Raw genomic sequence first — 70536 nt, 5'->3', positions numbered from 1 at the left:
TCTTAGGATTTTGTTTTGCAAGCTATAGCTAAATTAGAATTCAAATCCGTAATTTTTTGAATAATCTAATTTGTGAAGCAACTACGTTTGATATTTTCTGTTGTTGAATTTATTAAATTGTAGGATCAATTATTGACTAGGCTAAATACAACCGCTGGTGTTTGTGTTGTCTAGGTTCATCAGTTTGACTAGTTTGAATGCTACCGTGGATTTAAATCTAGATTGCTGTTATCTGGGTTAATTTATTGGTAAGGGTTAATCTAGAATGCTGTTTTCTACTTAACTAAAATTAAGGTGAAACAGAAATTTGATTTTCAATGACGAATATTTAATAGGATTAATTATTTTTAGGGAATCGATGATTGAATGAATGAATATCAAGGGTGTAGTCAACCGATACCAAGTCTCGTCTCTTATTGATTTCTCCAATTTAATTTTCATGCTTGCATGATAGTGATACTTTGAATATTTAATTGCTTAAATTTTTAGTAGTTAACCTCAAATCTCAAAACCCCATTTTGTTTACTTAGGACACATTAAATTTACCTTTTCTCGTGAGAACGATCCCTACTCACACTACTACATTTTTAGTGATTATCTGATTGAGTTGGGTAATTTGGGCGTGACACAATTAAGCGCTACCAATCATGCATGTGTTATGTGATGCATTATTTTTAATCATGTTGTTATTATGAGATAGAGCGTGCTGAGCCTCTAGGCTCACTAGACTTAAATGATGCAGATGAGCAAGCAGATTATGACGTAGAGAATATAGCCCCAACTGACGATGAGGATGTATGAGTTTCCGACGATTGGCTAGCCCGTGACCTACGCTCAAGTTTATGTTTTCAGTGGTATTAATATTATTACGTTTTTCACACATATTTCATGATTTATTCACGAGTTTATGAATTTTTATGTGAGGGTTTTATGAGAGATTGGTGATATTATTTAATGCATGGATTTATGGATGTTTAAAGATATTTTAATTTCATGCAAAGCAATGAGATTTTTATGTAGAATGTTTTTATGGATATTTATTCATGTTTAAAAATATTTAAGAAATTATTTATTTAATATATGTATATGTGTACACGTTTTAATTATATATATATATATATATATATATATATTATATTATATTAAGTATTTAGTTATTTATTTATTTATAGATGCATGATTTCTAAATATATTTATGTATTATTTTAGTAATACACGTTTTTAATATATGTAAAATATATTTAAGAATTTAATTAGTGATTATTTTTATTTGCATGCAAAAATGTAGTATTATATGTAGAATATTTTATTGTAAATTATCTTAAGCTTATGTGCATATATGTATGGGCATATATGTATTACTTTTATTTTAAATTAATATATGTATTTATATATAAATTTATATAATAGAAATTATTTTTTTTTAAAAAAAAATTCAGTAGTAGTAGGAACGGGTCATTTCAATTTGCTAAACTTTTATATGTACTAGCAAATGATGGCGCGTGCACGTGTTCTGTAGAAAAATAAGAAAATGAAGTATGTATTTTTTTTAAATTTTTTTTAATTAATTTTCGAAATTTAAATGATAGGAGAAGAAATTAAATATAAAGAAAAAAAATGCAGGGCTTACTAAAAGCTATAAATTAACTTTGATATTTCAAAGCACCACAAATCACAATTTCTCTCAAAATATCTATGTCTATATACATATATAAATGTCCTCGGCCACTTCCGAGCCATTAGTAATACGACGATCCCACCTAGCTTGTTGGACAACTCTGAATTCAATCACACCAGAAAAATGTGACTATACACCATCATCAATATATCTAATATACACACACACAAAAGACATATATATACATTATCTCTAGATTAATAAATACCCCCTCACATGCAACTAGCTAGCTACGTACGTTCAAACAATATATGTAAGACTTAAAACGAGACAAAGGGTGGGACATCATATCCTTTTCAAGGCACAAAATACCGTGAAAATTTCAAATAAGAGTAGTAATATAATTAAAAAAATTTAGTAGGTTTGTTGTGAGATGAATTCATGAACCTATATATCTAGGGGCGGGAAAAAATACCGAATTTTGGTATATCGGGGTTACCGACCGTACCGAAAAAATATCGAATTTACCTAAATTTTGGTATACAGAAGATTTCGGTATGGTACGGTAACGATACCGAATTTTTCGGTACTGTAACAATATGAAATTTGAAAATTTCGGTATATATATAACGGTATACCATAAAATTTCGGTATAATCGGTATGCTAGTTATAGATACCGAAATTTTCGGTATATCGAAAATTGGTATACCGAAATTTTCGATACGGTATTGGTATAAAATTTTCTTATACCGTAATTTTCGGTATGATATACGGTATGTGTTTTTCGATACGGTACGGTATGTCATCTCTATCTATATCCGTGAGATGAATCAATCCGACTAATATCTATAATGAAAAATAAGAATTTTGACATAAGAAAGAATATTTTTTCATGAGTTGGGTTGAATAAGAAATCCGTCTATGTCATTTTAAAATGGTATATTATCTAACATAAGAGAATTGAAGTGAATAAAGTGTTCAAATTAACTTATGTCGTATTATATGTAGTGTGACACTGTAATGATGTTGACTTACACTTTCTCCATGAAGGCAATACACTTCTTCTATTCCCTTCTCTACTCTTCGATTCTTTTTCCTAGACTAGTAAAAACACACCGTATAGTACTTTCAATTGCTGTAGATTCAAAGGACGTGGATTCCTCCAAACCAATATATTTATCATACCCTATCCACTTTTCCTTTTGTGTGATTCACAAATTCACTAGAGATTTTGTGCTTAATATTAATCTTCATGACCCAGATTATATTAATTATCACAACACATCAAATTCAGACAGCACATTATCCATTATCACGCACCAAATATGGCAGCTCAGGCAACAATGTTGCTCAGCACCGGAAACCGTGTTTCCGGCCACGAATTCAGGTCGGAACCGTCGTCGGCTCAAACGCTGAAACCGACGCCGTTTTCTCGGTTCTTGTTCCCGTCAATCCTGACCATTGATCGTCCCGCCGCGTCTTCGTCGACTCGTCGCGTCATCGAGTCTAAGGCTAAGGCTTCTCCAGTTGTGAAGAAGGTTACGAATTAATTATTTCTTGATCTTTATTATTATTATTATTATTTTTTAGCGTTTGTTTATTTATTTGAAAATAAATAAATAAATTTTATAGGCACCCGTTGTGAAGAAGAAATCTACGGTGGAAGATGGGATCTTTGGTACGTCAGGTGGAATTGGTTTCACGAAACAAAATGAGCTCTTTGTTGGTCGAGTTGCTATGATTGGTTTTGCGGTAACGGCTTATTATTCTTGTTATTTTTAAATATTTTATTTATTTATTTACTTTGTTTTTATTACAAGACGTGGACAAAGTTTTAGTTGCATATAAAATTCAAAGAATCTTGGGAGTTTTTTTTTTTTTTTTTTAATTGTAGTGTTCGATTAGAAAAATATTGGGATTCGTGGCTCAAATTTGGGAGTGACTTATAAATCATATCTATCGTGCTTAATTGTGTTCATTCTACCAAGCACTTCACATTGTTACAAATAATTGATTTTCCTTTATTTTTGCTGATTTTTCAGTATTGATTGTTACAAATAATTGATTTTCTTCACATTGAAAGGGCTCAAACAATATGAACCAATAATAAATCAACACGAATTTCAAAATTGGTAGACATGGCCAAGAAAAACAATTACATGATTTTCCTGATCAAGTTGTTGCAAAATGGGCAAACTGAGGGGTGATTTTTCGGTATATCGTATCAAAAATATTGGTATGAAAAAAATTCATACCGATATCGATATCGAAATTCTTAAATTTTGGTTCGAAAAAAATCCATATTGATAGTTGATACCGTATAGATATTGAAAAAAATTCGGTACCGAAAAAATGTCTCATATCGAAAAAATTTCGATATGATATATCGAAAACTCGGTATTTTGATCCGGTATATCAGCCTCTGAATAAGGTGAAGTCGCTACGACACTAGAATGCTATGTGAGAGACCATGTTTCAAGTTCGAGACTCAATTATAAGAGTCATCTCCTCCAACTAAAAAAACGTAGAATAACTTGAAATTATATACTTATGCAGGCTTCACTATTGGGAGAAGCCATAACCGGAAAAGGAATTTTGTCACAATTGAATCTGGAAACTGGCATTCCAATTTATGAAGCAGAGCCTCTTCTTCTATTCTTCATCCTTTTCAACTTGCTTGGAGCCATTGGAGCCCTTGGAGATCGGGGCAAATTTGTCGACGATGCCACCGGACTCGAGAAGGCAGTCGTCCCCCCGGGAAAAGGTTTCCGGTCAGCATTGGGCCTAGGACAAGGTAAAGTAAACCACATCTTATAATATATATATATATATAATTCACAAAAGGCAAGTTTTCCATTACTGGTGATCTTATAATATATTAATGGGACATGTTTACGTGTGATAAATCATATTATATAGGTCCTTTATTTGGATTCACAAAAGCAAACGAGCTGTTTGTGGGGAGATTGGCTCAATTGGGGATTGCTTTCTCTATAATTGGAGAAATAATAACTGGGAAAGGAGCATTGGCGCAGTTGAATATAGAGACAGGGGTGCCCATTAACGAGATCGAGCCACTGCTGCTGTTCAACATAGTGTTCTTCTTCATCGCCGCCATCAACCCCGGCTCCGGAAAATTCGTCACCGATGAAGAAGACTAAAATCGACGGCCAGAATGAAAAATTGTGAAAAAAAATAACACCGATCATTTGTTTTTAGCTTTGTTTGCTTTCAGTTTTGTACATAACCAAATATATTGGTTTTCTATTTATTAATCTTATGCTGCATACACAAAATAGTAGGGAGAATAATCATATTTTTTGTTACGTAACTTGCACAATTTTCATTCTTGTCGGTCAATTAACAATTTTAGTTTATTATTTTACATTTTTTTTTTCCAGTTTTAATCATTTTAATGGTAGTGCTAACGAGATAATAGTCAAATCATCAATGTTGCCGTCACCTCAATATTTTCTGGTAGCAGTAGTGCAGTACATCATCATTTTTCTGCAAATACGATTTAAGTACTTAAGTACTCCGACGAAAAATCACTAAATTCGGGAAAAAAAAAAAGTAAATTAGTACATGAAGACCATTATTAAATCGATAACAAGGCAAAAATAAAATATAAAAGTTACAGTATCAAAATGTAATTATCAATTATCAATTAACAGCTTTTTATTTTTATTTTTTAAAAAAAGTTATTCTAGACTAGTTAACTTCTTGCCCTTGTTGAACCTATAAGCAACGAACAATGTCCAAAATAATTAGCGACGCATGGATCATATTATTCGAGATTGTCAACTATAACGTCTCGTCCAATTTTTTATTATATTTTATTTTATTTCTTTGGGTTTTTTGTTGTTGATCTGTAGGCCTTACTAATTTATTTCACATTTCTTGGATTTATGTGTGTCCCCTACTCATCATTTATTTCTCTGGCCAATAAAGTTTCCATACCTTTCGAAAATATTATAGAAAAGGAAAATTAACAAATTTTTAATTGATAATACATTAAAATGTCGTTGTGTACAGCTGAGACTGATGATATTTAATGTTTTATATTATAATGTATCAGGTTTTGGCAAAATATATTACATATTTACTGGAAAAAGTAATCCACTTTCAAATTTTTTATAACAAATAAATCACTTTTATTCTTAAAATATTTCTCCGATTATAATTAGGCAAAAACTCCTATTAGACGGTCTCAAGGGTCATTTTTATGAGACGGGTCACTTGTATGAGTTATCAATTAAAAAGTATTACAATTTATGTCAAAAATATTACTTATTATTATAAATATGGGTAGGGTTTACCCGTCTCACGAATGAGACCGTCTCACAGGAGTGTTACTTTTACAATTATTGAATTTCAATAGACTTACAAAAAACATGTGAGTTAAAATAAATATTTATATAGTTAGAACAAATAAGTGTTTTCGGTTACCGAATATTTTGATTCGATGTCAAGTACGTGGCGTTATACTAATTATTTAATTTACTTGATATAACTTTATTGTTTGTCCCTCACCTTCCGATATTATTCAATTGGTTTAAAAAAAGGGGAAAATGCTCGATATTATTTAAAATGCTATTTTTTTTATAAAAAAATAATTTCGTTTGAGGACTTTCGATATCCATAATTACAGAGCAGTTGGGGGTATTCTCATATTATATTGCTATCATGTCCATACTCCAAATGATTTTTTAATTTGAATTAGTTGTGCTTAACAAGTTATGTATTTATTTTATACATCTTTGATCGCACGCCTTGTTTTATATAGTTTTGATCTCACGCACTCTAGGATGCGGGGATTCAAGTGAACTCGTGCCTAAAACAACTCCGATTGTCTTAAAATTTTTATGGTAGAGTAGTCTCGAATATGCGAATCCAATAATATATCATATGATACAAATTTCAATCTCGTTGGTCGAAAATGTGAAGATGACCGAAAATTGCATATTTCACCTAATTTTTGGTCATCTTCAAATCTCCGACCACCGAGATTGAAATTATATCATATGATACATCGTTACATTCGCATTTTCGAGACGACCTTACCGTGAAAATTTTAAGACAATCGAAGTTGTTTTGGACACGGATACACGTGGATCCCCGCATCCTAGGATGCGTGAGATCAAAACTGTTGTTTATATATATATATATATATATATATATATACTAGTAAAAGTGACGTGCGTTGCACGTGAGAATGCTTTCTATTATCGATAAAAGTTGTTAAATAAATGAGTTGAGATGAAAAGAGATAAATATGCAGTTAGTTAATAACTTTTATGATATTTAGTAAATATTAAATTAAATGTAATATGATATTTACAACATGTATTATAAAATGAATGCGAAGAATCTTTGTGGGATAATTCCAAATCTGGTCTCTCATTTTAAACCTCATTCCTGATTTGGTCTTCCATTCTTACATCGACCTAATTTAGTCCCTCGATTTTCGTCGTTTTTCCACAATTGGTCTATCCGTTTAATTAAATGTCAAAACTAATGGAATGACCTGCTAAGCCCATTATAGCATTACTTTTGACTTCTTCAACCGGTCTTCATCAATTTATATTTTTCCTAAATGCTATAAAAAAAAATATTTTATAAAAATTCAACACATACCATATTAATATTATTTTTTTAAAATTTAAACACATAATAAAAAATCTCGTTTATGTAATATAAACGAGATTTTTTATTATGTGTTTAAATTTTAAAAAATAATATTAATATGGTATGTGTTGAATTTTTATAAAATATTTTTATTTAGGTAAACAATATTTTTATAAATATAACTGATAAAAAAATCATTTAGTCAAAAGTAATGCTAGAATGGGCTTAGCAGGTCATCCACGTTGGTTTTGACGTTTAAATGGACGGATGGACCAATTGCGGAAACACGGAGAAAATCGAGGGACTAAATTGGGTCGATGTAAGAACGGAGGACCAAATCAAAAATGAGATCTAAAATGAGGGACCAAATTGGGAATTATCCAAATCTTTGTTGAAAGATTTTATATGTTACAAGTCTAATTGAATTTATAGACGTTGTTGCAAATAATAGTTGTAACAAATACTATAATTTTGTATAAATTAGACATTAAGGAAAATATATAATTTTTATTTAAAAAGAGGAAAATATATAATTTGATGTCGTAATATATTTAATAAATAAAATTTAAGAAAAAATATATCAAATAATATATAGTTTTGAAAAATTATTTTTCAACTACTGGTTTTGAGAAAATAATAATAATACAAATAATGCATTCTAAATTTTAAATTAAATTACAACGTCATTTCTTATTTACATAATAATTTTTTCCTTCTTTCACGATTTTTCGTTTACAGTCCATTTATTAAAAAAAAATTAATTTTCTCATCATATTCGATAATAATTTTTGTGATATTTTCTCTATCAATTATTTTTATTTTTATATATTTATTCTTTGATTCTTTTGTTGGATTATGCTGAAAAAATTCTTTGCAAGATTATAAATAATTTCATTGTTTCCATCATCCATTCTTGTGTTATTATCTTCTATTACTTGTAAGTCAATATCGTTATTGGACGTTTTTCTAGTGCAAATTGCTCAAAAATCTCCAATTCAAACATGTTTTGTTCAGCACTCCCTAGCCACTTTTTTGTACCATAATTTTTGTTAATTTGTACCACATATTGTATGGTTTTGTACCACAAATTGTATTGTTTTGTACCACATTTTATGACTAGGGACCCCAAAGTAAAATATGTTTGCATTTGGGGATTTTTGAGCAAATTGCCCTTTTTTCTATTTTTAATTTAATGTTAAGTTTTTTGAAATCCACTATTGCAATAAATTTTTTTGCTAAATTTTTACTCGAATTTTGAATGTTTTTGATTAAAAATATTAACATTTCATCTTGTATTTCAACTGTCTTATTTATTTTGAGAATAAATGTATATTCTTTTTAATTTAGTGCCTTTAAAATTTTGCATTATTTTGAAGTGATGTTGTCCTATAAATAAAGAAGATTTTATTAATAATTTGTAATAATATCGAAGATCGAGAGTTTGCTGCTTTACCAAAAGTTATAACTGACGGTAATAATGCAACTCAAATCTTTTAAACCGCACAACAATCAAACGTCATGGTTTGATTGTTTTACACAGCAAGGACAATTATTGCACTCAACAATCTTCATTGCACTTCTTGTAATCAATGAAAATCGAACACATGACATTATCTTTGATATCAATTGTACGACCGATCGCTTGTCACTTTACCAAAAGTTTACAGTTTCAATTTACAGTCATCATTATAACAGTTTAAAATAATACATTATCAATAATTCATGTTAGCCTATAGACATAATGTTTAAATTTTAATATAATTTTATTTTGGAACAATATTGATATTGATTCTTATGCAATTATTAACTCGAATTTCAATTATTTGCTTGATTAATATTGAGCAAGTATGACATTTTTGGTACCATGCATCTGTTTTATTTTATTTCTTATGTATGTTGCTCTGAATCGATATATATAATTTATTATATATTTGCTAATAAATGAGATATGTTAATCAAATTAAATAAAATATTCATTTTGTAATGTTTTAATTTATGTGTTAATTACTTGTTTTACAAATATTAATTTATGTAATAAAAATAATAACATATATAATGCATTCTAAACCTTAATTTAAATTATTAATAAATATTTTCTTCTATATAATGAATTTTTTTAAATCTATTTCACGATTTTTTTCCATTTATCATGCATTATTTTTTCTCTATGTAAAAATCAATATTATTATCATCTTTATTAACAACAATTTATATGGTGGGTCTGGCCAAACGCGAAGACCCACTTGAACTTGTTTGTGAACCCGTTTGAACGAGTCTAAACTCGTTTCTTCGGGACGGGTTTAATACAAGACTAAGTTTAGACCCGGTCCATTATCATCACTTTATTGAAGTGTTGTCGTTCTGGTAATATATATACTATTTGAAAGAAAAAAATTATTATATGCTTAGTTATGAAATCAATATAATCTTTAGCATTGCAACTAATAAGTATTTCAAATACTTAAAAAAATATTTTGGTATTTCACGGGACTTTATAAATAATATTTTATAAAATATTAGAAATTTTATAGTTTTAATTGCAAGATCGTCTCATAATTTTTTTAAAATGGTTTTAGCTTTTATGTGAAGGAAAATTAGTTATATATATATATATATATATATATATATATATATATATATATAACTTTTCGAAATCTAATATTTGTATATATTTAAATATGAACTCATGATATAACTCTTTATCTCAATAGGTCCTTACACGAATTAAAATATATAAGATTTTTTTTAAAAAATATATGTTTATTTAGTATACAAACAAATACAAATAAAAAATTGGTGTTTCAATATTTTAAGAAACTGAATAGTATTTAATTAAGATTTTTTGTGAATTTTTTTTAAAAAATATTTGTGGAAAAAATATATTCACTTTATCTACAAGAAAATAAAAAACAAAGTGTTTTGATATTTCAATTTTCTTGAAAACTGAATTTTTGTATAATATGCACATACCTTTTCAATTTTGATCGTATCATAATAGTTGATTTTACATATAATATAAATATTGATCACTTTATCTACAAAAAAATAAAAAAACAAAGTATTTAAGTATTTTAATCTTTTTGAAAACTGAATCCTTATATAATATGCACACACTTTGTCAATGTTGACCTTATCATAATAATCAATATAATCTTTAACATTGCAACTAATAAGTATTTCAAGTACTTAAAAAATATTTTGGTATTTTACGTGACTTTATAAATAATAATTTATAAAATATTAGTAATATGATATTTTTAATTGCAAGACCATCTCATAATTTTTTTAAATGTTTTTAGCTTTTATGTGAAGAAAAATTAATTAAAATTTTAATTTCAACTTTTATATATATAATATGTGTGTGTTGATGTATTTTTTTTATTTATTATTTTATATTAAAACTTGACTATATTTGAATTGATTTATTTCAACATCTGTATATTATTTAATATATATATATATATATATATATATATATATATATTAATAACTTTTCAAAATCTAATATTTGTATATATTTAAATATGAACTTATGATATTATTGTTTACTTCAATAGGTTCTTACACGAATTAAAATATATAAGATTTTTTTAAAAAATATGTTTATTCAGTATACAAACAAATAAAAATCAAGAATTTGGTGTTTCAATATTTTAAGAAACTGAATAGTATTTAATTAAGATTTTTGCAAATTTTTTAAAAAATTTTGTGAAAAAAATATATTCACTTTATCTACAAAAAAATAAAAAATAAAGTTTTTTAACATTTCAATTTTTTTGAAAACTGAATTTTTATATAATATTTTTTCAATTTTGATCTTATCATGATAATCGATTTTACTTATAAATATTAATCACTTTATCTACAAGAAAATAAAAAAACAAAGTATTTAAGTATTTCAATATTTTTTGAAACCGAACCCTTATCTAATTTGCACACACTTTGTCAATTTTGACCTTATCATAATAATCTATTTTACATATAATATAATATTGATTTACGTTTATGTCCTATAACTAAAGTGTTGTTTTTACTTTTATAACCCTATATATTTTTATATGATTTTACTTATAGTGTAAATAAAGGACAAAGTTGTTATTTCAAAATGGTAAAACTTTGACCTTTTATTCACTATTTTATATAGGTATAGGTATATATATGGTTTTTGCTATGTTGGTCACCCATCACGCCCACTCAATGTGCCACCATGAGTTGACACTCAACTATTGGATGCACAATTCATCACATTCAATAGTTGAGTACTGTCACCTCATGGTGGACACATTAAATGAATACGGTGGGTGGGTAGGATAACACAATTGATATATACACACACATATATGTATATATAGATAGTAATATGGATAAAAATTCATGAGACGGGCTGACCGCTCCATATCTATAGTAAAAGATAATATTTTTGGATATAAAAAGTGATATTTTATGAGTAGGGTCAGGTCGAGGATCGTCTTATAAAAATTATCCGTGAGACGGGCTCATATAAGTTTTATATGTAATTTTATTAGAGTAAAATTTTCACCCCAATTTTATATTTGATTTTATTTTTCTATGTTATAAATATGAAGGTATTGTATGGAAAAAATGTGATATATTCGGCCTTCTGCAAATGTAGTTGCATATTCGCTGGCATCTTTAATTTGCTATTTCCTCTTCCTTTCTGTTTGTTTGGGTGCGAGGTAGTTTTCCTTTTTAGTTGATAAAATCTTGTAATTAAAGACCTTTCTTGATATTAATAAAATTACAAGCTTTATCATCAAAAAAATGTATTAATTCTTATAAAATATCTTACATAAACGTGTAATATGTTTTCAAATCTGGCAAACATCCAACCACGGTTGAAGGTGGATTAATCAAATTACATCCCAATTTCATCATTTATTATCGTCATAATTTAAATAAGCCAAGGACCACGCGAACGCCCACACACATTTATATTATATATATACCTTAAAAAACATTTATATTATATATATAGATATATATAATATATATATAAATATAATTAATTAATTAATTAATTAATTGATAGATAGATTCGCTCAAAGTCAAATTAAAGGTGCCGACAAAACGTTTCAACGGATGAAAATAAGAGGATGATGATTTTTGTGACAAATTTAATTGAAAAATAAAATATTAAAACCAGTAGGTTCACTCCTCCCCTGTGCTACCAATATCATGTATACGACAATATTTTTATAATTCAAGGTTTTTCTTCTCATTCCATAATACAATAAATCAAATTTATTTGTGCTTTAATATAATATGCGTGTGAGATTTGTCTTATTGTAGGATACAAATTAATGTTTTTTTTAATTAAAATTCTATTCTTACATAAGTCATCAATTCAAAGCTTGTCTCATAATTAGAGAACCGAAAGCCCAATAATATTAATATTATTTTCTTTAAAATATATAGCTTCTTTTTAGGCTTGTGAGCTATTATATTTGATCGGTTGGCTTTGATTAATCACACATGAATTTCATGACATTGGAAATTAATTTAGGTCCATTGAATTTGCACGTCCACTATATGTATGACTATGACCGTGACTCTAATTTAATAATCTAGTAATCATGTATTAAAAGTATTCTAATCTAATTATAGAAAAATAATAATGATATTTATGAAAAAATTAAATTATAAATTTATATATATGTTGGAGTGCAATAATTGTTGGATAGAACGATCGAACCATGACGCTTGAGCCGCAATATTGTTTAAAAGATTTGAGTTGCATCATTATCATTAGCTATAATTTTTGATAAAACGGCAAACGCTCGATCATACAATTGATATCATAGTCAAATTCATGAGTTCGATTCACATTGATTGTCAGGAGTGTAATTATTGGGAGAGAGATTGTTGGAGTGCAATAATTGTTTATGCTGCGTAGAACGATCGAATCATGGCGCGTGGACCGTTGTACAGTTTAAAATATTTGATTTGCACTACTACCACTAGCTATAAATTTTGGTAAAACGATAAGCGTCAGGTCCAACAATATATATAAATCGATTTTGTTCAACCTACATCGCAGGCTTTGGATAATATTTTTATGTGAGATCAAACATGAACCCCACATGTTTAGATCAATGATAAACATTACATATGTAACGAGGACAATCGCCGCATTGCAGGATCTATTACGAGTCCATCTTTCTTGATCTCGCTAGTAATTAATACAGTTACTCCTATTGCGTTGATTGAACCGATTTAAAAATGGATCCAGATCATCTGCTGTGGAGAGAGAAACAACACAGGATAATGTGCATTGATTAATAGTCTTTTGTAATTCATATCACCACACGAAATATTGAAATCATGTCTTTTTTAATGCACAATATTCTTTATTGTTTCTCTCTTCAGAGCAGAGGATCTTTTTCCTTTAAAAATAGACACAATTCAATTTGAAATTAAAATTATTGTTTTGATGTTTTGAGGGCAAGAATGAAAACTTTTTGGGTCTCGAATCCGAAAACTCGTGGTTTTTTAGATTCTCAATTAAATTTTTTATTTTTCTTCGAGAGAGATGTATAATATAAGATATAAAGAGTCAGGCACAACAAGTGATTATTTATTTATTGTAGCAAAGCCCAAAATATAAATAATAAAGAGTCAAATATATATATGGAGAAAGAACCTTATCAAGTAAAAGGGGGGAAGAATCATAATGCACTATTGTACTTCAACCACACAGTACTACTCCACTACAACTACAAATTCTTACACGTGAAAAATTCCTTTTTTTCAAATAGAGCCTTGCCTTGTCTTGTCCCATCCCCAACCTCCTCTCCGGCCTGCTACCTCAATTCTATCTAAACTTTTGATGATCACTTAGCATGCATTAATTGACATCAGTTGAATTCTACACAACAAAATTAAGCATATATATGATCCAACCATCGATCGATATTCCACATCCTTCTTCATCCATATAAATCTTACTTGTCACCACTCAATCGTCAGCTATAAATCTTGATAATAAATTAAATGAGGATTCTTGAGTACAGAAACTCGCTTTTTCGTTCCATACTTACTTTTCTCATGATTCTTCCGACGATCATCATCACAGTGGCGAAACCCTCCACGAATTCCCCGGACCAAGATCCAGCATCCCTCGAGTACTCCACGCTCGAAGCTCTCATGATAAGCAAACCCAGAAAGAATCTATCTATTAATGAGGAGTACTACTGCGGTACTGTCTGGACTGCAGCATGTTCTGAAGAAATATTGAGGATTGCGAAAAGACCCGAAAACGTGGAATGGTTGAAATCCGTTCGCCGGCGGATCCACGAGAACCCGGAACTGGCTTTCGAAGAACATGAAACGAGTCGACTCGTACGTCGGGAACTGGATGAACTGGAGATAAGTTACCGTTTCCCGTTGGCGGTAACTGGAATCAGGGCCATGATTGGGACCGGCAAACCACCTTTTGTAGCTCTCCGGGCTGATATGGATGCCTTGCCAATTCAGGTCTCACTTTTTACATGTATATATAACATGATTAGCTAGCTAGGGCAGCAAGGTTAGGGGGATTTTGGGATTGCGTTTGACTCAACTTTTACAATAATTGTAGTTAAAAAAAATTAACTGTGATGATGAAGCTGATTTTGGTGTTGGTTATGTCGGATTGAACGCTTGTCGTCTTTTATATTTGATCTTGGTGATATATAATAATATATATGTGACGGCCTAATTAATATTCTTCCTAAATGTTAATAATAATGTCTGCACACATGCAGGAAGCCGTGGAATGGGAGCACAAAAGCCAAAATGAAGGTAAGATGCACGCATGCGGACACGATGCTCATGCAGCGATGCTCCTTGGCGCTGCTAAGATTTTAAAAGAGCGCCAAACACACTTAAAGGTTAGTTTACTAAGGTAATATTCGGAAAAACTTTTAGAAAGCACTTTTCAGTTTTTTTTTAATAAAATTTTGAAATTTTGTTTAAAAAAAAGCCGAGAAGTACTGTATAGAAGCTCTGTCAAATACTACCTAATTCATCACTACATTCTACGCTAAGCAATCAACAACTTAATTGATTCTTGCATGATTGGCCTGCATATGTTAAAAAACTCAATTAAGAATATATATATATATATATATATATATAATTTTGATATTCTAGGTGACTCTTAATTTGTTGGTATCTCATGGGAGCCGCAAGATGTTTTTGTGAATATCATGGAATCATTTAATTGATGCATTCCAGAAGATGTTCGGTGCTCATGACTTGCTATAAAACAGACGCGCAGAACATCATATATGATATGTATATATATTGTGCGGATATAATTTATTTTTGAAGAATCTTGGACTACTTTATGCATGCTAATGCTATTTGAGAATTCAGTAGCTAGGTATAGAAGAGAGGGTATATATTGACGACTTTGTTTATTTTGACTTTGGACATCACTAAAATTAAAGATGCAACAAAATGCTAATAATTGTTCTTAATTAATATATACAATATAAAAATAGTAATTAAGCAGTGAAAAAATAACTCAAAAAATTAAAAGAAACATTAAGGTTGGACTCGTCTAGTACTCATAACTATTAGGTTTTGTAAATTTGTGTGAACGATATTATCTAGTTTTGATGGCCTAAATTCAACTTCTTATATCAGTTTACCAGTTATATATTATATATATATATAATTAATTAATCAGGGCAAAAGATAAAATCATTGAATGAAAATGTTCAATTGTTGGTCCCGTAAAAGTTAATATATAGGACCAACCTATTAAAAAACGTGCCTTCCCCCACTTAGAGTCCGGCTACACGTTTACACTTCCTTGCCTGCAATGCTGTGTTCTCCTCTCCCAAAGTGAAAAGGATATGTCTATCGTTAAGGTAGTGTAGTTTGCAAGTTATTGTCTTAGCTTGGATTTTGACGTAGTGAATAAGAAAAATAACGGGTAGGGATTCATATGTCATAAAAAAACACGGATATGCCATAAAATTTAAAATTTTGTCAAGTAATTAATAAGTTGCTTTTGGAACAATTGTCATGAAGAATAATTAATGAGCAGCAGCCATATCCTATATATATCACACTGTTATTGCGGAATTTTTATTCGTTCTTTGATTCATCAAGCGACCCACCAAATTGTAACACTTCCGACATCTAGCACTAGACAATTAATAATTAGCTAATGTTTATGAATACGTACTGTAAGTTTTGACAGTATGGACCGCAGAAATACCATAAATAAATTTCACAGTAAGTGTTGTCTTGCAGTATTGTCAAGACTTCAAGAAAACATACGCAGCGGAATAAGTAAACTTTATAATAAATAACATAGAAATTTATGTACAAGTGTGCGATGTCTCAGGGCAAAATAACCATTACAAAAAAAATCAGTACTAGTGATTGTATATGAAAACCTACATTTCTCAACAAGTTGAGAAAATAAATAACTTCCTAAAAACTAGTAAGAACAAGAATATAAAAACCAATAGGAAGTTTTCAACAATGAGCCGAAGACAAAAACCAAGGAATCACTTTCAGAACAACGCTTCACTCGCGTGTTCTTCAGTGTTTCCAAAAACTCTCGGCAACACTATGTAACGGCAAGAAATACTTCTGAAATTCTCCGATCAATCTTCAATCTTTAGCTTCTGAATTTATCTTCAATCTTCAGCTTCTGAATTTCTGTAGTACTTCGTGTATATTGTATATGATCTACTCTCCTAGCCGTCTTTCATTTGTGTTGAATTATCTTCTTAAGTAGATCTTCAACCTTTTTGGAAATCCTACACAATATTGAATAAGGATTTGATAAGATATATTATCAACAAAACCGTTAAGATATATATCATCAATTTACACTATTCATTTGATAAGATAACATATTTGACAAGAAAGCATATTTGATAAGATAACATATATCATCAAATCTTAAAACATATCTAAGCAAAAAAAACTCTAAAATAGAATTTAATTTAAATTTAGAGAAGAATTTAAAGTACGTGATATACACGTTCTTTCACGTACATATGATTTTTACTCGTTTTTAAGATAAGATAACAATAGATTATTTAGCCTCGTCTCCATAGTTAATTCATACATTAAACTACATAACTTCTTATATCTATTAGTTTTTTTTAATCATCCATATTACGTACACATTCAAATCTTATTTTTTGTTTTGTTTTTGTTTTTTGTTTTTTCACATCCGAATCTTTTTATCATTTCATTCCACAAATAAAATGACGTTTTAAGCTTGATTTGCGTAGAGCTCGAGAAGTAGTCCCAAATAATTAGAAAGTGATAAAAATAACTTATTAATTAGATTAAAAATATATTCACGTTACTATATATATGTTTGGACCATAATTGGGATCATAATAATAATAATAATAATAATAATAATAATAATAATAATAATAATAATAATAATAATAATAATAATGAATGTTATAATCTAGAATAAAAAAATCGATCATATTGATATTTGCAACGAATATGATGCATGTGCCCGGCCGTTATTACAAGTCATATATTGCTATATTAAGATTCGGTTAACATCCCAATTAACAGAACTTTCCAAGAGGAGAGAGGTGGTTATGCATTTGATTTGGAGAGCTAATATTTTATTCGAGTTGTGAATATATATGAATCAATAGTTTAAAATGAATTAATTCATTCAATGAGAAAATCCACTATATCAATATAATATTGTAAAAGTAACAAAAATAACGGGTGAAAGATTTCAATCATGCATGATTAATTGATTATATATAGATTAATCTTAATATTTAGGCAAATGCAGGTAGTTAGTGACAAAGGTTGCCGACACCGACATAATGATTTTTCCGTCACATGTTGTCTTTATTTACTCGTAGAATTCCTTAATAATCCACTGCTCACTTGAGCTGTGAGTTATATAAATATGAATTATAAATATACACTTTAGCAGAAAAAAATAAATATTAATTATAATGTGGTGGGATTTCTATTAATATTGCGGTACAACAGGTTTCAATCATGAATTAAATTGGGGAAAACAGAGACATCCACGAGTAGGAAATTCCCCTTGCAAGAGACATTGACCTTGTCGTCCAAGTTGCAACAACGTACATTAATTAACACCAATCACAATAATTACAGAATTATGGAACATATACAACATAAATTATAATGATATATATTAGAAAATTTGAAATTTAATTTCATCTGTCATATCGATTTTGAATGAAAGAAATTGATGTGAATCTCGTGAAGAGAACAACTACGACATGGAATCGTGTTTTGGGTCACAAGAATCACGAATACACATGATTTAGCACAAAGAAAGTTAAAAAATTAGAGCAACCTTTAAAAAAAAAATAACTAATGTGAAATCACAAGAAATACAAATTAAAAATAACAATTAACATAACACTTTTTACCTTGACCCGTTGCTTAAACAAACCAAGAACCTTGATATACATACTAATTAATTAAAGAACACACCTCGACTCAATGCCTACAAATGAGACACGGACTGATGGTATCCAATGCTTGATGCCACAAGAAATAACATCAATAAAGTTCAGTTTTTTTTTTATTTTTATTTAAAAAAGGACCAAAAATCGTGAGCCACCAAAATGGCAAGAAAACACTTGGGTTTGAGAGGAAAATTTTTCAATAATGATGAGAAAATGTATAATGCATGCTTATAAATGACCTATGGAGGTACAAAATAGGCCTACAAACTTAAGTATATGTGCAAATAACCAAAACGATCTCAATAACATGTGCATAATTACAATCAGCCCACAAATCAAAATAAAATCGTAGATTGTACAAATACATTAGGTTCCGTTTGGACATGTACTTTAAAAACGTTTTTAGTATTTTATAAGTGAAAAAAACTTGAAGTATGCGTTTGAATAAAATTTTTGTAAAATATTTTTGAAAAATAGTTTTTAAAAAGTGTTATCCAAGATAGTTTTTTAAGAACACTTGAGAGTTGTTTTTAGATTTTTTTTAGAATGAAACTATGGAAGGGAAAATGAACAACATTACTTTTTGAAATGTTAAAATGTTTTTATAGAATAGTTGTCCAAACACATATTTATTCTTAAAACAACTTTTAAAACATTTTATAAAAAAATTTTAAAAAACACTTTATAAAAATGTTTCATAAGTGTATGTCCAAACAGAACCTAAATAACTTAAAATGACTCGATCTTCATTTTGAACTTGTCTAAAATTGAGTTGCATAAAAACTGTTTCAACTCGACTCACATAAAAAATGGCATGCATGCTCTAATTTCTAAAGACTGTTTGTGAATCTAAAAATTATGCATTGATCTATTGTGACGAACTAATAATATACTTCAAAAATAGTTAGAAAAGCATTGGAAAAATATAATTTTCTTTCGTCTTAAAATATATATATATATATATATGTTTAAGGCTGGTTGTTTGATGTAGTATATACAAAATTATTCGAAAGGCTAATTGAGAGTACTTGAACAAGCTATGATCAAAAGATAAAGACAATGGTGGTGGTGTTGAGCCCCATGAAACTGACGGTAGAGCCAAAACACAAACATGTAATATTAATTAACAAATTGATGGCTAGGGGTGGGGGGCCAAAAAAAATTAAATATTTTCCAAAATATATTGTTAATAATTAAGACAGTTAAAATTATATATGTATAGTGCTTGATATTTATGGAAATCAATTTTTTTTTTCTCTAATTTGTCCAATTTTAGGTTGTAGACCTCTAGCTATGGTTTTAAATTTTGGTTTCGATACATTAACTTTTAATTTTTAGTTATTTGGGGTCCAATTCTCGGCGTGACATTTAGTCATGCATGTCAACAATCTTTTTATGAAATATCAGTATTTTTATTTGTCATGTCAGCACTCCGAAAAAATATGATTGAAAGACAAAAAAAAAATCAAAATTAATACATCAAAATCAAACTTTAAAAACTCGAAAAACCAAAATAGAAAAAATCAGTGGACTAGAAGTTATTTTCCTAACATTTAGGTAGTGTTTGAAAACTCCAAAATAAGTGATTATGGTTTCTTTTTTAACAAATTTATAAAGAAATAATTTATATATATATATATATATATAAATACTTATTTTTAGAGGATGCAAATATTCTCTAGTATAGTAATATCAATATTCACTATATATATTTGAAACTCATTAATAACGAAGTCACTGCTAAATGTTTAAACTTTAAACAATCTCCTTTCCAACGTACAATAATAATAAATTAGACTAAACTAGCTAAAAACACGTCTTCTATTTTATTCCGTAACGTCGTTTTGACCATTTTTGTCGCTGCTCTATATATTGTGGTGGAAACTAGAAAATTCAAAACAATTCTAATTAATCGAGCCACGAGATTACTAGTTTATCATCTTCCCAGTCTTTGATAGGAGACACAAAACTGAAAGTGTTCAAGTTGCACTTTTTTTTTTCCATGCACAATTAACAACATTTTAAATAAGTATTCACCAATATTATTCAGATATTGCACATGAAGCATCATACGACATTCCCGCAAGAGATTTTATACGTATAACTAAGACAGTGTTTGCAAACTCTACAAATAAGTGATTATGAATTTTCTGTTAACAAATTTATGTATATAAAAAAAACTATAAGCTAGATGTTGCAAACATTGCCTAATAATTAGGCCTTGCATAGTCTTAAGTCTTAACATTAAGCTTGAGACTAGCTAGCTAATATTTATTAATGCCTCAACAGGGTACTGTGATTCTGATCTTTCAGCCAGCCGAGGAAGCAGGAAACGGAGCGAAACGAATGATCGAGCAAGGTGCTCTCGAAGATGTTGAGGCAATATTTGCGATGCATGTATCTCATCTGCTCCCTGTCGGTGTCATTGGATCAAGACCCGGTCCTTTACTTGCTGGTTGTGGCTTCTTCAAAGCCATGATCACTGTTGAACATGGCGTCTCTCGGAATCTGCGTTACTCGATCGACACTATCTGGGCTGCCTCCGCAGCAATTATCAGTTTACAGACCATTGTATCACGAGAAGCCGATCCATTGGACTCTCAGGTTTGTACGTACATGCATGTGAGACTATGGTAGTGTTTGGGAGAGCTTCTAGGAAGCACTTCTCAACTTTTCGTTAACAAAATTTTACAAAATTTCAAAAATTTGTTAATGAAAAGCTGAGAAGTGCTTCCTAGAAGCTCTCCCAAACACCGCCTATATATGCCACTTTTATGCTACATGCATGCATCGTTGAACTTTGGTATTAAATTAAAGCATACATTATTATTGAATACTCAGAAATAAGCAAATTCTAATATGATATAAATAGACCTCTTTAATGAAGCATAAAATGGGATTGCATCTGCAGAAGGTCGTATTTCGAATGATCTAATTAAGTCTCCAATCTGATGTACAATTGTGACAGAAACTATGTAGTATTAAAAAAAAATTAGGGCTCTTTAAATTAGTTTGATTTTGAAAAAAAACTTGCATGTGTGTCGTGATATTTTATAATATTAAGAGATATATTTGGACAGGTCAAAACGGACTCGTGTAAAGAAAAATGATAAAAAATGTAAGCTACATAAAAAAAAATGTAAATTCATTGTTAAAAATAGAAAAGTGCAAATCATAGAACCAAAAATATAATTTTTCCATAATAGTTTCACGGATAATTTACAATAATCCATGCAAGTTCAAACTCGAGAGATTACCTCAATGAGTACTTGATCAAAACTAGAGCCACATAACATGAGAAAAAACAAAAAACAAAAAAACATAACCTAACATGCTTTATGTACGTTTTGTATGATAAAATCCTCAGGTTGTCTCGGTCACTTACTTCAAGAGTGGATCCGATCATCTCGACGCCATGCCGGATAGCGTTGAATTCGGTGGCACGTTGCGAGCTTTTTCCAACACAAGCTTCAACCACATCCTCCAAAGAATAGAGCAGGTTGGTTGATAGAACAAAGTGCTAGCTAGCTTGTTAATTTTTCCAATAATAATTGATAAAGAAAAAACATTAAACATATATAAGCAGGTAATCATAACCCAAGCTCGAGCATTCAGATGCTCGGCAACAGTCGACTTCTTCAGGAACGCAGACACAATTTACCCTCCTATGATTAATGATGATGAAACTTACAGACACTTGAAGAAAGTAGCCATGGAGTTGGTGGGGAACGAGAATTACCAAGTGGTGGAGCCGGTGATGGGATCCGAGGACTTCTCATTCTATGCCGAACTTGTCCCGGCCACCTTCTACTTCATCGGTATCAAGAACAAGATGCTAGGCTCCGTCCACTCGCCCCACTCGCCGCATTTCATGATCGATGAAGATGCCCTTCCAGTTGGTGCAGCTACTCATGCTGCCATTGCTGAGAGATATCTGCACGACCGCGACACGGTATCGACGGCGCCAACGGTACTCGATGGATCATGCAAGTGACGAAGTTGATGCATGAAAGGAGGAGACGAAGTTAGGGTTTTCTTCATTAAGTAATTTTACAATAGTTGTATGTAAAGTCTCGCTTGTTGTCAACATATAATTAATTAGGTGGACTTTGATTCCTCTGTTGTATGTATTAGAAGAATTTAGATGGGCTTCTGTACAGTATAATATAAGTTTCATTGAAAAATGGATGGGCTCTCGTCCATTAGTGATGAAATCAATATGATCTTGATTTGTTAGCGATTTATTATATTATTTTCTTCATTTAGTCCCGAGAAAAAATTGCTATATGTACAAGCTCTCATTGATACTATATATATGTACTAGTAATCAACACAGGGGATGTGTTAGTTATGCAATTCCGTTTTTTGGAGAAACGGTTTTCCAAACTCATATAATAGTTAGTTATGCAATTCCGTTTTTTGGAGAAACGGTTTTCCAAACTCATATAATATGGCTTTTCGGCTATATCAATGGGATAATTTCTTCTTCCTTGGGTCGTTAGAGTTCAGTTAAAGTACGTGGGACAGATATTTAAATATACATTTATATTTCTGTCACGTTTTAAATTAGTTAGAATACATGACTCAAGTTTAATTAATAACTAGCGTTTTTGCACGCATATACACAAACTTTTTTATGTTAATTAATTTTAATGTTATTTTAAAACTCACATTATGAATTAGATATTCAAAAATTTAAGATTGATAACTATCAAATGTAAATCTTTAAAAAAATTATCTAATCTAAAAATTTAAAGATACAAACAAAGATAGTAAATGATATTTTGATAAATAAGATTATTACTAATGGCTAAAAAAAGAGTAGACTAAATAAAATGACTAATTTGTTTAACAATTTTGGTTTTGTTGGGAATTGATTTAGGATATAATCGTAATTTCATCTCAAACTTCAACAATTAATTGAAAGTTAGTTAATTAGAGAGTTTCTACTATAATAATATAGTTGTTATAAATATATTATTATTGTAGATGATTATCTTTTTTAATTAAATTTAAAAGATTTGTGATCAAGATAAACATGTCGAGATAATATTTGTAAATATTTGTATATTGTATTATTTCCCTATAAATAGGGAACTCATATTTATTCTCTTTTCTCTCATGAATTATCTCTACTCATCTCTCTATTTCTATTATGATTTTTAACACGTTATCAGAACGATGCTATAACCAATTGAGAATGAAAATAATTTTTGTTTTATTGATTCTATTGGAATAGCACAACATGTTGTCAATACTCAATTTTATGAGAGATATTCATTGGTGCTCTAGAAGTAGCACAGTGAAAATAATTGATATATTTGTGCCCATGAAATATCATGAATATGTTGATGGCTCAAAAGTAGCACAACATGATTTTATATCGAGAATTTGAATAAATTCATGATCATGATATAATATGTTGAGAATTTTGAGAAATTCATGATTACGATTTGATATATCGAAAGATATATTAATGATTATGATGTAATATATTGAGAATTTGAATAGATTCATGATAAATATATGATATATGATTTTTTATATCGAAAAATAGAAAAAATCATAATGAATATCTGATATGATATCCAAGATCTATAAATATTATTAAAAGATATAGATCTATGTCAAAATATATCAATATTTATAACGAAATATTGATAAAAAATTTAAGATTTGTTGATATTCATGAAGAATATTTATATAAGATCCAAGATTTGGTAATATTCTTGAAGAATATAATTTAATGTCCTTTTGGTTGTTGAAGATCTTATGAATTGAGAAATTTAGAACAATTTCTCAAAGAATATCAATATATGATCTAACATTGTCAATATCTTTAAAAAAAGTTATTAAAGATGTATATCAAAAGATATTGACTTGATATCGATTAAAAACATATATTTGTTCTTAATTCTCTAGAAGAAACATGATATATTTATTTGTCACAATTTTTATGAATAACGACTTGATGTTCAATGATGAACTGCATAGGCTATTGATTGAAAATTATGAATGCACGGTAATAAGATCGCAACACTATCAATCGAAAAAGACAAATAAATGTTAAACCTATTAATAAATTGGATCATCATCTATATTGGGCAACGACGATGTTGGGTTTATGATAACCTATGCATGATGATGTCAATTGGGTTGATTTATGACTAACTTCAAGTCATTTTGAAAAACTCTAGCATGTGTTTTGATTCACATAATAAATTATTTTGATGATATAAAATAAGATCTACAAATTTTGTGAACCTATTCTATTGGTCAATATATTGCATGAGATATTGATTATAAAATTTGGTGATAATTTTTCTGATTTGAGAATTTTTATATTTTAAGGATATATTGGGTTGTTAAATTTTTATTCCATAAAATTTGATGTATTTTAAACTCCTCAATTTTAATTGTGGATATAAATTTTGAATTTTTTTCAAAATCATTTGACTTAGCTATCACTTTTTAAATGAATGATAAAATATTTTTATCACATGTTATTATCTTACATATAGGAACATAAATTTAATATGAGATGATATTTGTGATAGATTGAATGTCATTGTTGAGTGTAAAATATCAACTTGGTGCATACAAAAATTTTAAAAATTACGTTCGATTTCTCAATTTCAATTCTTTTAATATATATAATATCTTATTTATGATATTTTGTTCAAGAAAAGACAATTATGAAAGTTGTCTAATTAATGTGCCTCATTCTTTTAAGTGAATATGACAGTATCAATGAACACAGTTGATACATTGTTGTTGATTATTTCTTGAAAGAATAATATGATATCTCATATGAAAAGAGATATGAATCATGAATGACATAAAATATTGAGATATAAGTCATAATCAAATATTGTACTAAATGTACATTGTTATCTCATATCACTATTTAAATGATGTCGTACTTGCAGTACGTAAAGGGAATTAATTGCTATATATCAAGCAAGGTATAAAAGTTTGTGGAGACCGTTGATGTCTATCCAAATCATATATTTCATCGTATGTTGATTGGATATCTGAAAGATCTAGAAGATCGTTTGAGTGACGATGAAAAATATGATGTGCTTGATATTATAAAATAGTGATAAACATTGACGTATATAGAATTTTGAATCTAGTAGATATTGATTTGGTTTAAATAGTATATTACAAATCAATATTTCTAGAAGAGCTAAAGAGCTCCAGAATTATCATTGATACAAATACTTTCAGAGTTTGGCATAATGGATTGAATTGAGCATTCAAATTATATAAATAGTTAAAAAACTATTGATAGTGCACAAAGATGTTAATGAATAAATCAAAAGTTATTGGATCGATAAATTTGGGTGTTTTTAATCAAACATCCACAAGATTTTATGAATTTTTATTTATGGCTTAGCGAAATTGATAGCATTATCATAAAAGCTCAAATTAATAGAAGTCCCCATATTATTTGAAATGAATAAATAACGTGGGTCCACGAAACGTAACATGATGTTCGCAAAAATACGTTTTGAGAAAAAATTCCAGAATATATAATCAAGACAAACTTGATCAAAAGAGAATATGCATATCAATTTTATGATTATAAATACGTTAAGTTTAGTTGATTTATTTTACCTCAAATCAACTATTATTTCAAGACAAGCTTGATCAAAAGATGATATTTCACAAATTATTTGGGATTTATATAACTATTAATGTGTTTTTTTGCTATTACGCAAAATAATAACCGTTAATAAAAAATGATTGACAAATGATAAATGGAAATATGAGCAAATTTAACAAAGTTTCTCAAAATATTTAAAGCGGATTATGAGAAAATATTTGCATTTATTATGTATGTACTGATTTGACGGTGATACATATAGAAACATCCTCGAAGGAATTGACGCTCAAAATATTGTTTTGCCAACTTGAATAAGAAATCAGCATCTGAATCAATTTTTAGAGTAAGTGCACAAGATTGGAATAAGACGAGTTAATAATTTCAAGTGATGCTTGCAAAAATGGGAGCAATCAAAGTTGTACTCTTTTTCCTTTGTCTATGATTTTTTCCATGTGGTTTTTCCATAACAAGGTTTTAATGAGGTAATTAACAAATATTAAGAGATGTCGTACTCTTTTTCCTTCATTAGGATTTTGTCCCACAAAGTTTTTTTTGATAAGGTTTTAACGAGGCGCATCGATCATCAAAAAGATATCCAAAGAAAGTATATGTTGATGTACTTTTTTTTCTTCGTTCAGATTTTTTCCACATAGTTTTACTGTCAAGGTTTTAACGAGGTAACACTTGAGTCCCGGTGAAGTTCCCAATCAATCAATATCTTGCCAAATAGAGATTTTGAAAAAACAGTTGCTTGTGCAAATAATCATCTAACAGGGAGTGTTATAAATATATTATTGTATATGATTATCTTATTTAATTAGATTTGAAAGATTTGTTTTCAAGATAAACATGTCAAGATAATATTTGTAAAGATTTGTATATTGTATTATTTCCTTATAAATAAGGGTGATTGAGTTCGATAAACATTACACCTGAGTATTGATTCATATTTATTCTTTTTTTTCTCATTAATTCTTTCTACTCATCTCTTTATTTCTATCATGATTGATAACAATAGTAAGATATATAGGTATATATACATAAAGAAAACACATATATCTTTAAGTAATCTCTTTAATTTGTGTTAAAGTTTAACTCATTTTTCGAAAAATTTATATGTCCACATGAAACCAAATGAGATCACAAAATCTTGGTAAATCAAGGATGTTATAATTGATATAAGTTGGAGCCAGCCAACAAAAATATCTAATATTGGAGAAAATCTTGATGATAATCTCAAGACTTTGGTAATGCAAGCAGCTCTGAATTTGATAGCCCACTGTCCGATTATAATAATTGTTACTATTTTTCCACGTCTGATTTTAATTTGTCGAGGATTGGTCAACAAGGAGATCCTTATATTTTGTGCAAATGGTCCCACATTAACCTTGTCTTAAGTCAAACTTTAATCTAAATCCACGCAAAGTCTTTTTGGTCAGTCAACAAATATTATGGAGAAAAAGGAGGATAGAACACGCTTTGCTTTATGTTCAAAGATTATAAACAAAATATTACTACTTAATTAATCAGTATTTAAAATTAACGAAAGTCTTTTAGATCTAATCTTTAATTGGATTTCCTGATAAAAATCGTACTCCCTTGGAGAAAAGCGATATATCTCATCCAAAATAATCAATTTTCTTGTTCATTTCTTTCTTTTTAATAATTTCCACTAAAAATTTTGATCTCTGTTGATTTTAACATATTTAATAATAGAATTATTATGCGTGTAAACTTCTATTTGACCATTTACTTTACACGACGTGTGTGTGCCTCAAGTTGTTAATATATTTGATTTGTAAATGTGAGTCCATCGCTTTTAATAAAGAACCAAATAAACAATATCCTTCGTAACACAAATTTTATACTTTAATTATAAGTTGTAATTCAGATATAAAGCATAAAGTAATTATTGAATATTATTCTTTTAACAAATCTCACATATTAAAAATGATTAAATATTATCAATTCATGCATTTAAACTAGGACACCAGAATTCGTGAAATTGTCACGCAAGTGAGTCAGACGAGGATCGAGGGAAGAAAATTATGACCCGCCTGAGTGGAGCAAGCACGTATTTGATCGATCAACAGTCATTAGTTCGATTAATTTTTCACTAATATTTTATTAGATAAGTCTGTCACATAAATTTTATGTAGTATAATGTACGACATAGACACCGAATAATATCGACTACATGTTTCATTGTCATAACTTCTATATTTTTTTCCAGTTTTATTATTTTGATATAAAAATAAAATATAAGATTTATGGCGATTTGGTTTGGCACTCCAGTTGTCGGCCTCATGATGCAAGAGGATAGCTAAACATGGAAGGCAGGGGTCCATTTGCAAATTGTGAAAGTTGGAAACAGAAACTTTCGAGTCTTTTTTGGCGTAAGAAAACTTTGTGAAATTTACAGTTGGCCCCTCGATTCACGACATATTCCATTAATTGAAGATTTCGACCTATATTGGCAGGGACCACGAAAGATTTGTATATTTTAAAAAGACCCCACGAAAGATTTAATATATTTAGAAGTGGGTCCCTAACCAATCACCTTTATTCATTTCTTGTCTGCATCAATCTACGATTACATAAGATCGCTCGATAGATTCTCAACTCCCGTATCCAAATGTCAATTCAATTTTCACGCTTTGTCTTAAAGGGGGGGCCCACACAAAAAAATAAATAAAAAGAAAAAAAAGAAAAAAGAAGAATTATTTGTGCATCAAAAGAGCATGAAATTCGTGGTGTAAAATATATTTAGATTTCACAAAAACATTACGCAAAATTTCAGATGCGTTGTTTAATGATCCTGACGGAGATGTTTGTTGCTGGTTAACTTTTTATTTATTTATTTTAATTTATCGGTAAATAAAGATACATGATCAATGTTGCTAGTTAACTTTGATTGGCACATGGATGAGTACTTTTAGATAAACATGCTTACTTTAATTTAATTGATATGTATAGTTTTTCGAATCTTATCTTATTAATCGGCCGGGGTATTGAGAATTGAGATGCTATACTTCAAAAAAGAATTTCAAATGTATGGATTTTGATTAAAATTTTATTGTTAACAATGAAACAATATATAAATGAAATCTTAAATTCATATACCTACTTATTTACACATTAGTTATATAAATTAAAATGAAATTCAAATGACACCATTATTGGTGAACTTGGAATTCATCACAATTAACATGAATTAAAACTATTTAAACATGAAAGAAGTGAATTTGAATTAGTTTATGAGGTTACTTATCTAAACAACAAAAATATATTTGACTATATTTGAAATCATTTCATCCAAACACAACTTCAGATTAATGTCCTTAGAGTTCTTTTAGAGATTGTATATTTATCAATATATCTAAGGTCCATTGATCTTCGAGTTAAGTACCCCACATCTATTATCTATATATATATATATATATATATATATATATATATATATATTGGATAATGCTATGTGTACATAGAGTTGTACATAGAGAGTTACACGTCCTATAAATTAGGAAAGTATATCAAATTTTTTTTAAAATATCCTTATTTTCAATAGTTTGTCTTGCTCAAAAAAACTTTTAACGAAAATATTATTATTTTTTATTTTATTATTTATTGTGCAGTTTTAGAGGGTGTCAAAATTGAACCCGACCCGAGCTGACCAAAAAATTATCGGATTAAGGTTTTGAGGTTTTGGGATTTGGGTTGACCTGAAATATTTGATTTTTTTTATTTTTAACAAAATAATTAAATACACATAATAATAATAATAATAATCAATATATTTTAATTTAAATACATAATAACAAAATCTCACTTATATAGTTTTATATAATTTAAATTGTACGAAATTTAAAATATACTTACTACACAAAATAAAATTTATTTTTAAAAATCAATATTTTAAAAAATAATTATTACATGTGGAAAATCTATGATAAAATATACAATAAATTTTTTTCAAACATATAATATATAAAAATATAGTAAATATTTCTTAATTAATCTATAAGTACAAAAACTTTTTAAAAATTTCTCAAACCAAACCCGAATAAATCAATAGCGACCGACCCGAACTCGACTAACTCAATCAACCCAAACCTACATGATTTGAGTTTTGATTTTGTTTTTTTTAACAAAATATTAACTATTACACATAATAATAATAATAAATATATTTTAATTTAAATACATAATATAAAATCTCGTTTATATATGATTTAAATTTGAAAGTTAAATTTTAAAAATTGTAAAATATATTTACTAAAAAAATAAACAATTATTATTTTTGTTGAACTCAGTAAAAAGTTATATATATTTTCATAATTACTTTTTAAAATTTTATAAAATAATTATTTTTGTTGAACTCGGTAAATTAATTCTAAAAGTAAATAATAGAATAAAAATAATAATATTTTAGAGACAGGTTTTTAGAGTAAGACAAAAAATTGTAGGTTGAAGAGAAAAAAAAAATTAAGATATTTTCCTAACTTAATTGACGTGTAACTCTCTATGTACAATTCTATGTACACATAACATTGTCCATATATATATATATATGGGTGGCAGAATCCGAGAGAGAAATGCCCAAATGTATATATGTGTGTATAATCACCCTTGATTGAATTATATATATTATGATGCCCTACCTAGCTCAAAGCAAGAATATATATATTGTCATGAATAAGTTCCATTGGATTCCAGTTCCAAATGTATAAACAGAGAGACAAAACTAATTAATGCTTTTACTAAGTTTGATAGCTGCCCATGTTCCAATATTCAATTCATGAAATCTCCATGATTTTTCTCCTCAAGCTCTTTAATTGATGATGTCTCTTCCGGAAGAATCGTATTGAATGCATCTATGACATAGCCATATCAATTAGCTCTTTTTTTTTTTCATTTTTTTTAAAAAAGAAATTAGCTCAATATTTTCGTGTATTCTAATTTCATAGCATTTTTTTAATGTAAAATTTACAACCACATGAACTATGAAAACGGTAATTAGTATTGAGAATATTGTTCGTGGTTATGTGTTGGCGAGCGATATATATTAATATATATATATCTTATGAAAAATCATTAAATTAATTTCAAGGTGATTTCAACAACTGAAAAAAATTCCAATTTGTAAAAGTAGAAATTAAATATTTGAACACACGGTTATAATGAATATTCAAATGTTGTAGTCAAAATATCAAAACCTCCATTTTTTTTCTTGACTTGGTCGTTTTCCAAGTCAACGCCAATTAGAAGATTGCAAATCTTGATTAATGGATCGCATATATTTCTTCTCCTAAATGACAAAATGGCAGCTAACACATTCAAGAAACATTGTAATTTCGCAAGTCAATCGCTTCTAACAAGTCATCATATTGGATTTATCAAATCAAAACTAGGGATTATCTAGAAAACTATTAGTACAAAGATCTCCTTGGATTTTTCTTGACATGGTCTCAGACTCTCAATTATATCTAGGGCTGGCTACGGTATGGTATACCGTATCAAAATACGATATCGTATATCGTATCGTACCATACCGGTATGAAAAATTTCATACCGGTACCATACCGAAAATTCGGTAATGACCACTATGAGTCAAACTCAATAGAATTTTGATCAATCCCTTTTTCTGCCGTTAAGGCGGGGAACTGAACCAAGAATTCTCTTTCTCACTACTCATATTTATAATAAAAATTAACAATTTTTTGATATGAAAAATAATTCATTTTCATAGATCAGGTCAAATAAGATATTTATCTTATAAAATTAACTTGTAAACCATCTCAAATGAGTTTTTGTATTTCGAAATACAGATTGTTTTTGAATGAAAATAAACTTGAAGAAAAAAAGTGTGAAAAAAATGTTTGGCTACGTACCATTTAAAAAGGCTATATTTTAGAATTTTTTTTGAAAAATATATAATTTATGGATTTTCGTTGTATTTCGAATATTGTTACACACATTACCATGTGAAATCAGAAGATTGCTGAAAATCCTTTATAACTTTATAGATTATTCTTTTTGCATAGGAGAGTTTTTAGCAATATCGGAATTTCATCAGGGTGGTCTATGCAATTAACCCACCCCAATTAATATTTAACTCTAGACACCAACTAAAATATTCTTGCTTAATATATAGTATAGATAATAATAATAATTCTTTCTTAAATTCAGTTTAATTCATAAGTCAGATACTTGTGTATTCAAAACTGATACTCCGCAAGCTAATTAAACGGACTTTATAATTATGGAGTCAATGGGACCACAATTATAGGTGAATCCTAATAAATATAATTTATTATGAAAATAAAAGCTACATGTATAATAATGATTCTTTCATATTTGGAGGTAGCCACCAATGGTCCATGAGTAGTTGTTCCAAAGAGAAAATCTTATTGGAGAGATCTCCAAGATCATTGTTTATGTGTGGGGCGTCTCGTCTAATAATATAAATACAACACACAACATAATGTTCTACACACATATTTTGCTTCTCAACCACTCAAGCTAGAAAATTAAACTACTTTTATCATCTACACACACCATATATAATTCCCTTCATAACAAAACACATAAATATACAATTTTTTTTTTTTTAATTTTATCATATTTTTCCAAGATTTATAAGATGGCAGATTTAAATCTAGAGCGCGAAATTTACAGGACTAATACCGGAGATCGACAAGGGCAACACGATTTTCACGTATTGGCAGTCGATGACAGTCGTCTTGACAGAAAGCTCCTTGAGAGGCTCCTAGCTGTTTCTTCATACCAAGGTATAATTATATTTGATTAATCATTTAATTTCCATTTCATTTGTGATTTCATTAGCTAAAAAACTGCAGATTAATTATGTCTTTTTAATTAATGGGATTTTATTAAATTCTGTTCAGTTTTTGTTTTATACCGTCTGGTAATCAATTTCCCAGCATGCATGTGTATGCATATACTTTCAAGAATCTGTGAAATTTTGAAATAATATTTGTGTTACATGCGTTAAGAATATATGAAACTCGAAAATTGCAGTTACATTTGTGGATTCTGGAGATAAGGCTTTGGAATACCTGGGATTGATTGATAATATTAATGAAGAGAATCAGTACCAAACATCATCGGCTTCACCGAAGTCATCTCTGCACGACAAGGTGCCTGCGCCATATATGTTTTTTTTTATTACATCGATTCATGCAGGATTTTTCGTGTGCGACCACTAAAACTGGTAACCCGATACCGAGTTTTAGTAGTAAAAATCTTTCACCTGTATATATATATATATATATATATATATGTGGTTATATTTTTACTCATGAAACTTATTTGCAGGTATCAAAAATTAACTTGATCATGACAGATTACAGCATGCCGGGGATCAGCGGTTATGATTTGCTGAAAAGAGTCAAGGTTAGCTAGCTAGCTCACCCCAACGACACCGGCTTTTCGAGATTTCTCCGCTCGAAAATCCAGTGTTTAGCTAGACTTTTCTTTGTTCTTATATATTTTTCTTGTTTTCAATGCTGAAAAAGGGGAGATAAATCTTGTTCAGGATTCATCTTGGAGAGACATCCCAGTTGTAGTTATGTCATCTGAAAATTTACCATCAAGAATCAACATGTAATTCTTTATAACTTTTTAGTAATTTTGTTTTTTTTTTTAAAAAAAAGTTTGAAAAATATTCAAGATTTGATTGGAAATTAATGCATGGCAGGTGCTTGGAAGGAGGGGCAGAAGAATTCCTGTTGAAACCTGTAAAATTATCCGATTTAAGGAAACTTCACTCGCATCTTCTCAATTCTCATGGCAGAAAACAAGACAAAGACAGCATCAAGTACAAGGAGAACACCACACTATTGGAGACAAGGCCTCCCCCTGTCCATGAATTAATGAGTGTTTTATGATAAATCAGTTATATATATTGGGTGAATTAATTAAATTCTCATAATTATTTCCACAATGTGCAAAAGATTATCCTCCGGTAGACTTTCAAGCATCAAGAAAATGGCTCGTCGAAATGACTCGGTGCAGGCAAACAAAGACAATAATATTATTCCATCAATAAATAAATGAATCTCTGTACAAAATGTAGCCTGTCATGGCATTCAAAGGGTGTACGGCAAATGATGGAACTCTTCCTCATAATCTCTTTGTATTTTAAACGAGCGAGCCTCTCTTTACTAGCGGGTCCTCCACAAATTGTGATAGTTACATGCACCCTCAAATCTAGCTAATTAACTACAAAAATTATGATATCTTCACCGCTTCCACGACTGGACGATAGGATTATTGATCCGAGTATTCAAGGTTGGGATGCTTTAACCTGACATGTTCGTGTGATTTCAAAGCATCTGAAGTGAAGTTCTCCAATGCTTTGAAAATGGGAACAAGGCCTCCTTGTAAACTACTAGATGCTGCTTCATGAACTGATTTCTTTGCGTCTTTGTGCTTTATTCTTTCTTCGGCCAATCTTCGTCTCATTGAATCCAAGTCCATTTTCTGATCATCAGATTTATCTGAAGGAACTAGAGGCAACCCAGTTTTCTCTGACATTGTCGTGCGTTGTGATCTGAGATGTTTCTCGATATCTTTCGAAAGATATTCAGCTTTAAGCCTTTGTCGCCCCTCCTGATCTTGTTTTTCCTCGAGTTGTCTTAGGTTTGTTGCAAGGGTATTCATGGCATTTGTCACCCTTGTCTCGGAGATGGATTCCATTGCTTGGAACCAATCATTGCAGACTACGAAAATGGGAGGAGCTCCAAGCTGGCCAGGGGAATAGGGAACCGGTCCATCGGGAGTTTCTTCCGGTTCGTATTGAACACACTGAAGAAGCCACCCATTCAGGGATTCAATGTAAGATTTTTGAAAGGAAATCCAGTCGATAAAACGTTCACACCATAAACGAAGCTCCTTTTCAAGCTCTGTGGTAGCACTTGAGCTGGAATCGTTTTTGAGACCAGTGTTAGCTTTAAGCTTTCTCATTTTACTATCCATGAGAGATTGAAACTGCTTCTGATGGCACTTGAGCATTGCCTTCCACATTCTGATCAGCCTACAGGTCGTCATACCATCGATTCAATAGAACAGTATTGATCAATTCACGATTATATAAACAATGTTAAAAAAATACAAAAGAGAACTATATTTTTTTTGTAATCGATGAATCTATGCGTTGTAGATTAAGGGATCACCACAAGCTCAAAGAGTTCAGAGTATAGTCAGCCGATGCAATGTGAAACAAAAGTAACAACATTTGTGCAATTAATAATATAAAATTTAAGGAGAAGGCCATCCATACCCGTGAACTAAAGCGGCAACCTGGGGTTGCAGTTCTTCATCACGCAACTTGTGTATGCTGTTTGAAATCGCATCAATGGCTTTAACACTAACGTCAAGCCTAGTCAATAATTTACTGATAGACGCTTGAGCAGCCACAAGCTTTCTAGACTCAGCACCTACTTCGTCTAAAATTTTTAGTCTCTTGCATTGCTTCTCGTATAACACTCGGAGTCTTTCTTCATCCTAAAGAAAGTAACCACTCAGCAGAATGTAGGGACAAAAAAATAATTAACAAGAGCACAAAATGAAAGCAGTGAGTCCAATTTATATTAATGAGCTACTTTGTCAACCCTGCAAAGCCAACAAAAGCCCATCCAAAGATATTTTCATCTTGATAACATAAAGAAGAGACTATAGTTATTAGCAGTGTTCTAAATGGCGGTCGAGGCGGCCGCCTAGGCACCTGTTCTAAATGGCGGTCGAGGTGGCCGCCTAGGCGGTACCTAGGCGGGCGGCCCTCGACCGCCACGCCTCGTTATGAGGCGGTCGTTTCAGGCGGCCCAAGCTGTGAGGCGGGCGAGGCGGGTGCTCGGGCGGTTGAAGCGGTTGAGGCGGCCAAGGCTTTTTAAATTGAGTCAAGGTCCATAGTCAACTAATTTTAAATTCTAGTCAAAAGTCAATACATTTTAAAATCCTAGTCAAAGTTTATCTATTTTAAAACCCTAGATCTTGACTCATTTCAAAAACACTAGCCACTTTTTTTTTCATTTTTGCTCTCCCACCCTCCACCACACACCTCAGCCGCCTGCCGCCGCCCGCCACCCATAAAAATGCTTTAAAAAAATTCAACCGGCGGTCACGGACCGCACCGCCACCGCCTCCCGCCATTTACAACACTGGTTATTAGGAAAGCAATGCAGTCATAAGGTTGTATGGGTGTCATAAATCATGGTCACTAAGCACATGGCGAGCCACGAGAGACACACCTTATTAAATTAACGAATCCTGAGAAAAATATAATGGATTATTTACCTTACAAACTATAGAACTACAGCTGAAGTCATTGGTTTGTTTGGAAAATCAATAATATATCATATTGCATTTCACCTTTGATTTATTATTTCTGCCTTCAAGGCATGGTTAATAAACGTCTTGGGCCTTTAAAGTGCATCAAAGTTGGGGGTTCTAAGATTAGGGGCATGTTTCATCGAAATACATTGGTTCATACCAAAGTTACAATACCGAGCCTTGAGTATGTGCATGCAATTTGGGCTTTTAAAAATCGTGGAAAAAACTAGTATGCACAGGTTCTCGTAGAAGAATGGGATAATAGTATGGTATATGATAAAACTATTTTACCTTTACTTCCTTGTATAACTTTCTCTCCCAAGCATACAGCTTGTCCAGTGTGGACGAAAGGTCACAAGCATTCACATTTTCATCCTCGCCAACATCTTCAAAGTAAGATTTTGCCAACTTAATTGTTCTAGAAGCTAATTTTACAGATTGTGCTGACGGTGACAAAGTAGAATGTGTAGAATGGCATAATACCCGGGAGAGAATTACTGAAACACAAAACCAAGAAAAGTTAGCAACATGTAAAATTCAAAGTGAACAAGTCTTTCAAGAGCATCACCAGTCATTTTCTCAATTTTATAAGTCAAACAGATCAATAAGATGGACATGCATATCAAGAAGTAACAATGGAGTTTCGGTTCTAATTAAAGACATAGTTAATGGTAATGAGGCGATAACCATAGAAACAAGTAAATAGTAGGACAGTAAACAGGTAATAACCATAGAAACAAATTGATAACAAGTTCAGAACCATAACGTTGTAATAACTATCCTCCTCAATTTTCCAGCTGTCACCATATTTCGATGGAAAACAGTCATATCCCTTGAGGAAAAAATCTCATGAGGGCTAAAACCATGAAGCCGAAGAATAATGGCAGAGAAATATGCAGCAGAAAGTCACACCTTTAAAAAGGCCTGGATGATGAGGCAGCTTCCCAACCTCAAGCATATTGGCTACCTCTTTTCCATAACTAGAAGCAATCTCAAAATCATCTCTGATTTCGGCCACAACTTCGTGCAAATCACGAGTGCCATGAGGTGACAATATAGTTACGCTACTCAATTTGGAAGAATCAGCATCTTGGTTTGACATCTCTTCCACCTCAAAGGACACCCTTTTCTTCCTCACAGAACCCTCGTCCACACTCTTCGACACGATATTTTCGGAGCTGATCGGCCCATCTACGAAACTGGTGGAATCACTTGGGGATAGGTTTACCCATGAAGAAGTCCCTTTCTTGTTTGGTGTTGGCATAGATGATTTGAAAATTTCTTCGATATACGGCGGTGGCGACGGCATCGAGGCCTTAGCACCTTCCTCAATATTTGATGGCACTGATGATTTCTCACCACCCCATGAAGCCACTGATCTTGAACTACTAACCTCAGTTTTTCCAGATGGCATTGATATCGAAATACCCTCACTTTTACTTAATGGCACCGATCTTGAACTAGTCTCCCTTTCACCCAATGACGCTGATCTCGAACTAGACTCACTTTTACCCAGTGGCACTGTTCTTGAACTGCCCTGACTTTTACCCAATGGCATTGATCTTGAACTGCCGTCACTTTTGCCTGATGGAGCGGAGCTTGAATCTCGATTTTTGAGGGCTGGCAGTGCTACAGAACTAGCAAAGCTCGCACCTTTATTCTTCTTTCCTGCTTTGGTTTTCATTCTATTTCCCTTGGTAAACTCTTTAGGCACCTCATTCTCGGTGTCTTCCTCCAAATCAGGAATCCCCTCCCTCTCCCTCAGGTCGCTCGAATCCGGGCTGTTAATATTTGACTCGTACCCGAAGCCCCCACTCAAATAATAGCTCGGGTACCCATTATCAGACACATCAAAGGGGTTAAAAAAATCCCAACCCGATGCTTTAGGTGACGGCGGAGGCGGCGCCTCCTCTTTTTGCGGACGCACGTTCAAACCATCATTATTCCCCTTCCTTGTCGTGGAACCCCAAGTGAAATAACCATAATTACCAGCATTATCTGCTGGAGAATTCCAGTAAGAGTCTGTGTAACCATAACTCGGTTCTGGTGGAGGCTCCCGAACTACCGTTTTCATCTCAGGAGTTGCCTTGTTCATGTAGTGCACATTCGATTTACTCGATAAATACCACGGCTGCAGTGGCGGCGGCCGCACTCCCGGTTGATTCCACTGACCCATAAACGGCTCCCCAAACGAATGCGGCGGGTATGAATGAGTATAAGGGTACACGTAGGGATCATTGGCGAATCCATCCCCAAATGTCTGATTATACCCATCAAATCCACCGCGCGGATAATGAGATGAGTAATCATCCTTCCCCCTGTGCTCTTGTGCGTGATGGGTATGATGCTGATGGGTTTCGTCATCAGAATCAAGCGCACAATGATTATGATGCTGATGCTGAAAAGACCGGGAATCCCAATCTTCTTTTATATCAGAAGAAGCGGAAGAATCTGATAGATATAGATGAGACTCATCCTCATCCTCGCTATCAGTTAACCGCAATTTCTCCACATTGTTGTTGTTCTTCTTCTTTGAAGTCGGTGGCAAAATCAAAGACGGCGATGAAACAGAGGAGGAAATAGAAGCAGTAACGAGATCTTCATCCACAAACTTACGGAGGGCTTCCCCCACGTCTTTGAGTGAACGGAAGTAAGAAACATGAGCAGCGGCGAGTGCATAGCGGTGGTTGGAGGCGGCGCGTATAAGTTCCCGCCGCTTCCGGCAGCGAACTACAAGCGGCAAATCCTGCGCCTTAGACCCACTACACCCCATGTCAAAACCGAATCATAACAAGCATAGAACATAAATTTCTTTCAACGAGAGGGGAAAAAAGAAGTTCCTATGGAAATCACCCAGCTACATGGGAATGTACCAGCAACGGAGCCTAAAGTACAGCAGTTAATTACAGCAAGATGGTTTGCTTAACGATTCACATTGGGGATTGGTAAATATGGAAAGAGAAACCAATGGATTCGAGGGGTTATGTAAAATTTGGAAAGAGAGCAAAATCTGACCGCAGAAGGAAGGCGAAATCTTGGTCGTCCAAGAGCAAAAAAAGATTGATTTTCTTTCTTTCTTTCTTTCTTTCTTTCCTTCTCCCTCGGCTCACTGTGCTTCAGAAAAAAATGGAGCTGTGTCAGTAAAAAAAAGTGTGAAAAAAGAAGAAATGTCCATGGAGATGTGTGTCATTGTGGGGATCTGTGAAAGCTACGGGAGTGAACTGGGAAGATGATACCAGGGAAAGGGGTCGCATCAATTATAATTCTTTGTTTTATTATATATACTATATTAATTATAATTATAATAATATAGATGCACACAAATACAAAATTAGTTGTATTAATGCATTTTATTATTTATCTAAGAATTTCATTTTAAAATTAGTTGATAAATTTTTATCTAAATTTGTTTAGATTTTTTTTTGAAAAAATAGGTTGTGAGTTATAACTACGTACATGCATTAATATTTTTTTATAGCAACAAATCCACTCTAAAGAGTAAAGAGGTGCATGTACCGAATTTGTGTGTGTAGGTGTGGTGTGTCAAAGATATTATTTTTTAATTATTATGTAGTGACTGTCAAAAAAAAAATATTTAAGGGGGAGCAATATGTCAGTTTACACGTTTGTGTTAAATATTTTTAAAATTGTTTTTATAGATATTGTGAGTCATTTATATTTACATTCACTATATTTCATATATTTGATATTCATTTCTCTCGTCAAGTGCAAAAATGATAAGATACAGGAGAAATAAATGTCAAAAACAAAAAATATAAGAAAAGTGAAAGAGCAGTGAATGCAAATTAATTCTCTTGATACCAAGATGAATTCATTTTATATATTTTCTCAAGATAACATAGAGTAAGCATAAATTTAATATTTTATTTGTTTAATATAATCGTTATTTTAAATTTATTTTTTACTATTTTAAAAATATTTTATCATTATTATTATAAATAATGCAAAATGTAACACTTCAGCATTAATTTATCAAATAATTCGTGACTAGGATTGCAATGTATGAACTTTTTATGTCTAGGAATCTAGATAAAGGTTTTGAGGAATTATTATTATTAGTCTTTTAATAACGATGGAATCTTCAATCGCTATGTTTTTTTATATGCAACTGATAAATTTTTAAGGTAAAGTAGTATAGTAGCATATAAACCACATATGTAAAAAAAATGCGATAAGCTAGTCCGAGAAATTATTAAAAAGAGAATTGAATATTTGAACTAATGACAATTGGACAAAAGCTTAAGTCTGGACTACATCAACTCGAATACTCTGAGAAGCATTTTCAAATCCATTTTATGTCATATAAAATATTTAATAAATCTTGTTAAATTTTATTTGAACTTTTTTTAAAAAAAACTTTGTATTTGAAGTTATTTGTACAGAAATTTTGGAATACTTAAGCGAATTTAAAAAGGGCTAGTCTATTTATGAACTTAGGGGTGATCAACTTTTTGTTGTGTGCTAGCCCGTGAAATGGGGTTGTTTGGGAGAAGGGAACATGATTTCATAATTAGATATTTTTTTGGGACAACATGTCACTTCAAGCCAACCTTTAGACATAGATAACATTGTGCATATAAATGATGACGGGCTACTTCAATCGATTAGGGGCTAACATTGGTGGGCCGTTCTGTCTCAAGTACGAGGGCCCACTTCATCTTCTCATACAAATTGAAATATGTCAGTATTACTTTTTTCTTCCCACTTTCACCACAAACTGTTTAGGACCTTTCTTTTGTAACTTTACAAAACCAAAAGGGGGCTAAGGGTCAGTGGATTCTTCACAATTCTGCCTCAGAGAACTTATATATCTTAACTTTGTGCATCCATTATTTCTAAATCAAATCAATCTAAATAGAAATTGGAAACTAAAAAAAAAATGATCATAGACAATGTATCTATCTTGATAGAATCTCATAAGCAATCAAGAATTCATTCACTTTCTCCAACCTTGTACAATCCAGAAATCTACCTTCTCCTATGGTGAATCCCACTTCTGTGCATGGATCCCTTGTGAGCGAATCTCGAACTCCTAGTAACCCGAATATGATGGTGAAGAGGGCTCGTATTGTGTCCGCCGTTTTTGAAACTCTTTGTTCTACGCAGGTGAATGGAATGATCTCCCGCAACCCTTACATGCGAACGATGATTTTTAGGCCTCAAAGATCGCCGCAAATGCTCATCTTTGTAATTCCTCCTAGCACTAATCCTCGACCTCCTACGTTCAAGATTCCTAGAATGTTGCAACACAGAGGTTTCACCTAATTCATACCCTTCTTCACTAGTACTAGGACTGGCTTCTACGGATTCCTCAATGTCTCTCCTCCTCCTTCTCCGTCTCCTCTTTACAGTACGAAGCTTGAAACATAAGTACGAACAACAGAACTCCAAGCACGAAAAACAAGTTGAGAAGCAAGCCCATATGATTCTACAGATAGAGCGGCAAATGCATTGGCAGATTCCCAAGTTGCACAAGAGATAGAAGAACAAGAGAACTGCATCACGTTTTGTCAAAGAGAGAGAGAGAGCTTTAAATGTGTTCACAAGATTAGGGACTATGAAATGAGTAACATAATATTTCCCACTAAATTCACTCACCAAAATAAACTAACGTTGCCACCATGACCAACTTGAGCAAATGTGAGACACAGAAGTTTTCGATGTAACAGACAAAATCCCATGTTGAACCACATAATGAACTGCAAAAGAACATGTATGAGAAGTTAAGGGAAAAAAAAAATCATGACGAACAAACAAAAGACTCATGATGTGTTAAAGCTCAATGCGAAGAAAACACTCAAAATCACATTCGATACAATTTATCAACTTATTCAACAGTTTTTCTCTAAAAAATTCAGTAAATTCCTTTGAATGCCTTGGAACTGCTAGAGATCCTAAAAACTGATGAAACGTAAATGGCACATTTGCGAATTTCGGAAAACAATCAAGGAAATCATTGAAGAAAGATCTATAATAGTAACGGAAGTTACTCGCAGTTTTTGCCAGCGAGGAAATCGAGTGGGTGACCCAAAATCTTGTTTAAAAGTTGAGCAAATCCGGAGGAAAAAGATCCAACCACATTCCCCATTGATTAGTAGCCACGAACTGCTTCCTAAAAAATATTTTCTGAAACAATTAAAAAAAAATTAATGGCTTTTTTGCTTAAACAGAAATCCCAATAAGAATAATTTCAACTCATCAAATCTGTGTCCCATTTTTCCATTTTCAAATTTTTACACCCCAAATACGAGTTTTGCACAACTTATTTCATTCTTCCTTCTTCTTGTAGAAGGATTTTATACTTGGCTGAGATAATTCTCATATTACTAGTCTCAGAGCACACGTGTGTTACATAATGCACAAATATAAATACTTTTTTTTTGTTGGTTGTTCTATGAAATCAATGTGATACACTGATTCTCAAAAAAAAAAAAATGTGATACACCGAACAAATTATCTTTGGTCAAAACAAAAACAAATTCATTCATGAACGATATGTGTTCTACCTTACAACATTTGAAGAACTTAAATTAGAGAAATTTTCAAGGATAAATATTTAACAATGTGACACAATTTAATTATGAAATTTCACTACTTACATATTGTGAAATGACAAAAAATAAAATAATTAATAAAATAATTCAAACACCAACTTTTGTACTAATATTTTAACCTAAATAATGTATTTCCGTTAATGTGCTACTTGTGATTGTCTTTCTGCAACATTGAGAAATAATATAATAATAAAATAAATAATATAAGAGAAATATACAATAATAACGACATGTATATTATTTACTTGGAAATAAATAAATATTATTCATATTAGAATAAATAAAAGTAGCCATCAAACATTAAAAATAAAATATGTTACCAATGAGAAGAACAAATATATAGAACAACCTAACCAATATGAATGAGTACTTTAAACTGTAAAATGATACTTAAAAAGTAAGAAATAGAAACATAATGTTTCTATAGGAGACTCACAATAAAACATGTTTCAATATTTGAAAATTATTATCCGGAAAAGAATCTATAGACTATAGTTAACTGCAAAAATCATCAAGTTGAAACGAAGAAAAATAACAAAGAGTTTAGAGAAACAGAAAAAAAAACACGAAAGTGTACAGACTACAGATTCATATACAAAAAAACTCTTAAATTTAAAATACAAACTAAACCTTACGTAAAAAGTCTGAAGGAGAATTAGCACAAATTACTGAAGATATCAACATAAGACCAAATTAAAAAAACTGTAGCAACAAAAAGTTCGGAATTAAATTAGTTATTCACATGTTTAACTTTAACAAATTAAAAAGTGGCCTTATTTCGTAATATTTGCAACCTAATTCAAAACAATGCACTGAATCAATTAGCAAGAAAGTTGCAAAAGAAAATGGTAAATTTTCAAAAGAAGCAATTACTGTTAAATGAGAGAGGGGTGCGAGAGGCCAAGCAATCCTCCATGAATGATGAGAACGAAAAAGTGTAACAACACAGCCAGCGTAGTCAACTGATACAACGAACTTGAGGAGGAAATTCAAAATTCAGAATGAAGGCTTGAATCCTCCCTGTAAGATGAAAAGGAAAGAGTTGAACAACACGATTGACGAAAATTTTGTTGCATGGAGTTTTCTTTTGCACATTTAATCAAACAGGTTCAAAGCAACTTACTTGAGTAGCAGTGATATGCAAAAATAGAGATCACTATTCGTATATCACCATCCTTTGACTGAAAAAAAAAAATTAAGAATAAGGAAAGAAATTAACCCACGTAACACAAAAAAAAGAACCAAAAAAAAATCGAAGCAGCAAAATTATCCCATTAATTTGGAAGGAAATTAAACCACATACCTAGATCGGAACAATGTGCGAAGGATATGAAATCGTGAAACAATGTGTGAAGGAATAGAAGTTGAGATATTTTTGGGTGAGAAAACTGCTTTATGGCAGTGAAGAGGAAGACGCGAATGGGCCTTGAGTTGAAGACAAATTTGGGTCCGGGTTTTGCAACTTAAGTTTGTTTGTAATTATGAATGTTTAATATGGATAATTTAGTCTATACATTAGTTTGATCATAACAGTTTTTTTAATCTGTTTAGCTATTATTAAATAGTAAGGATATTTCATATTACATGTGAGTAAATATGTCTTCCTTTTCTATTAGTTATTATTAATATTTGTAGAATTGAACACGTGCTAGGAGAATTAGATCCTAACAGTGTACCTCTGCCAAAACAAGTTTATAAGATCTATGCAAAGATAAATAAATAATAAATAAAAACTTAAAAACAATAACTGAAAAAAGAAAGAAAATTTAACGAACATAAAGGCCTCTAATCTACTACCAAAGTTTAAATTTTGATGCGTTATTACAACTATTTATGTGAAAACAACTGATTTGATCTTAAAAGAAATATGAAGTTCACTTATGCTTTGTAAATCTGAAAATAAATATGAATAAATTTAATATATATGTTTATGAAGTATAAAAATAACAATGACCAATAGAACTTGATTACATTATAAAATAGACCTGTCGGTACACAAAAAAAAATGCACATCTTAAGAGCAGAGAGCTAAAACTCATGTTGCTGCATGTACTTCTGCAATACGCACACAAATTTTATATCAACGACAGAAAAACAGCAAATTGACAATTTTTCTAACAGAACCAAACTCATAGGCTATGACAAATATTTAGACTAAAGACGACAACAAATATAAATGCAATTGCCTTGGCTAGATTGACATAGGTAGATTTGGATTATCACCGATGACTATATTTGTTGCTCACTTCATCTATAATTGAAAATAAGTTAATTCTTAAAAACTTGAAAAAAATTTACTTTAACAAAGCTACACCATATGATATAAAGAAATCAATGTCATGCTATGATTTTCTTGCAATCTCCATTGCACTTTATTTTTTCATGCTTTAGCTTTAATCTAAAAGCAGACAGAAATAAACAAATATTCCCGATAAGATAAATATAAACGACAATCAATTGCATAACTTGTTTTAGGGCAGTGAAGGTAGAAAATATGCAGATGGACAGTATGCATGATTGAAATAAAGCATATGTTGGTCGGAACAACCAAGACTTCATTCATTGATGAGACCATCACGATACTTCAAATGCATCACTTTTACTTCTACATATCTCACATCCAAAATAAACTAGAATCAATGCAAGTATTAGCAAAATCCTCAATGTAATACCAGTTTACATCTTAAAAGTGCTAAAAAGTTGTTGCTGCAGGAGAATAAGGAGCTAGCATTGGATGACACGATTAAGTTTAAACTTGGCTGACTCAATTACGTTAAAAATTCTACCAAACCATTATCTATCTCACACAATTGCTCATGTCTCGTGCTACAATTTACCCCCCTAGCATCCAGCAACTTCTGAGTTCAACAATACAATCCGATTAGCAACAGACACCATCACAAGTAAGGTTCTTAATCAGTGATACATTACTTATTTTGCAAACCAGCACTTAAAAATCTTTCAACCCCGTGAAAAGAAACAAAAAAAAGTAAATTTTAGAACAATAGCATTTGAAAATTGATCGAACATATCACCAAAACTAAAAGATAAGCATAAATTGTCAGTACCCTATAATATGACAGTGAAATTTCTACAAACAGTTGGTTTGCGCAGACCATATATACACAAATCATATTCGGTGTTTAAGAACGCGACAAAGAAAATTCAAATCCGGATTTTAAACCAAGAAACGAAAATTACCGCATATAAAAGCAACCAAACAATATTCTGGAGTGATGTCCGAAGGGGAAAAAGACTTCCTCGAAAGTAGCAGGAAGAAATCGAAAAGCTCTAGTTACGAACAAGGAATTTCAGCGCCCGCTACAGCATAAACAAGGGGAATTCGACTCTGATTCAAGTGTAGCATCTGATTATCTGGAGGAAGAAGAATGGATAAACATGGGAAGCATGATCGCGCGGGTAACATCGATGTTTGAAATGTTGGGCCACGAAGATAACCAGGAGATGGATCTAAATCATGTTGGGCCGCAAAAGAGAAATATGATTGTCCTATAATTTATGGAAAAGGGAGAAGGCCCAATAGCCAGATCAGTTTTAAAGAGGTCCAATTGAGGTATTTCGCGTCGTTCAAATGTAGTTAGGAACTTAGGATAACTATGGTTATATTTGTAAATTGATTTTTTGACATATCAAACCTAGATAATATTACCAAAAATTAGGGATGAACAAAATTATTAAAAAAGGTATAATGTTATGAAGATAATGTTTCGAGTTATACATATAGGAAAATAGTTTTAGAATAAATTTATATTGAAAATATAAAACTATTTTAATATTTTAATTTAGAAAATTTTATGTGATTTGGAAATTTTTTTAAAAATAATATTTAATATTTAATGGGTGTAGGATAATGGGAATTTATGAAAATATTTAAACATATTTTGGAGAGATTAAATGTTAAAATAAGATCTTTTTCAACTTATAAGATGTTTGGAAATTTTTTTACCAAACAAAATTTAAAAATTTATAAGCTCCAAAACAGAGGTGTGGATCCTCTATTGTGCAGAGAAAACCGCACCCCATGTTGCGGCCATCAAACGACAACGTTTGATAGCCTTCCTTCATTTTTTCTTTTTTTATTTTTTTCTAAAAAAAATCTGTTTTTAATTTAATTTGGCTTATAAAAACATGTGTTCCAAATTTTAGTCTCTTGAATTAATTAATTCCGATAAAATGAATAAAAATAGTAATCAATCTCGATATATCGAAATTTTAATATGCATAATTAGCATATCGATTATACAAAAATTTCGGTACGATATTGGTGTATATCATTTAAAATGAAAAAACTTAAATATTTAAAAATATTATATATTTTCAAATTTCATACCGTTTTCTTATCGAAAAATTCGGTAAATAACGAAATTAATTATTAGTTTAACTTAAAAATTAAATTTTAAAAATATTTAATTAAAAGATAAATTTTAAAATAATTATATATATTAATTTATTATTAAATTTATTTATATGAAATCATATATACAGTTATAAAGTTAAATCAATATTTTAAATATCAAATATTATTATATTAATAATAATATTTTTATCAATTAACAATTTTGGTATGATATCAAATTTAAAAATTTTGATACATATCAAAATACCAAAAAATATATATAAATAAAAATATATAATATTTTTAAACAATATATTTATAATCTAAAAAATATACAAGTTTGTTTTTCATATAGAATTGTATATACTTCCAAAATTTCAATATAATAGGTATACAAATTATACATATAAAAATTTTTGATATACCAAGAGATATTATTTTCATTTAAATTTCGGTACAATCGATATTAAGTATACATAAAAAATTTTAATATACCGAAACTAGTTATTATTTTTATTGATTTGTAATTAATGAATTCAACGAACCAAAATTTAGAACCTATATTTTTACCAAAAAAACCAAATTTTTTTAATCAAAAAACCCAAATTAAAATAAAAGAGAAAATTTGTATTAAAAAGAACATAAAGGAAGGAAGACCATCAAACGAAAATGTTTGATGGCTACAGCATGGGGTGATTTTTCCTCTGGACAGCAGAGGATTCACACAACCAAAACAATTTATAAGTTGTTTTATAGAGCTTATAAGTTCAGCCAAACACCTTCATATTTGTTTTATCCACTAACTTTTCATTTTTTATTTTGGTATACAGAGCCGTACCTATGATCAACCAGATCTGAGGCGGTATATGAAAAGTGGGCCCTCTTGTTGCGGCAAATAACTGTAAAATTTAATTCGCAAATGACATATACACTAAACAATATATAAATATACCATAAACAATATATTTCGTAAACGAAAAGTCAAAAAATATTTGAATAACTACATAAATACTACTCGTCAACCGTTTAGAGGTAAAATATTTATCAAATCTGTATAATCCAATTGTCGGACCATTTCTTTCTCAATTGACAACATAGCTAGCCCATTTAATTTATCATACGACATTGTTGACCGAAGATAATTCTTGATTAACTTCAACAAGTATTTGGGAATAAATTATGCAGTTTCGCCAAAACCTGAAGTATATCAATTGCTCTTTTTTCATTTGTTAAATAACATCTCACAACCATCAACTCTAAAAAAAAACTCATCACCAATAATGTCTGAACGTCTATCGTGACTCAAAAATTGTTGAAGTTTTGTATAAGATTTCATGAAGCTATTTATAATATTCACTCTTTAACTTCTCTAAATATATTCTAATTCATTAACCAAATATATATATATAATTTAAAAAATTTTGGGCCCATTACTGGGTCGGGCCCTAAGGCCATGGCCTCATTGGCCTCGCAATAGGTCTGGCTCTGTTGGTATATTAACTTTTCAAACTTTGATTTTTATATACTAATTTTTAATTTTTGATTATTTTGAATCAATTGCTGACGTGATCATTTGACATATAAATTTTTCGATATCACGTTATCATTTTAGATGTCATGTAAATATTTTTCGATCTTACATCAGCAATTGAATCAAAATAATAAAAAAAACTAAAAATTATCATGTCAAAACAAAACTTTGAAAAACTAATTGATCAAAAACAAAAACTAGGCAAGTTAACGAAAAAAAACAAATTTCCCAACGATTTAATTCAAAAATTAAAATCAAACAAACCAAACCGAAATAAAAATATTTTTTTTTTTTTTGGTTGTGTTGAGATTAACCAAAATTTTGGATATTTTACTCATAAACATCAGTAACATGTTTTTATTTATGAAGTTTACATCACACTGGTAGGAAACAAAACCAAGATTTTTATTTTAACAGATGACCCACAAAATATATATGGTCAACTTAGATCTCAGCACACTGTACGTTTGATGAACCTAAACTTTTAATCGTGCTTATGCTTAGCCAGTGGCAGTCCTCAAACGAACACAATGATTCAGAATCAGACAACTCAACATTAGCTACTACTGATGATTTCGGGCCCCAAGCCGGGGTACCATCCTCGTACGAGTTGTGTGTCAATCTACGGATCTCCGAACCATCTGACTTGATCACGAAAAGATCCCCATACGGCTGATAATGATGCGGGTTCGATATTGGTTCAGCCGAAACACCTGCATAATCTGAGGTGAACACAATGTATCTCCCATCCGGACTGAACCACGGGTGGTTCGTTCTACCACCCGAGCCGCTCTGTATCAGCTTCTGCAGCCCCGTCCCGTTTGGGTGAATCTTGAACAACTCGAAACTATCCGAACCGGGATTCTCCCTATCCGATGCAAAGGCGATCCAGTCGCCATCGGGTGACCAATTACACATGGTATCACTCCATGGACCTTTAGTTAACCTATGGAGAGCAGCCTTTTCTCCGTCCAAAGCATCCATTATGTACAAGTTCTTGTGACCAGACCTACCGGATCTGAACACGACCCATTTCCCATCCGGCGAGGCCGAAGGGAAGGCATTGTTTTCGCCACCAATGGTCAAGGTTTTGTAACTTAAATCAGCATCGTCCACATCGATAGATACGATATCAACCTTCGAGGCTTCGCTAGCAAACGTAGGACCAACACTCGTGTACACAACTCCTTTCCTCTTCCAATCCCAAGCCGTCGAAAAGGCGGATCGACTAGAAACCATTCGGGCACCCGATCCATCACTATTCATGACATAAACACCGGGGAAGTTCACATAAGCGATCCGCTTTCCATCCTGTGAAAACGAGGGAAATGATCCACCTATACGGAATAAGGAAACACTTGGTAATGGACTATTAACTCTCTCAAGATGTAACTCGTTGGTCCCGCCATCACTGCTTGTTCCTCTGCATTTGTGGTACCCGATCAAAGCAGAGTCTGGGGAGATAAACGGGTTGAAGTGATGTGAATTGGGTGAAATGTTTCTGGTTAACTCGATGAACTCACTCAAAACAACGTCGAATAGCTCTATGTGCCGATATTCGGATCCGGGTCTTCTTGTGGCCACAGCAATGAAGTTCTTGTTTGTAACCGAAGCAGCTGGAGTGAAAGCGTGCAAACCCGGCGGCGTGAGTCTTTCGACCACCACGGTGGATTCGGAGCGGAATCGGCCGTTTTGCAACTTCAAAACTGCCCTGAAAACACTCCACCACCCATCATCACATTTTCGGTGAAAATACAAGGTCGAATCATCGGCCCAGCTAGGCCATCCTCCATGCTCGATCACCTTGACCCGGTTGGATCCATCAAGAGTCGAGAACACATATATATCTGTACCTAATTCTTGAACATTCCCATTCCAACCCTCTTCCCCATACGACGCAACCGCGGTCCAGGCCCCCGACGGAGACACCGCAGGGCTGAAATCCGCCACCCCGATCGGGGTCAGCCGAAGAGTCGACCCGGTAGTCAACTGAGTCGAGTAAACAGCAGCCCAACTCGCACGAGGCTTACCCGGGTTTTCGTGGGTCGACACGTAAACCAAACTCTGACCCACTAAAGTCGGCTTGTCCTTCATCGAAACCTGGCCGTTGAACTTCTCATCGCCCACCAATGGTATCTGAACTCGATTAAACCGAGTAGAAACTCCAAGAGAAAAATGAACTGCATCCAGATATATACTCGTCGACCCGTTGCGTTCAGTAACGTACACAAGGTTAACAGAGGGGAGGGAATAGTTCTTCAAGAAAGGGAGCGCAGAGAGCTGCGATGCAAAATAGCCATTAAAATTGATGGAATTCCCATCGGTGAGACGGATTTCCTTCGACGGGTCCGATGTTCGGAGAGAGTAGATATCAAACGCATATCTTGGTCTCCCCACCGTAGCAAATGCTATGCTGCTGTGTTCCGGCGTAGCATGGGAGACTTGAATTTGATATGATGATACTATAAAACTGAAGAGAAGGAAGCAGCAAGACAGCGCCTTTTGGCACGAGGACTTCATTTTCTCCACGACGATTATGATCAAAGATAAGAGTTGGAACTTTGAATTTATCAAAGGCGAAGAAGTTGATACGTAAGAGCTGACGCAGAGGGGAGTTCTTCCGCTGTTTGTGATAAGGTCTCGTGTTGGACTTTGTACTACACAGTCTACACATCTGCCGATTTAGAACATTCTATACATCTGGTCCCGTACAAATTTAAAATAAATAAAACCTTAAAGTTGGATGACACAGCCTTGCGAAAATGATAAAGAAATCTCCTTAAAAAGAAAGAAATGATAAAGAAATGAAAAAATTGGAAGGACCATTTTTTAGGTCGTTTTTAGCTTGGAAATATGACTTCAGATGTATTGTATCTAGGGTTCAAATGAACCGAATAAAATCGAACAATCGTAAAATTTTAAAACTTGAATTCGACTTAATATAAGTATATTCGAGTTCGAGCTCAATTCGAAGTTCGATAATTTCAAATATTTTGGCTCGAACTCGGGTCGAAATGAAATTCGCCTCGAAATATTCGAACTATTTGTGAACTATTGTTCAGATATTATAGTTCGAAAAGCTCGAAATGTTCAAAAATATTCGAAATGTATATATATTTATTATATAATAATTATATTATATTAATTAAATATTAAGTCTCGCGAATTATTCGCGAACTATCAAACAAAATAATTTTGACTCGAGCTCGACTCGGAAAAAAATTCAAACATGTTTGAATTTGGCTCGAGTTTGATAAGTTCAAATACGAAACAAATATTTATCGAGTCAACTCAAAAAGCTCACAAACAAGTTCGATTCGTTTTCACCCCTATTTGTATCCATATTGTGAACTACTTATATTACACAAGTGGAACGGTCGTTATACGGTTTACCGGGGGAAAAAATAGTGTAATAAGATGACATCCATCAACCTCTAGTTTCTTACAAGAAGTACATGCAATACACAAGGAAACAAGTGAAAAAGGTTATCGTTTAGAATCACATGATGAAAACCATAGTGGTAAATTTCCACTGCCTCGTACCTGTCAATCATTCTTACAAACATGCCAATTATATTCACACAACTTGAGCGGCAATTAACTCATCGAAGTTCGTCTGCGCTAAATTTGTTCCATGCTTCCTATGAAACACGACATTGAACGAGTGAGAAAATATCAGTTTAACGAATCTAATTCGGGTTCATCCAAGAACATATTGGTGGATTCACGATAATTAAGCAGCAGTACCTTGAGAAGATCAAAAACCTTTTCAGCAATGTATTTTTGTTGGATATTAGCTCCCTTTTGTTGAACCTTGTCTGGATGGACATATAAGGTCGCCTTTTTATAGACCTTCTTCACCGAGTCCGAAGTAATCATATATGTTAACGAAACTGGTTTCCAACCACATTCAGGCCACAAGACCTGTACAAAATAGCATATATTTATGTATGAAGTTGAAGCACAGATATTCAACTAACATTTAACTTCAAGCAGAAAATAATAGTGGCCAACCACATTAACCCCAGCCATTATGCATTAGAAACACACCTGTTGCAACGAGGACAACAAAGCACGTAGATTGCCTTCTTTTCCTGCAGCCCATCGGCGTATATCATTGTCCAAGGTTTCCGCAAGCCTCTGAGAATCAAGTGATTCGATTAAAAATTATAACAAAGTGTGATCTCGAAAATGGTAACTGCAACACATGCATGAGCAAGTGTCTCTGTGTGTGCTCATCAGAGTGCTTTTCTCTAAATTTGCAGCATCTATTACATGTTTCTCTTCCTGCTCGAGCTGAATCTGAAAATCACGCTGGTTCTTGTCATCTAGTGCTTGAGCCTGGAAAGAGAAATGATGAATTCTCGTACCCAATATAGAAAAAGTATTACATCCAAAAGCAAGTAGAACAGCTCAACACCAATAAACCTTTTGTAATGTAGCAGCAAATGTTTTGAGTATCGATGGTTTGTGAAGGCTTCAAGGCAAAAGACATTCTCATAGCCCCGACCCCCCTCCCCCAGCCACAGCAAAAACCAACTATTTTGTGCCGCTACAACATATTGCGAAAAGAAATGAAGAAATTGATAGAAATGCAGCTTCACTTCACTTATGTTGGAAAAATCGCTACAATGTAGGATGCCTCATGATTCAACAGTCAAAAACAAAAATTAAAATAAAACTCTAAATGTAGGATGGCATTTGTGTTGTCAACTATTTCAATATCTCAAGCCCATACTAAAAATTTCAAATGCCAGCATAGTGCTGATCTAGAAAAATAACCAACAAGCATGATTTGAGAAAAGGACACTCGACTAAATGAAACTGAGAACGAATCTTACCATTCGTCCGTACATTCTCATATGACGATTTAACCTCGCTCTCCGCCTTTCTTCAGGTTCGCCTTCAATTTCATGAAACTCCCCTGATGAAGTGGTAACATCTGGAACCGGAGATGTATAAAGAAACCAATGAATGCCCAAGCGAAAAGGATACAAGAACCAGCATTACTTGACAATATATTTTATTAAAACTATCTGCAAAGCAACGGAAATCTAGAACTATTTGGCATATCCCTGACCAAAATATTTGTACATCGTTTTATGATGATAACTAGTTTTGCCTGAATAATCCATCCTTGTAGTGACTAGTGAATAAGAATTAATACATGTACTGACGTCAAAGCTGCACATCTAAGTCCAGTTTCAAATCCTCCAGGAATAAAAGATAATCATCACGATATCATTTCAATAAGGCAAATATTATTTACATCCCAATTTATATGACTCATACTCCACTTAATGTAGTTCCAGAAATTTGGTAAGTACCTCCAAAAAGTGAAGTGAAGTCACCCCCAATATTTGCAGCAGAAGACTTTATGCTTGTGCTGGATGAGGACCCCGAAGGAGTTTGCTTCACTGTAGTAATTTTTTCTTCTTGGAAGAAGGTTCCAAACAGCGAATCCTAGACAATATAAAATAACATCGATCAAATAATAAAAGTCTCATGACATAGTGAATTAATAGTGAAAAGTCGAATTATTCTACCGTAGTAGAAGTTGGTCTCACAGCATAGTCTTGTCGTTTGCCACCACTAAAAATTGCATCTAGATCATCAACATTTTGAAAACCATTTGAAGCACTGCCAGCCGTCGTTCTTTCAGTTTTGGTCCTCGTGTCATTAGTTCTAGAATCATTTTGGGGCCCGCCGGCAGCAAACTCATCAAGGTCATCCAATGAAGAATAAATATTGCCTTTTCCTTGTTCAGAGGGACCACTGGGTGGCCATGAGGCATCGTCCTGAGATAGAGGTGATTCAAAGACTAAAAAAGGATCATCTTCTACAGTCGATCTTGATTTAGAAGAATGGCCATTTAACTCTGAAGAAAGTTTCGTCTTTGGTGGTTGTCTGTGGAATGTACAGAAAGATAGGACCATTTTACCAGGTTGGAACCAAAATTGAAGACAAATAAAGAAAACGAAAGAGAAAAACATCCCAAAAGACCGAAGAGGTACGGTGAAATTTCTTAGTGCGTGACATAACGGCCACCAGGAAAAAAACAGCAAACAAAACTGAAAGATTTTTAATTTGTTCTTAAAACAAAGAAATCATGCTTCAGTCAAACTGAGCTCAAATAAACCACAACGCATGGATTTCAATTCATTATTTAATTTTTTCATTCTGCTTCGCGTAAAAGCGAGTTGATGCAATATTAAAGTACTTGGCGCCTAGACTAATGTTCATAAGGTGCAATCGCAAGAAACAAGTTAAACGACACCACAAAGTTCTTACAAATTCAGCAAAGTACCGTTACACGTCTTGTTATGTCTGCGATCCTAAAGACAAGATATTCAGTCATATCAGGAATTACCATCGCAATTTCTTCAATTTAATATGAATATGCAGAGATCAATAACTGGAAAGAAATGACATGCGATTTAACAGCTAAAAGAGATGTTACAGATAAAAATAAATGAATCAAGGCTTACCCATTTTTCGACGAATTAGCTCCCCCAAATCCTGGTATCAAATCGTCAAATCCAGACCCCTTCTCTTCAGGCTTCCCAATAGAATTCACCCCAAAATTCCCAATCAAATCGTCCACAGGATCACCCTTCTTCGGCTTTGCTCCTTGGAAATCATCAAAAACATCAAAACCCACCGTATTCCCCGAATGCAAACCTCCGCCACTATTCCCATTATTTGAGCTATTAAGCACCGATTCCAAATCTATCGCCCCGTATTGACCAGACCCAGAAACTTTCCCACCAAACACATCATCATCGCCAAATAAATTCTGGGGTTGGCCAGATTTATGGATGTTAACATTCGATCTAAAAATCCCGTCAAGCTCGTCAACGGGCAAGGAAGAGGAATCATTAAACGACGAAGTACTGTTGCCACTACTGCCGTTGAAATGAGAATTAGGTTTAGTCTTCGATTTCGCCATGGGAGCTGATTTCCCATTAGCTTTGAATCCAATGCTCTGCACCAATACTCCGAATTCATCCATTGTTTCGATCAAAAAAACAGCTAAAAAAAATTTCACAGGAAAAATATGATTTTGATATATCCTACGAATTTGTAAAATGGTGGGCGTGTGATTGGAATTTCGAGGAGCAATGGGTGGGCAAAAATCAACGATGAAGTGGGAATGAATGGAGAATGCGTTGGATGCCTAGATCCTCTCCTGCAACGCTTGTCGGTGGACTCGATTCGATGCCAAGATTCTTAAGCAATTGCTTTTTTTCTATTTATATTATATATACTGATCATCGTTTGGGTTCACGTTAAAATGTTGAATTTTTTTACGTGCAATGATTTTTGTGAGACAAATTCTTGATTGAGTCGATAATATGTTGTTTTGAATTTAAAATTATTATTCTTTACTTGTCAAAAAAAATTATTATTTTTTATATTATAAAAGATTATGGTTTAATATGTCTCACAAGATAACCTATTCTTATTTAAAACCTACTCTATTCATCAAGTTAATTTTAATTTAGAAAAAATAGATGTTAAAAAATAGATATTTTAGAAAAAAGTTTTCACTCATAAGAATAATTGTAAGGTTGAATACATCAAGAGACTATTATACTTTTCCTGCGTATCAGACTCGACTCATATGTACAACAAAAACTACTATTTTTATTAAAAAATAATATTTTCTCATAAGCTAATAAAACTTTATTTTTTAAAATTCTTTAATATAGTGAAAGAAGCTCTTGTATTATAATAGTAACACATATAAATGCTATGTTTAGTTTATAAATAAACTTTATTATTTTAGTGAACTTAATTAATTGGCAATCAAAAACTTAGAATACGGTTACAACCTCGTCGCTTTGAACATAGGTAACACAGATGTTACAAATTATATTTATAATATATATATATATATATTAATTTACTATATTATAATAGTTGAGACCTAGAAAAAACGCTTATGTATGAACATCATTTTTTGTTTCCACTTTTACCCCTCTCCTTTATTTTTATATGTTATTCTATAATTACTCTTCGTCTCTTCCTGTCCATAACCTTACTAAAAACCTTCTACTCACTCCACATTTTACATGAAAAAAACTCATTTTTTATAATACATACGAAATGTGTGCATTTTTTACTAATATATATAAATGAAAGGTTCGAAAATAAAATCAGATCTGAGCAATACTTTCATATAGACCTAGACACCATGGGTAAGTAAGGTATCCGTGGCTGCCAGGACTTCCAACTACCAACTATTAAGTTTACATTTTTATGTGATTTAACATTAATGGAACCTCAACACGGTTTAATAGATAATATAATTAAAAAAAAGATATAAACACAAATTTTTGATCAAGGTCAACTTATATTTTAACATGTTCAATAAAGTATAATCTGAATTGATTATTTCACTGATATAACATAGTTAAAAATGGATTGAATAACTGTTAAATTACCCAACCATTTAGCACAGTCGCAACTCCCAATGCATTCAAAAGTTGACCTTTGTGACAGGAAACCACAAGAATCAAGAGTCAAATGCAATTTAGGGCTGCAGATTTTTAAATGGACAAAAGGCTGTTTTTTCATCTTACAACCAGGAAAAATATTTTTTTTTCCCAATGCAAAATTACTAGACAACTCATATTGTATTAGCAACTTGAATCTCCAGCCTATGGCAGGTTGTTACTTTGCCTGTTATAATCCCAATCATCGATCCAACTAGAGGCCCAACACATATAAAATTGTGTACCACAATGAAAAGCTCGAGCACTTATAATTTTATTATATATGTATTTGGAACTTATAATAATATTATACATAAATTTGTACCACTGGACCAACATGATTGGATAAAATACTATTTTAAATAAGGGGGGAGTTGGTAATTGGTTTTGTTCTTAAAGTTAAAAGGCAACGATAAAGCCAAGGAATTGAAGTAAAAAACACTGCTAGATTTCAAAGCACTTGTGCTGCCCAACTTTGACCAGCATAAAAATTCAAACATAAACGCTTGTAGTACCAAACGTGAATCTGATCCCAGCAGCCAAGATTGATAATGACTGAATTTTCTGCATCAAAATACTTATAAAACAACAGGATTAGAACTACAACTGGGACATTATTACGTACCACAGAACAAAGGATGACCAAATTCCGAATTCTTTTCCCTTTCCTCCTATTATTCATCCACTTCCACACAAATCATGCAGCTAATTCTTCGTGCCCCATTGATTTTACCTATGTAAAAACCTTCCCATGGGACAGTTCTCTTTGTCATGAACCAGCTCAATCCGGTTGCTGTCAAACTCTGCATAGCGTTTTCGGCATGGGGCTTGCTCGATACCTGAAACAAACCTCCATGTTTTATCTCCCTGATGTGAATACTTCATCTTCTTGCATTGCCAACTTCGAAGAAAGTCTCGCATCTATGTCGATTTCGACCACTTTGTTTGCTTCCTGCTTTAATGACACCGGGGAATTTGTCAATATGCCATCCACCAGTTGTGCAGGCATTACAACAACTCAGGACTGGACCCAAAAGGAATATAAATCAAGCCCGCTCGAATCATCCTGTAACGGAGACTTGACAGGATTGACAAGGTGCAGTTTGTGCGTAGAAGCAGGGTTGCAGGTGAATTCTTACCTGGTTTCTTTGCAACCCAATTCCACAAAATGCTTCTTCTTCACTATATTGTATGCTGCTGCTATTGTCAATGATTTTGGACCTGAGGATCCAAGAATAGCTTCTTGCATATTTGGCATCCCCTTGTATGCATCAAAAACTGGTAAAAAATGGAATAGTACGAACCGAAAACTCATCTTTGGCTTTGTAGGAGGCTCTGTAGGATTCTGCTTTGCAGTAATTCTGTTCTTAATTTACAGAAACTGGGATATGAAAAAAAGACAACATATTGTGCATGAAGAATATGTAAGTTCAGTCAAATCTAGGGTACCCAATACAGGTGCTAAATGGTTTCATGTAGTAGAGTTGGAACAGGCCACCAATGGGTTCTCGCAAAAGAATCTGATAGGGCAGGGTGGATATGGAATTGTGTATAAAGGAACGGTTTTGAATGGCACGGAAGTTGCTATCAAGCAAATTCTTGACTTGGATTCTAAAGCGGATGATGAATTCGCTAATGAGGCAGAGATAATAAGCATGATAAGACACAGAAATCTTCTCGCTTTAAAGGGTTTCTGTGTTACAAGTGATGCATTCAAAGGCAAAAGAAGATACCTGGTTTATGATTTCATGTCAAATGGAAGCTTGGATGAACACCTTTTTGGTAGTGGAAAGAAGCCACTGTCGTGGCCCCAGCGCAAGAACATAATTCTTGATGTTGCAAAAGGGCTAGCTTATCTGCACTATGGTATCAAACCCGCAATTTACCATCGGGATATAAAGGCTACAAACATCCTTCTTGACTCAGATATGAAAGCGAGAGTTGCAGATTTTGGTTTAGCTAAGCAGAGCACAGAGGGCCAATCTCATCTTACCACAAGGGTTGCTGGCACATATGGATACCTTGCACCAGAATACGCCCTTTATGGACAATTAACAGAGAAAAGCGACGTTTACAGCTTTGGAATTTTGATTCTTGAGACTATGAGTGGAAGGAGAGTGCTAGATGCATCCGAACCTTCGAAAATTTTGATCACTGATTGGGCTTGGGCGCTTCTGAAATCTGGAAAAGTTGAAGATATATTTCATGCATCAATAAGAAATGACGGACCAAATGGAGTCATGGAGAGATTTGTTCTAGTAGGAATTCTCAGTGCTCACGTAATGGTGTCACTTAGACCTACAATTGCTGATGCTCTGAAGATGCTTGAAGGTGATATTGACATCCCACGACTGCCGGAACGACCATTGCCTCTTAGCCACCATTCATTTCAAACATCGTTAAATAATAGCATGTCTACAAATGACGGATTAAGTGCTATGCCAAGCTTTAGTGGGCCTCAGTGATTAGATTCGAATTACAAAGATATCCTGTATTCCACTAGCTTTCCAAAATTATGAACAGAAATTCAAACTACAATAAAAATTTAAATTTGAACCCCCTTGCTATTAAATCTGTTTTTACCTTTTAAAAAAGTACCTGATGATGTTCACAGTCGAAAGAACGCATGGGTAACTTGTATATCTACTACCTACGAAGTATGAACCAAGAAACTAGAACAAATAATAATAATAGGAGAAAAATGTGATTTCAAAAGGCAGGTCCTCTAATACACATTTTAATCGAAAAAATATTCGATTTTTGTCAGCATCTTGATTTGTTGACCTTGTATGCAAGAAAGAGAAGGCGCAGCCATAAAACCTCTACAAGAATCACAAGATATCTTTGTTATAAGGACCAAAACTAGCCAGGGATCAAATTTGGAATTTGCAACGTATGACATTATATCTTCGCGGAACATCAGATCTTGCAATAAATATGTTGTAACCTTTCAGCTGAAGCTAATTACCATCACTGACAAAAGCAAGTTCACATACAAGTGCAAGATGGTCACTACCCCATTCCTTACTTGGAAGACCTCCTGTTTTCTTTAACGTGTGCATAGGCAAAGTTTCAAGAACTCTAAGAGGAGCAAGGTCTGAAGTATGCCATATGTAGTCAACCGTTCCAGTGAACATGGAATGGTACGAAGTCGCCAGAGGTTCTCCAACTTTATCCCTGTACTTGAAACTTCCAGGAACATTAGAATAAGCACTGGAGAGCTTTAAAGGATGCCTTAGGTAACTGTTTCTTGAACCAGTAGCCAGCATTAGTTCTTCACCAGTCCATCTCCAAACATGATTTCGCCAAAATTGGGATTCTACATGTTCAGATGGATATATTTGGCCAGATATCATTCTTCGATCGTGTCGTTGAGTATGCAACTCTGATGAAGCCAGAAACTGATACATTGCACTTTGGGGTAAACTGTTCAGATCCCCAGCAATGACAACTGGTATAGATCCCCATTCTTGTGATAATGTATAGGCCCTCCGAAGAAAAATTCGCATTTGCCCCAGTTTGATATCTCCGCGTTTAGGATTGTAGAGGACATGTATGTTTCCAATCACTAAGCTTGGAGAGGATGTATCATTTGGAGATTCTGTAATATCATCACCACTAGGCCCGGTTTGATTCATCTTTAAAACACACAATTGTGCAACATTATTACGAAGTCCAAACCTCTGGAAATCTATGCTCTCTTCATGCAATAGGGTAAACTGCTCGGTTTTCCAAAATATGGCACATCCATCACATGCTTCACCTGTACGAGCCTTGTGTACACCTTTGAAGCCATTTTTCGCAAAAAGATCATTCAGATCATTAAAGTGATCCACCTCCTGAAAACACAAGATACTTGGTTGGTAACCTGTGACTTCCTTACACAATAGTTTTTTCCGAAATTCCCAATCCAAATATTTTGGAGATACATCCCTGTACAATTCTGGATGTTTTGCCGCATTGTCAACACCAAGAATATTATATGATACAAGAACAATCTTATCGTTGTAATCGGATGTATCATGATTAGAGTTTGTCCACCTGCGGTGAACAAATGTTTTCCCTGATTTTCTGCAGTTCCTGTCTTGCCACTTGCCGACAGTGTGGGACACAGTATGCCTATGTGTGTGAGAACGAAATTTTTGGAAGGGACCAGGTTGCAGGGTTTGAATTTGAAAGTGGGTTTCAGTTTCTAGAGCTATAATCTTTTGTTTCTTTCTGTTTCTTTTGTGGCGGCGGCGGTGAGAATCTTTTTCTGAAGAGTTAGGAAGAAGAAAAGGAGACTGCTCCACAGGTAGAGTAAGGTTGATGCCGTTGTGGCCCATTACTCAAGTTTGGAATTTGTCGGCTTCTAGATGAATCTGTATATAGCTCAATAAGATTAAAAGATAATACATTACCAATATATGATACAAGCAATGGTAAACAAAGCTAGAAGTGATAATCAGCTAATTGCTTCTATAATAATAGCTGAGCCACAAAAGATGGAGGCTAAAAGCTGAGTGAGTCATCAGTTCTCATCATTTCATTAACAATCGGACTATTGCTGATCATGAAAATGATTGCTTTTTGCATATTGGGGGAACTGCGTATTGCATATTAGAAAACTAGTGCTCACTTGGTATACTTTCGAGCTTTGATATAAGAAGGCAAAGAGATCATTTAAAAAGAATATTGGTGCTTATTAGGCCCAATCAACTTCTGTGGCATACCACACGTTATCTAAATTCAAAGAATTGGAGAAAAAACAACAAAGTAGAGGCATACACAGAATTGGCATATGATGCATAAGGACAGTTGATATAGTGCACTAACTAGGGAAGAAAATTAAGACAGAAGTAAAATAAGAAAATTCTAAAAAAAAATTATGATTTCTGCCACGACTGTTTCTCGGTGGTAACATTCCCCGTCAAAGGTTCTTGAATTCAGAAATTAAATTTCATAAAAATCTGAATGCTGAATAAAGTAGTTTTCGTTCTTGTTGCAAAAGTGAAGTTCAAATAACAAATAGAAAACCCGAATTACATTTTGCGAAGAACAATACTTTTTTCCCAAAGGATCGTTAAAGGCAATCATAATTATTTACTTCAAGATGTAAGAAACTGCTTAACATTAGCTCCACAGTCATCACATTAAAGGAAATACTCAACCTTCAAAGGTAATTAATCTTTCCAACCCCAAAAGAAGCTCAATCAAGCATCACCCCTCGACTACATTCCTAATTCCGCCCCTGACTAACACCAACTTCGATATATTAGGAGCGAACATGAATACGGGACATCTTATTAACATCAAACCTATACAGTACCAGAAATTAGCAGCATCTAATCATTATAGTTAATATCACCGGCCAGAGAAATTGTCCAAGACAGCACCATCAGAGCAAAAAAAAACTACGAGTATTATACTGAGCAAACTACTCCAAGATTAAAATCCAAACATTATTCGTAAATGTAATCTCAGTTCAAGAAACAAAGTAATAAGAAACATATTTGCGCCTAAATACGTCCAATTTAAGATCGAAGTTCACTATATTCGATCTGTATTCCACAATCCGGTCAACAATTGTAAAATTGAAATCTCATAGAGAAATACAGAAAACGACTTGAAATCACCAGAGCAGTAATCTGATTTAGCATCCGACAGAATTTGGGAACTTCAGGCCTTTGCTGGAACCGTGCAAGAAGAAGAATGGCATTCAGTAGACTTTTAAGTTTTAAATCCTGAAACGTGAATTTTATAAAAAATTATATAATTCACAAATTTTGGTAATTAGGATATATACTAGCGTTACCCATGCCCATTGCGTGTGAAACGTAATGTAATATATAAATATTACGTATTGTGTATATTATATAACATTTTATCTTTTAAAATGTTAGATTTTAATATGATATTATTTTTTTTGTATTTTCACACTTTATGGGGTTTTTTTTGCAATTTAAAATTGAGCATACCAAGAAATCAATTAAGTTACTTTTGCTTAATATATATATATATATATAAACTCGATCCATATTTATAATAAAATATATTAATTTTTAGATTAGAAAAAATATAGAGTGGACAACTAAGAAATCCGACGAATGATTTAATGGAGTTTTTTTTTTCACCGGTCACTTTGGTATTTCTATAGTCTATATATTAGAAAAGACGAGTATTTATTTTGGTATATGAACTATTGATAAAATACATGTAATGTTTTTTTTTTTTGTGACGTAGGAACTCGTAGCCGCTATCCTTAGGTGCGCTTTGGGTAAACCCCGAACTAACGCAATAGCCTGCAAACTACGCTAGTTAGGTAAAACTCACTGGGCAAATCCTGTGTGACAGGCTAGTCCAAGAAAGTGTTGGCAGGGGGAATCGAACTCCTGACCTTTGACCAAGAGTTCACCTGCTTCACCAACTTGGACACCCCCCTGGGGCATATACATGTATTGTTATAAATGGTTGGATTGGTACATGATCAAATTAAAAAAGTCAAGTTTACGCTTAACCTAAATTGCTAGTAAGTCCAATTACTATTATTAAAATTTAATTAGGTACATAATTTATTTTCAAGGTTATTTATTAATTAATTTTAAAATATCATATTTATTCAAAATTATATCATGATAAAAATTGTCAACTCAAATTATACAACAAAAAATATTGTAATATATTGATGAAAATATAATAAAATAAATATAAGCCACTGGAGCCCGTTGATCTTGTTTTTATACTGTTAAAAACATAATCATCATTTTAGTTTTTCGAAATCTGGTATTGTTATGTTGAAAATTCAAAAAATTTTACAAATCTCATAGAAAAAGCTTACACATAACACATTGTCTCGATTTGTGTGATTATAGTGTGGTTCTAATAATATAATTTTTATATCAACTTTTTTTTCAAAAAATGGATAATTATTATAGATAGTGGAAAAAAATATCATTTTATTATATTTTATTAATATTTTAAAAATATATTATATTTGAATAAATAATTTATTAATAGTAAAATATAAATATATTATAAAAATAGTAAGATACTTATTTCTTATAATTTTAAATTAATATAATTTTTTTACACTTTTAATCAATAAAAATTACTTTGAAAATTAAAATGTGCAATTAGTTGAATTCAATAGAAATAATTGGATTTAAAATTAATTTTATTAAAAGATAAAATCGACTTTTTAGTTGGATCATGAACAAATATTAAGTCATTTTCAATAATTAACATACAAATTTAACATTTTATCAATAATTTGAGTCCAAAATAATATTACTATGTTAGAAAACTATTTTTAAAAAACAAATCACACGATAACCAACCTCGCAAATGGGAAAACAAAAGTTTATGTAGAAAGATCCTTTCTAATTACAATTCGCAATTCCTATTGATTCTATTTCTAGTTGTCTTTCATACGATGGAATAAGATTTTTATGTTCTTATAAACTCATTGTTCTATCACTAATTTAATAAAATCGATAGATTATATGAAAGGAAATTAAAGAAAAAATGGTTGATGGTATCGTGTGTTATTTCAAATTTTCTAATCGTGAAACCACCAGTACAGTAAATTTTGTTTTTTCGTTTAATCACACGCTAACAAATTAGTTGATAAAAAATTAATCAATAATTTAAATGGTATTTGAACAAAAGTGAAGTAAATAATTTACAAGAAAATTTTCTAGCGACATCAGGTAAGATCTGATTAATTGAATTAATCGTCACATCTTACATGAGAGTTGTATAAAAATTACTGACACGTAAAATTTTCTTATACAAAGGACAAACCTTTAAAAACATATTTTATAGTGTTTATAAGTAAAAGGAAAAAAAAATTTATAATATGTCATGTGTTTACACAAAATTTTTGTAACAAGTTTGTGGAAATATTTTTTTAAAAAATGTTTTAATTACAAGTATATTTTTTAAAAGAATAACTAAGATGTGTGTGTTTTTTTTTTATGTTTTTATATTAAAAAAAACGGGTCAAACGGTAATAAATCCCAAATAAAAAAAATGTTCAATTAAAAGTTTTTTTATAAAATAATAGTCCAAACAATTTCTTATTTATCGTTAACTATAAAAACGTTCTTTGATTCATAGAATAGTTGGGTTGAATAGTTGACGAAACTCGTAACTCAAAACAATTTTTAAAATATTTTATAAATTTTATTTTAAAAGTATATATATATATATATATATATATATATATATATAAATAAGATTGTTTATGAATACTTATATAGAAGCGAGTTTTCGATTATTTTTGTGTAGAATATAATGTAGAGTAGCATGACATCGTGAAAACAAATAACTGCAAGGCTAGCTAGCACAATGGCCTAGCTAGCAAGAAAAGCTTCACTACAATTTCATCAGTACTGAATCCACGCTCCTCATCAAGAAGAGCAAGGGAAAAGAAGATCCACAAACATTCAATAAGAATAACATTAAAGATACAACATTTTCACTGAATTTCACACCAACAAAAATCAAGAAAAAAAAAATAAAACACTATGATTTACGAGTACATTAATTAGATTTAATTTGGTGAAGGCTTAGCTCCTTAGACTGCTTTCACAGCTTGGAACCTTGGCTCCTTAGGCAAGAACTTTTGTTCAGCATAAACAGACATGTAGTCCCCAAACACAAACTTAGGATACTTGGCCGGCGAATTCTCGGCAACTTGTAGTAGTTTCTTCTCGGCCTGCAGTACCAATAATTCCTTGGCAGGTTCGATGGTGGCCTTATAAGACGGGTTGTAAAACGAGGCGATGGATCTCCTGTTCCCTTCCGGCAATGCCAGAACACGATGCCAGACACTCTTGTACTTGCCATTGCTCAACACTTCGATCTGATCGCCCGTGTTGATCACTATGGCGTTTTTCATCGGCTGAACGTCCATCCAAACCCCGTCTTTCAGGATTTGGAGGCCGTTCACTACGTCGTCTTGGAAGAGCAAGATCACGCCTCCTGCATCCGTGTGTGCTCGGAGGCCGTTTACCTTATCTGGCCTCGGGCACGGAGGGTAGTGGCTCACCTTTGTCCCGAAAAAGGCCGAGTTCTCTTCTTCTTCTTCTTCGACTTCTCCTCCGTTGAACGCCTTGTTGATGTACCCTTTTGGGAGGCCTAAGTTCTCGTCCATCACTTCCATCACTTTGATCGCCAGTTTCTTCAGTTCAGCTCGGTATTCCTTCATGGTTTCCCTGTTCATTGTAAATAATATTCAAAATCATTAATTCTCAGAAAATTATTTAATATATATTAATTCCAAGAACAGCTTAATTATAGGGAAAATTATTTTTTTAGCCCTATATGTTTGTCACTTTGCGATGTTGGTCTTTTATATTTTCAGATTTCAGTTTTAGTCCGCTATTTTTATTTTTTTGGTAATTTTAGTTCTTTTTCTGATGTACCGCTGATGTAGTGCTGATGTGGAGCTGACGTGTATAGTGCCACGTAATCATTTTCGAATAAAAAGGACTGAAATTGCCAAAAATCAAAACATGTAGAACTAGAACTGAAATACGAAAACATAAAAGACCGAAATCGCAAAGTGACAAACATAAATGATCAAAATTGCAGTTTCTCCTTAATTATATATCAACATACTTGAAACCAGGTGTTTTTGAAGGCCATTCATGATGATTGTCATCAGAGAGCAAGAACACATCCTCCCAATCAACGCTTTCTACTAAACTTTCATCGCTTTTCTTCTCGATCAATTCCTTGAGCAGATTAACGGGTTTCGAATTCTCGAACCCGCCCTCTCTTTCAAACTTGTAGCATTCAGAAGCAACCTTCTTCACCTTTTCCAGGAGATCCTCAGAGATTCCATGGTTGATCAACTGTTCACGTACAAGTGCATATATATAATTAATGTAATATATATAGTGCACGAGCCTATAATGCAAGAATCCTAGAATATTAAAGAAATCTGTACCTGAAAAAATCCCCAGTCTTCGCAGCAATTGGCAATCTGAGCCAGGGTTTTGGATCTCTCGTCACCATTGAGTTTTGAGAAATCGATCACAGGGATGGCCATGGAAAATATATCAAAGTTTAAATATATATGTATATATAATTATAGAAATAAAGCTTAAGATTTCCTGCTGTTGTTGCAGTTAAATAGCAGTTCTAATTAAGAATGCTTAATTTGGTGCTTAAGAAGTTTGCATGTTGGCCTATTTATATTGCAGCAATACTCCCAAGAATAATGTCAACGCTTCTGTATTTATTAATTAATAATTTATTTAATTTAGTATTACGGTATCCGTTACGGTAATGGAATGGGCGGCGACACAATGTCAAAACTCGTTAAGGTCAAAATATTGCGTTTATATATTTATTAATATAATAAACAATGTAATATAATTAATACACCCCACAACAGAAGTATTCTTGCTCAGGTTATATATATGTACCTTGAATCTCGATCGTTTTTAATTGTGATTGATAAGTATTATTTGCCTAAGCTTGACGCAATTAGCTAAAAATTGTCAACGTTGCGAGATTAATTATTGGGGTTTGATCTTAAACAATAGTTTACAATGTCAACTCCACTTTCAATGGAATTAGGTTAAATTGTCAATTCCAGCACTTTCATTGGTCTCTACCCTCTAGCTAGCGCACCTTCAGCATGTATAATATTTTTTTTGGATTTAATATGTAATATATATAAATTGCATTATGCATATATATGGGGATTTTTTGGATTGCTACCACAAAATTCCGAATTTTTTTATATGAAAATACTGCACACCGTGACTTCTTTGGTCTAATTTTTATATGGAAAAATAGTTTTTTTGGTCCATTAACTTGTCGTCTATTTTTTGGTTTTGATTCATTAATTTTTCAAATTTTTGTTTTGGTTTACTAACTTTTCATTTTCGATGACTTTGGCCCACCTACTAATGTGGCACCGGAAAATGATAACATGGAACTGGAAAATTCTGACGTGTCAAGCTGTCACATAAACAATTTGACCAAAATCAATGAAAATTAAAAGTCAGTGTACTAAAACCAAACATTGAAAAGTTAATGAATCAAAACAAAAAAATAAACAAGTTAATAGACAAAAAAAAAACATTTTTTTCCTTTTTATATCACTTTCTTTCTTTTTTAATCTCTACGTACACGAACTTCTTTTATTCATAAGTTACGAATTCAAAACTCAACTATAACAAAATAAACCCTATTCCAATTAAATTTTTTTTTATAACTCATATTACAAATATATCCACACATTCGATCGTCTCATATTATTGATCTCTTTAAATATCTTAATCATAAAATAATATTTTCTCTAATGATAATCGAATACATTATATATGTTTTGACTCAACAGGCATTAGTTAAATAATATGGACGTGTACAACACATATTACGGTCGCCCGCATTTAAATATGCGTCGAGTAACACATTAATTACGTTGACTCAATTTTTTTACATCATAATATTTTTAAAATATGCGTCGAGTAACACTTCCCCTTTGACATTAAAAAATAATGAGTATGCGAAAAATAAATTAATGTGCACGCATATTGAGGGGTTACGGTATGATTAGTTGAGGATAAACAAAGTTATCGTTCTAATCTTGATTTTAAACCCACGACATCGTTGTATCTTAAGTGTGATTTGACCCGTAATTTAACTAAGATATCTATTATACAAATCGTCGGTTTCTTGATCTAATGTCATAATATGAGGGCACATTGTTTACTGGTACAGGTAATATTCACCATTCATCAAGAAAATGGTCGTCAAATCATTTATTTTACCCAAAAAAACAAAGAAAAATAGAATTTAACGTATAATACTTTAATTTTTTTTTTTTTTTTATAATTTGGTCTTATAACTTGTCTCGTTTTAGGTTTTGGTTCACCAAGTAATCAAGTATTCAAACTTCAACGTTTTGTTGTGGGAAAATGATTTTTTTGGTCATTAACATATTCATCTTTGGGTAAAGATCCATTAATTTTTCAAAATTTGATTTTTATACACGATTTTTATTTTCAGCTATTTAGTCAAATGGTTGACTTGGCAGTTTGACGAGTCAATATTTTCCAAAGTCACATCATCATTTTCAATCTCATGTCAACGTATTCTGGTGTCTTTAAAAAAAACATATTATGGTGTCACGTCAATAATTAGACAAAATAACCGAAAATTAAAAGTTAGAGTAAAACAAAACTTTTAAAACTTAGGACCAAAATCCAAAATTAAATGAGTTAATTAATGGGTTAAAAAAACTAGGAAAAATTGTTTTTTTGGTCCTGTATATTTTTCACTTTGCGATTTCAGTCTTTTATATTTTCAGATTTCAGTTTTAGTCCGCCATCTTTATTTTTTTGGCAGTTTTAGTCATTTTTTCAACGTGGCGCTGACGTGGCACCAATTCAATGTTGACGTAGAGCTGAATTGTACAGTGCCACGTAAGCATTTTCGAGTAAAAAGGATCGAAATTGCCAAAAATCAAAACATGCAGGACTAAAACTGAAATATGAAAACATAGAGGACTAAAATTGTAAAATGACAAACATTCAAGACCAAATTTGCTGTTTTCCCAAAAAACTATTCTCTCATTTTTTTTTCCAAGTTATACAAAAGTTTATTGTAGAACCCAACCAATTAAAGCATCTTTCATAAAAACTGATATGGCATAAACGATGCCATATTAAATTTCATTTTTTAAATTTTATTAATTATACATGAATTACATTTAATTCCCATAAATTGCATGTAGGTAACACAAATTGCACATTTTGTCAGTTTATTTGAATGTATTTGACATTGGTTTTAATTAGGCAAACCCATATTAATGTAGACATGTAACACAAATTATGCAATAGAGGTGGTGATCTTACACAAGATCCTACATAGAATCTTCTCTTATTTAGGGCGGCTGACTTTTGTTTAA

The 70536-nt window shown here is 31.9% G+C and overlaps 10 protein-coding genes across 15 annotated transcripts; 4 read left to right on the top strand and 6 right to left on the bottom strand.

The window, feature by feature from the left end:
• The first annotated feature begins 2816 nt into the window (after positions 1–2816).
• LOC140874938 (photosystem II 22 kDa protein 2, chloroplastic-like) lies at positions 2817–5004 on the top strand. Its single transcript, XM_073278432.1, has 4 exons — positions 2817–3157; positions 3252–3371; positions 4176–4413; positions 4539–5004. Exons 1-4 carry the CDS (start codon positions 2945–2947, stop codon positions 4778–4780), a joined length of 813 nt encoding a protein of 270 aa, XP_073134533.1. The 5' UTR covers positions 2817–2944; the 3' UTR covers positions 4781–5004.
• Positions 5005–13984: 8980 nt separating this feature from the next.
• Positions 13985–22841, top strand: LOC140875178 (IAA-amino acid hydrolase ILR1-like 6). The gene is made up of 5 exons (XM_073278772.1): positions 13985–14741; positions 15011–15136; positions 20993–21307; positions 22071–22202; positions 22290–22841. The coding sequence occupies exons 1-5, from the start codon at positions 14259–14261 to the stop codon at positions 22695–22697; spliced, it is 1464 nt and encodes a 487-aa protein (XP_073134873.1). The 5' UTR covers positions 13985–14258; the 3' UTR covers positions 22698–22841.
• A 9834-nt stretch (positions 22842–32675) lies between these two features.
• Positions 32676–34488, top strand: LOC140883503 (two-component response regulator ARR17-like). The gene is made up of 5 exons (XM_073290005.1): positions 32676–33103; positions 33354–33472; positions 33651–33728; positions 33871–33938; positions 34033–34488. Exons 1-5 carry the CDS (start codon positions 32956–32958, stop codon positions 34220–34222), a joined length of 603 nt encoding a protein of 200 aa, XP_073146106.1. The 5' UTR covers positions 32676–32955; the 3' UTR covers positions 34223–34488.
• Positions 34349–39860, bottom strand: LOC140883495 (uncharacterized). The gene is made up of 4 exons (XM_073289994.1): positions 37578–39860; positions 36957–37162; positions 35617–35840; positions 34349–35370 (listed from the first exon to the last, which is right to left on the bottom strand). Exons 1-4 carry the CDS (start codon positions 39436–39438, stop codon positions 34605–34607), a joined length of 3057 nt encoding a protein of 1018 aa, XP_073146095.1. The 5' UTR covers positions 39439–39860; the 3' UTR covers positions 34349–34604.
• A 1606-nt stretch (positions 39861–41466) lies between these two features.
• LOC140876241 (uncharacterized) lies at positions 41467–46580 on the bottom strand. 3 transcript variants are annotated; one of them, XM_073280150.1, is made up of 6 exons: positions 46442–46580; positions 44364–44421; positions 44114–44260; positions 42677–42812; positions 42285–42385; positions 41467–42181 (listed from the first exon to the last, which is right to left on the bottom strand). In XM_073280150.1, the coding sequence occupies exons 4-6, from the start codon at positions 42772–42774 to the stop codon at positions 41655–41657; spliced, it is 726 nt and encodes a 241-aa protein (XP_073136251.1). In that variant the 5' UTR covers positions 42775–42812; positions 44114–44260; positions 44364–44421; positions 46442–46580; the 3' UTR covers positions 41467–41654. The 3 variants fall into 3 exon arrangements, with proteins under 3 accessions (XP_073136251.1, XP_073136250.1, XP_073136252.1); XM_073280149.1 differs by lacking the exon at positions 46442–46580 and adding an exon at positions 44544–44688; XM_073280151.1 differs by lacking the exon at positions 46442–46580 and adding an exon at positions 44544–44688 and having other exon boundaries at positions 42677–42798.
• Positions 46581–49447: 2867 nt separating this feature from the next.
• LOC140889185 (uncharacterized) lies at positions 49448–51767 on the bottom strand. The gene has a single exon (XM_073296893.1). It carries the CDS (start codon positions 51646–51648, stop codon positions 49573–49575), a length of 2076 nt encoding a protein of 691 aa, XP_073152994.1. The 5' UTR covers positions 51649–51767; the 3' UTR covers positions 49448–49572.
• Positions 51768–52472: 705 nt separating this feature from the next.
• LOC140874777 (uncharacterized) lies at positions 52473–56370 on the bottom strand. Of its 2 annotated transcripts, none has more exons than XM_073278171.1 (8): positions 55617–56370; positions 54696–55035; positions 54456–54591; positions 53970–54070; positions 53404–53469; positions 53179–53268; positions 52876–53052; positions 52473–52769 (listed from the first exon to the last, which is right to left on the bottom strand). In XM_073278171.1, the coding sequence occupies exons 1-8, from the start codon at positions 56138–56140 to the stop codon at positions 52731–52733; spliced, it is 1473 nt and encodes a 490-aa protein (XP_073134272.1). In that variant the 5' UTR covers positions 56141–56370; the 3' UTR covers positions 52473–52730. The 2 variants fall into 2 exon arrangements, with proteins under 2 accessions (XP_073134272.1, XP_073134271.1); XM_073278170.1 differs by having other exon boundaries at positions 52477–52769; positions 54675–55035.
• Positions 56371–58007: 1637 nt separating this feature from the next.
• Positions 58008–60193, top strand: LOC140887480 (probable receptor-like protein kinase At1g11050). Its single transcript, XM_073294735.1, has one exon. It carries the CDS (start codon positions 58265–58267, stop codon positions 60089–60091), a length of 1827 nt encoding a protein of 608 aa, XP_073150836.1. The 5' UTR covers positions 58008–58264; the 3' UTR covers positions 60092–60193.
• A 115-nt stretch (positions 60194–60308) lies between these two features.
• Positions 60309–63374, bottom strand: LOC140887487 (carbon catabolite repressor protein 4 homolog 5). 3 transcript variants are annotated; one of them, XM_073294755.1, is made up of 3 exons: positions 63219–63315; positions 63157–63174; positions 60309–61987 (listed from the first exon to the last, which is right to left on the bottom strand). In XM_073294755.1, exon 3 carries the CDS (start codon positions 61949–61951, stop codon positions 60587–60589), a length of 1365 nt encoding a protein of 454 aa, XP_073150856.1. In that variant the 5' UTR covers positions 61952–61987; positions 63157–63174; positions 63219–63315; the 3' UTR covers positions 60309–60586. The 3 variants fall into 3 exon arrangements, with proteins under 3 accessions (XP_073150856.1, XP_073150848.1, XP_073150863.1); XM_073294747.1 differs by lacking the exon at positions 63157–63174 and having other exon boundaries at positions 63242–63374; XM_073294762.1 differs by lacking the exon at positions 63157–63174 and having other exon boundaries at positions 63232–63322.
• A 2646-nt stretch (positions 63375–66020) lies between these two features.
• On the bottom strand, positions 66021–67757 carry LOC140891458 (1-aminocyclopropane-1-carboxylate oxidase 5-like). Its single transcript, XM_073299955.1, has 3 exons — positions 67561–67757; positions 67230–67465; positions 66021–66823 (listed from the first exon to the last, which is right to left on the bottom strand). The coding sequence occupies exons 1-3, from the start codon at positions 67660–67662 to the stop codon at positions 66184–66186; spliced, it is 978 nt and encodes a 325-aa protein (XP_073156056.1). The 5' UTR covers positions 67663–67757; the 3' UTR covers positions 66021–66183.
• Between the last annotated feature and the right edge of the window lie 2779 nt (positions 67758–70536).

Source organism: Henckelia pumila, chromosome 1 (assembly GCF_033568475.1).
Source record: "Henckelia pumila isolate YLH828 chromosome 1, ASM3356847v2, whole genome shotgun sequence".
Classification (NCBI taxonomy): domain Eukaryota; kingdom Viridiplantae; phylum Streptophyta; class Magnoliopsida; order Lamiales; family Gesneriaceae; genus Henckelia; species Henckelia pumila.
This window is presented reverse-complemented; position numbering and strand designations above follow the sequence as displayed.

What these genes read in the sequence shown, in the direction of transcription:
- LOC140891458 (XM_073299955.1), bottom strand. Translation starts at nt 67,662, where the DNA reads ATGGCCATCCCTGTGATCGATTTCTCAAAACTCAATGGTGACGAGAGA. An exon ending in AAGACTGGGGATTTTTTCAG is followed by an intron (nt 67,466 to 67,560) that starts GTACAGATTTCT and finishes GTACGTGAACAG; the next exon opens with TTGATCAACCATGGAATCTC. An exon ending in TCAAAAACACCTGGTTTCAA is followed by an intron (nt 66,824 to 67,229) that starts GTATGTTGATAT and finishes TACAATGAACAG; the next exon opens with GGAAACCATGAAGGAATACC.
- LOC140875178 (XM_073278772.1), top strand. Translation starts at nt 14,259, where the DNA reads ATGAGGATTCTTGAGTACAGAAACTCGCTTTTTCGTTCCATACTTACT. An exon ending in TGGATGCCTTGCCAATTCAG is followed by an intron (nt 14,742 to 15,010) that starts GTCTCACTTTTT and finishes GCACACATGCAG; the next exon opens with GAAGCCGTGGAATGGGAGCA. An exon ending in AGCGCCAAACACACTTAAAG is followed by an intron (nt 15,137 to 20,992) that starts GTTAGTTTACTA and finishes ATGCCTCAACAG; the next exon opens with GGTACTGTGATTCTGATCTT.
- LOC140874777 (XM_073278170.1), bottom strand. Translation starts at nt 56,140, where the DNA reads ATGGATGAATTCGGAGTATTGGTGCAGAGCATTGGATTCAAAGCTAAT. An exon ending in CTTCACTTCACTTTTTGGAG is followed by an intron (nt 54,071 to 54,455) that starts GTACTTACCAAA and finishes CTCCGGTTCCAG; the next exon opens with ATGTTACCACTTCATCAGGG. An exon ending in TGAGAATGTACGGACGAATG is followed by an intron (nt 53,470 to 53,969) that starts GTAAGATTCGTT and finishes TTCTCTTTCCAG; the next exon opens with GCTCAAGCACTAGATGACAA.
- LOC140883503 (XM_073290005.1), top strand. Translation starts at nt 32,956, where the DNA reads ATGGCAGATTTAAATCTAGAGCGCGAAATTTACAGGACTAATACCGGA. An exon ending in AGTCATCTCTGCACGACAAG is followed by an intron (nt 33,473 to 33,650) that starts GTGCCTGCGCCA and finishes ACTTATTTGCAG; the next exon opens with GTATCAAAAATTAACTTGAT. An exon ending in ATTTGCTGAAAAGAGTCAAG is followed by an intron (nt 33,729 to 33,870) that starts GTTAGCTAGCTA and finishes AATCTTGTTCAG; the next exon opens with GATTCATCTTGGAGAGACAT.
- LOC140883495 (XM_073289994.1), bottom strand. Translation starts at nt 39,438, where the DNA reads ATGGGGTGTAGTGGGTCTAAGGCGCAGGATTTGCCGCTTGTAGTTCGC. An exon ending in TCATCCAGGCCTTTTTAAAG is followed by an intron (nt 37,163 to 37,577) that starts GTGTGACTTTCT and finishes TTTGTGTTTCAG; the next exon opens with TAATTCTCTCCCGGGTATTA. An exon ending in GTTGCCGCTTTAGTTCACGG is followed by an intron (nt 35,371 to 35,616) that starts GTATGGATGGCC and finishes GACGACCTGTAG; the next exon opens with GCTGATCAGAATGTGGAAGG.
- LOC140876241 (XM_073280150.1), bottom strand. Translation starts at nt 42,774, where the DNA reads ATGGGGAATGTGGTTGGATCTTTTTCCTCCGGATTTGCTCAACTTTTA. An exon ending in CTCGCTGGCAAAAACTGCGA is followed by an intron (nt 42,386 to 42,676) that starts GTAACTTCCGTT and finishes GTTCTTTTGCAG; the next exon opens with TTCATTATGTGGTTCAACAT. An exon ending in GGCAACGTTAGTTTATTTTG is followed by an intron (nt 42,182 to 42,284) that starts GTGAGTGAATTT and finishes AACGTGATGCAG; the next exon opens with TTCTCTTGTTCTTCTATCTC.
- LOC140887480 (XM_073294735.1), top strand. Translation starts at nt 58,265, where the DNA reads ATGACCAAATTCCGAATTCTTTTCCCTTTCCTCCTATTATTCATCCAC.
- LOC140889185 (XM_073296893.1), bottom strand. Translation starts at nt 51,648, where the DNA reads ATGAAGTCCTCGTGCCAAAAGGCGCTGTCTTGCTGCTTCCTTCTCTTC.
- LOC140887487 (XM_073294747.1), bottom strand. Translation starts at nt 61,951, where the DNA reads ATGGGCCACAACGGCATCAACCTTACTCTACCTGTGGAGCAGTCTCCT.
- LOC140874938 (XM_073278432.1), top strand. Translation starts at nt 2,945, where the DNA reads ATGGCAGCTCAGGCAACAATGTTGCTCAGCACCGGAAACCGTGTTTCC. An exon ending in TTGCTATGATTGGTTTTGCG is followed by an intron (nt 3,372 to 4,175) that starts GTAACGGCTTAT and finishes ATACTTATGCAG; the next exon opens with GCTTCACTATTGGGAGAAGC. An exon ending in AGCATTGGGCCTAGGACAAG is followed by an intron (nt 4,414 to 4,538) that starts GTAAAGTAAACC and finishes CATATTATATAG; the next exon opens with GTCCTTTATTTGGATTCACA.